The 72,089-nt window shown below is 43.5% G+C and overlaps 1 protein-coding gene across 6 annotated transcripts; it reads left to right on the top strand.

Moving 5' to 3' along the window:
* Positions 1-17,692: 17,692 nt before the first annotated feature.
* Positions 17,693-38,262, top strand: LOC121275385. Of its 6 annotated transcripts, none has more exons than XM_041182926.1 (7): positions 17,697-17,754; positions 19,947-20,006; positions 22,516-22,619; positions 25,067-25,426; positions 31,800-32,081; positions 36,414-36,509; positions 37,628-38,262. In XM_041182926.1, the coding sequence occupies exons 3-7, from the start codon at positions 22,571-22,573 to the stop codon at positions 37,639-37,641; spliced, it is 801 nt and encodes a 266-aa protein (XP_041038860.1). In that variant the 5' UTR covers positions 17,697-17,754; positions 19,947-20,006; positions 22,516-22,570; the 3' UTR covers positions 37,642-38,262. The 6 variants fall into 6 exon arrangements, 5 of the variants coding, with proteins under 5 accessions (XP_041038862.1, XP_041038860.1, XP_041038863.1 ...); XM_041182927.1 differs by lacking the exon at positions 17,697-17,754 and adding an exon at positions 19,542-19,661; XM_041182928.1 differs by lacking the exon at positions 19,947-20,006 and having other exon boundaries at positions 17,693-17,758.
* The last annotated feature ends 33,827 nt before the right edge of the window (positions 38,263-72,089 follow it).

Raw genomic sequence — 72,089 nt, forward strand, 5'->3', positions numbered from 1 at the left:
TATTATAAATGGCCTGACAGATGGTGTGGGTGATATTTCCACAGAAGCCTAAACTGATGTAATTGTTGACTTTGCCCAACAACCTTCCTTCTGACAATTTTGTTTAATCCCAATTCAGCTGCAAGCCTTTGAATTATTTGAAGTGTAATTTCATGAACATGAGCAGCATCAAAATAAAAATCTGTCATCAGAGTATTCAATCTAATTTTATTTGTAATGTTTCACAAGTTAGCTTGTCAGGCCTACAAAAGGAAAATTGACAGAACTTTGTAGGATGTATTGCAATATCTGGAGACATTGGTTTCAAACTCCTTCTCCCTTTTCAATAGATGAACTGTGGATTTCTATATGTTTCAGTGTGATGATCTTTTTGTATCACTGAACGTCAGCTGTGAATCCTCCTCTTTGACTTGCCATAGCTTTTGTTTATTGTTGCTAGTTTCCTTTTCATGCCATCCAGTCATCTTTGGATTTATTGTTAAATCAATATTCAGAACTTCTTTGCAATTTTCTTCCTCATTTCTTTTGGACGCAGCAGAACATTGGCTGGTTTTATTTGTTAAGTTGTCCAATAGCTTTCCAGCCATTTGAAGCAAAATATTTATGTTCCGATTTTATGGTTGTAATGATGGCAAAACTGTCAGTATTCACAGCCATTAATCTGTAAAACTGACAGCAGCTTCTGACATCCACACAAGTGCAATTAAATGCAGAATTCTAGAATCCCTGTTATCAGCTATTCCGTGCTCCTCCAAAGGGAGCAATGTTGATATCCTTGCAGATGGAAATTAATTCTAAATCACAGAATAGACATGAACATCTGCTGTATATGCGCTATTCACTCTGTGAGTTAAGCATCAAGGCCTGTTGAATGAGGTGTAGCTGAGTTTTAACAATGTACTGTCATAATTACTTCTGATCAACCTGCCTGACCCTGAAAACTAATTTTATATTTGTGGAATGTCAAATTCCATGATATTCCATTGATTTTTAAAATATTTGTTTTAAAATTTACTTATGATATTTCAGCTTCTACCTTAATCCCATGTGAATGCCCCAATCTTTGTCTTCACTAAAATTATAAGTAGCAAATGATGAACCAGCTTGTTACTTCAATGTGATAGGCTGCTTAGCCTACTTGAATACATCACTGTTGCTGGATGCCAGGGATTCCCTATAACTGACAGCAGAATGAAATGAAGTGGTAAAGCTGAAATGCATGTACCATGGAGCTCACTAAACTTTTGTGGGTAGCTTTCTATAAGGTCAGCAGCAAATGCAATTTTTTGCAACATGAAACTGATCCTTTGCATTGTGATTAAACTCAGTACATGACCAAACCATTTGGACAAGTCACATAAAATTATCAATGAAATTTGGAGAACTTGAACAGGCTGGATTTACAACAGTATCTCACCAAATTTTAGGTGAGATAGCAGCAGGAAGAACAGGGAAAGAGAGAAAAGAGGTAATGAGGCTTATCAGAGCTGCCTTGATGTTAAATTAGAAATAACTATATCCATTCAACAGATTGGATATAAGGTTACCACCAAAAGATAAAAGAAGAAGTTAGGAGATATATTTTCATACAAGGGGTTTATTGAATATGGAATGCCTCACCAGAAACAGTGGTGGAAGCAGAATCCAGAATGGCTTTTCAAAGAGAATTGGTTGAAATTTGGAAAATTAAACATTTAAAAGGTTATGGGTGAGGGGTGGAATGGACTAAGTGGGTGCTTCTCTCAGAGCTGGTGTGAGTATGATGACCGGATGGTCCCCTCCTGTTTCATAAAATACTGTAAATCTGTTTTAGGTAAGAGAAACTATTGGATGGTCCTGGCCCCTGTGGTGATGACAATTCTGGTTTTAACCATTGTATACTCCTGTAAATGTTTTCACAGTTAAAGCGGTAAGTGGCACAGTTCAAATTAACATGAAACCCTCCAAAGTCATTGCCCAGTGATCTGTTAATTCATTGTGTGGTACTATTTGTAGAGAAGCTGTGGGGAGAGTTTTCTCCCCACCAGGGAGATTAAATGGGAATGGGTACAGGTGGGCGCACAGCCGATCACTGCCCACGATTGGCTGCACACCGCCATTTTATGTGGGGGGGGGGCCAATTAAGGCCTGCCCAGCGAGAAGCGCACCTGGAAGCGCTGAGCACTCCCTGTGCAGCCAGGCGGAGTAGGCTGAGTCGGTGCCTGCGCTCTTTTGCGCATGCGCACAAAAGAGCGCAGAAATCTCCCTGAGGCAGTTTGATTTTTTAAAATTTTAATAATAAGAAAAAAAAATTTAAGACATGTCCCTTCATGTGACAGTGTCACATGACCTGGGACATGTCAGTGAACTTTAATAAAAACTTTCATTTAATTTATAAACACTTCATGAAACCTCATCCCGCCTGTGGATGAGGTTTCATGATAAATGCAAAGGCTGCCTGGGCACTTTGCCTGCCCGCCAACCTTAAGGTTGGACGGGCAGCTCAGCTAATCACTTTAATTAGTTTTTAAATGGCCTTAATAGGCATTTGACAGTTCGGTGGGGGTGCAGCCGACTCCGCCAAACTGAGGATCAGAATGATGAGCGGTGACATTGGGACGCACGGCGAACGTCGTTGCGCATCATTTTACGCGTTGGCGAGCGGGACCTGCCCCCGCATGCCGATCTGAAGATTCTGGCCCGTATGTTTTTATTCTACAAATGTTTATCAATTTAATAAGTGATGAGAACATTCATCGGTTGATTAAAAGAAAACATGAAGACATTATCGTATCGGGGATGTTTTTTCTTCCAGCAATGGTCCAGCACTGAAATCTTAATTATACAGAGCTTTAGGTCATACAATTGAATTCTGACCAAATTTTTTTTAAACTACATTGACGTATGTTTTAAACTTGACATCATGGCAGGTTTTGTACATGAATTATGTCCCTTACAAACAAAACTGTGTTTCTGGCCAGCATAATTAAGTGCAGGAAATAAAAATGGATAGTGCTGGAAAAATTTAGTAGGTCTGGCAGCATCTGAAGTTCTGAAGAAGAGTCATATTTAACTCGAAATATTAACTTTGTTTCTCTCTTCACAGGTGCCACCAGACCTGCTGAGCATTTCAAGCACTTTCTGTTTTTATTTCAGATGTCCAGCATCTGCAGTAATTTGCTTTTATAATTAAGTGCAGCCCTGGTATGTTTACAATGGGTCATTCACTATCTTTACGGAGGATCCCTAAGTCTTTTGAAAGATGGAAAATGTCACATGACAATGGAGCTTTGTACAAGACAACAATAATTCAATTTATATCCAGTTAATTTACAACAGTGAAATTATTAGGCAAAGAGGACTTGTAGAATAAATAAGTGAATAAAAATCATCTGCAAGGGGTTAATTCAACCTTTTCAAGATTTAGGCTTTCTCACGGTAATATCAAATCAGTTCCAGCAAATACTTCTTTAAAGTTGATTTTCAGGTTTTCCTTTGTGGTAAAACCACAATTTCTTAAAGTCTACCGCTAGTCAAATGCTTACACAGTTCTTATATTTGGATTAACTGGAGAAACCATATCACAGCAGCAGAAAGCTCAAGGATCCTCTTGTTTTATATTCTTAATTTCTTTGACGGCATGTTGTCAATTAATTATGATCAAAGATGCATTAGCAATGGAATGCAAATGATACATCGGGCAGAATTTAATGTTCCCCCGATGGCTTTATAATCAAGTGATAATGAGTGGGATGGAGACCCCAATTGCCTTCCCAACTCCCCTCACCACTCCCCCCTCCTCCCCCCCACCCCATTAGGTTTTGTACTTGCAGATCATTGTAATGTAAAGGTATTCGGCAAAGCAAGGGTTAATGTGGGACTTGAGAATGGCAGCACCCATGGTACGATGTATAGAGTTGCATGGTGATAGACTCAGAGAGAATAGTCTAGAAAGGGCACTCTGCAACCAGCCAGTACGGAGTCAACGGCTCCATGCATGACCATACCATGGATTTATAAATAGTTAAAGACTACCAGTAAAGGGTTTATGTTGAAACATACAATTCTGCAGGATCTCATCATTGAGACATCCGCAGTGCACCATAACACAACATGGTTGTCAGCAGTAGGATACCAGCGCTATCAGCATAGTACAACATTCTTGACAATATTGGTCACTTCTGAAGGATATTGTATCAGACTCTGACATGGTGATCCACAGTGATATGAAAAATGGCAGCCAAATGTCTGAACCCAGGGCAGCATTTCAAGGTATGAAACACTAAAAGCAACTGAAGCCAAACTAGAAAGACATGTATCTAAGTATAAAACTTGAAGAAACAATTGTAGAAGCTTCTCTACAGACTTAGAAGTTGAGGAATCCACCAGAGTGATTGGAAGTCCGGTTTCAAGACCCCTGAGTGACGCAGAGCAAAAAACTGTTTAGATCCACAAGACGGATCAGTAACACTCAAAAAATTGCAAGATCCCCAGGTGACACAGAGTGAGAAATAAAAGGTTATATCACATAGACAGGTGAGCAAAAATACAAAAACTTGCAAGACCCTGAGTGATGCAGAGTGTAGAATGCTGGAGTTCATGAGGCGGTGAGCAAAAATTCTAAAAGAAGCTGTACTTACATTGTAGAATAGTGGCTGTCCCACAGGCTCAGTAGATAAGAGAAGCTGGAACACAGCTGCAATTTAAAAATATGTTTTTAAAACTGTAAAGATTGGCTGGCAGAGTCAAAGATTTAAGAAGACACCCTGCAGGGTTTAAAAAAAAAAGAGATCTGCAGAAGTGCTTATGCAAGAAGTACTGCCCCCTTAAATTTGAAAAAAAAAAGCCTTTGATCAGACCACAGGTTCACTGAGATTCCCAAAGCGCTAGACATTCAAATGAAAATAGCACTGAGTTAAAAAAAAAAAGAAAATCTGCTGAGTTACTACAAAAAATGAAGGAATTGCTGCAGTTTCAAAAGTTAAAGCTAAAAAGCAAAGCAGCCACAATTGCCGGGGAGCCAGACAAAAGCAAAAAATGTCAGAAACATACAGCACAGAAACCAACAAGCTGCTGAGACAGCCCAAGTGAAAAAAAAAATGGTATGACACTTCACAGTCTTAAAGAGGTAACAAAATTTAAAACTGTAATTACAAGAAAAGAAAACAGCCACAGGATAGAAAATTGGAAGAGACCCCAGAGAGAGGGCAACTACACCAAGGGCATCTACACCAAGGGCAACAAGAGGCCCCACAGACAGTGCAACTACACTGAGGGCAACAAGAGACCCCGGAGAGAGGGCAACTACACTGAGGACAACAAGAGATCCCAGACAGAGGGCAACTACACTGAGGGCAACAAGAGACCCTACAGAGAGTGCAACTACACTAAGGGCAACAAGAGACCCCAGAGAGAGGGCAACTGCACCAAGGGCAACAAGAGACCTCAGAGAAAAGGCAGCTCCCAATAAAGTGCCAAAGGCAACAAAAGACCACAGAACAAGGGCAACAAAAGACCTCAGAGAGAAGACAACAAAAGACCCCAGTGTGGAGGCAACAAAAGACTCCAGAGCGTGGGTAACAGAAAACTCCAGAGAAAGGGAGCTAAATGACCCAAGATAGAGGGACACAGGTGACAGTGCAGAGTGAGCAGATGACCATGCATGAAGGAAAGCTATCTGAGGTAACTCAAAAAAAGCAAAATGTGCAAAAAGTAAATGAAGCTGTTCTACAGGAAAATGTTTACATCAGAGCCAAACTGGAAGATTTGAAGTGCAAGATTCAAGCTGAGTATATACCTTTGAAAACACACAATAAACTGAAGTCTTCAATGAAGCAAGTTGTTCGAGAACAGAACAAACAAATTTCAGAGATGACACAAAGGTACCAGGGGGAAATACGATCCTCAATTCCACAGTTGGCAAATCAAATCAGGAGTTGGGAAAACTCGACCAGGTGTACATCCAGGCAAAACAGTAGGCAGGAAAGGCATGCAAGGTAGTTGCAACCCTGTAAGACTTCTTGAAGAAGCAATATGTAGCCATGGAAAGACATGAGGAGCTAAAAAGGATATTGAATATTACATCAGGAAAAGCTGCATTGGAACTATTAGTGGCAACGAGCCGATGCACTGAAACCCAAAGTGAGTTGGCAAGAGGTCAACAAGAAAATATTGGTTGAAAGAATAACTGATTGGCCTTCAAGATCAAATACAAAAGGAATGTATAACCATTCAGCAGGTTATGCTGTCTTAAACTGCAGAATGGAAGCACAACAGAAGAAACTTGAGGAGACTCTATTGAATTACAGGAAATCTCATGATGTAGCAAGCAAGCTTTGCAAATAAAAGGAAAACATGTTGACAGATCTTCACATGTTACAAGAATTCCTTAGGACAAAGTTTGTCCCTCTAGAAAATTACAAAGAGAACAAAAATTAATTTAACGTCACTCTGAACAAATTGAAGAAGCAGTTAGCAGAGAATACTCAGCAATGTCTGTATTCTAGGAGGAAGCTGAAAGCCACAAGAAAAAGCCTGAAGAGCTGAAGAAACAGTTGAATGAAAAAGAGGAGGCATTGAAAGGAAAAGCTGTCAAACTTTCCAAACCATGAGTGGATAATGAAGCCATGAGCAGCACAATTACAGGACTGAAACAAGTTCAGACTTCGCTGGAGGCAGACCTGGCCAACAGTGAAACCACAATGAAGCACAAGGACAAAGTTCTGTTGTAAACAGAAAAAGAAAAGACAGAAAAGAGATCGGAAAATGAAAATTCAACACTGAAACGCAAGGCACTAGAAGAAGAAAAAGCTGAGCTGAATGAAAAGATTAATAAGTTTGCAAAATGATTTGAAAATAAAATAGCGAACAAACGTTTGGCTGCAATTTTGAAACAAGTGCAAATAACAATTCCATTTGTGAAAATCAAGCTCCAGCAAGAGCACAGCAGAAGCCATGGAAAAAGAAAATTCAAGTGTATGGTCATCACTCCTGGTGGTCCTGACGGTTCTGGCCTCTGATCAGCTAGCAAATGGGAAATTCCCCCTCAACACAACAAGAACCCTGTTGCCAACCAGATAAGTGCCTGATTGGCATTAAAGTGGGTCGTGGATTGGAATGGCCATGGTGAGGTTGCCACCGGCTCTCTAGTCAGAGGATGGGCTCACCGTCGACAGTACTAAATTCTGCCCATTTGTGGGAGCATTTTTCTTTGCATTGAGCATGGGCAGATGCTGTAAGTTGATTTTGGATACTGACCCTCTTCACCTATGTTCTGTCTTTACCGAGGAAGAAGGTGCTGCCCATGTTATTGTGGATCAGGGGGTAGTTGAGATGCTGGAAGGGCTAAACATTGAAAAGGATGGCGTATTAGGCTAGCTGTATTTAAAGTTCATAAAGTCAACAGGACTGGATCAGATGCATCAAAGGATACTGAGGGAATTGAAGTTGGAAATTGTGGAGCCATTGGCAATAATCTTCTATCCTCCTTAGATACAAGGGTAGTCCCAGAGAACTGTAGAAATGCAAATCTTAGATCCTCGTTCTAAACAAGGTGTAAGGATAAATCCAGTGACTACAGGCCAGTCAGTTTAACCTCAATGGAAGGAAAGCTTTTAGAAACAATGGCCAGAATTTCCCAGCCCCCCCCCCATGGTGGAGCCGGCGAGCCATTGAAATTTCCATGCGCATCGGCAGGACTGGAGGATCCTGCTGGTGTGAGGGGCTGAAAAATTCCAGCCAAGGAGTACAGTTCCATTCCAGTGGCGTGGGTCTCAATAGCAGAACCTGAAATGGGTGGAACTTCTGCTCACTGCGGGGAAGGCTGGCTGAGCGTGATCATGTGGCAGCTAGCCAATAAGATATGCAGAGGTACAGGACCTGGCCAATTATGCGACAGGGCAGGCTAGAAGTTGCCGAACCCGCCATTAGCTGACAGGGACAGAGGTCCAATCACCATTTTTAAGCAGCATAGGACATGTACCCATTGCCCATAAACCAATGGTATCTGTTCTGCAAAGCCTAGTATCAATCTACAGGGTCCTTTTACTTGCCTCCAGAATCTGTGTTCCTCTCTGACTCTGAGTCACAGGTTCATTTCCTTCACTTGCAGACCCAGGTACCTCATGCTCAGAGCAGACAACGCATGGCCCCACAGTCCATTGATGGCTCCCTGCAGATTCTCCTCCAGTCCATCTGGGAAAGGTGAGAAGTGTTGTCAGCACTGATGGCACCAGGAGACCTCCCACCTCACCAAGGAGAGCTGGACAGATATTGTAGTGGAGGTGAGCAGCCACAGGGTCCACAGGCACACCTGGGTCCAGTGCAGGAAAAGGGTCAATGACCTACTCTGTGCTGCTGGAATGTGTAAAACATTGCGTTATGTCAATGCGGCTCTCATGGGGCATCAAGCAATGTGTCTCAGTGAGGTGAGAGATCAGCCAGTTGGTACAATGCATTGTAAACCTTGAAAGCAGATATACCATGAGGCCTGAATTTTTGTGAACCAGAATTTGCAAAGTTGAACAAGTGACAGGAGAATGAGACTGTGGATCACTTACCCGGGAGGCCCCTTTTCTAGCAGAGGGATGAATAGAGGCAAGAGGGGTTAGGCGTCCCTTGAAGTCTGCATGGGAACATGGCTCATAACACCAAGTGACAGGCAAAGATGGCAGGGGGAGTGCCCAAATTAAAAACACTCACACCTGCAGAGCAGGAGGTAGTAGAACTGGCTGCAGAGCAGGGTGGTGGGCAATCGCAGACAGTGAAGGAGAAGTGCAAAAAGCACAGAACGAAGAAGCCTCAAACCTGGTGTTGACCATTGGGCAAAAAAGGAGACACCTGTGACAGAGGGATGGGAAAAGGGATTGTGATGGATGCTAACCTAATTCTTTGTGCTCTCCAATTCAGGTCCTCATTTTCTGGAGGGATGACCTGCTCCATCGTCCATGACCCTGCAGCCCACCTCTGAGCATGAGGATGTGGAGGCCTCAGATGCAAACACCTCAGTGAAAATATGCACTCACAATTCGGCTCAAAGCCACTATCAGGCGAACACATCACATTGCAGCAGCTGAAGGAAGCTGCTGATGGATAGTCTCTGGCTATCCAAAGACCGGAAGATCTGGACCAAACAGTACAATTCTAAAGTGGGTGCAGGAGCAGAGCATCCTGGGGGTATTTGTGCGCAGATCATTGAAAGTGACAGGGCATGTTGAGAAAGTATTTACTAAAGCATATTGGATCCTGGGCTTTGTAAATGGGAACATAGGGCAGGAATTTTCATTCAGCGTGCAGGGGCGGAACCGACACGCTGACACATAAAATGATGCGTGATGATGTCGGGCGTGCATCCCAACATAATCGTGCAGTCCTGCAATATTTCATTTTGCTGGTGTGTGCCAGAGTTGGCTGCGCGCCTGCCGATATGTAAATGGGCTATTAAGGTCATTAGAAATGTAATTGAAGTAATCGTTAATGTTACCCGTCCAACTTTAAGGTTGGTGGGCAGGCGAAAAGGCTAAGTGGCCTTCGCGTTTTTTAGGAAACCTCATCCATGAGCGGAGTGAGGTTTCCTAAAGCTTTTATTAAATAATTTTTTTAAAATTCCTAAATATCCAAACATGTCCCATCTCATGTGATACAGTTAAATGAGGGGACATGTTGAAATAATTTTTTTACACCATTTATTTAATTATTTCCATATCGATTCAATCCCCCTGAGGCAGCTCCGTGCCTCAGGAAGATTGAAGCACTCTGTCGTGCGCATGCCCGAAACAGCGCTGGCCCCGACTTTCCCTCCCCCCCCACCCGCCCACACAGGTAGCACTCAGCACTACTGCTTGCGTATTATGCTGGGCGGGCCTTAATTGGCCCACCCACGTAAAATGGTGGCTCCATGACCGCCACCTGAAAAATTCAGGCCATAGGGTACGAAAAGAAAGAGGTTCTGATAAATCTTTATAAAACACTCGTTTGGCCTCAGCTGGAGTATTTTAACAAGTCCTGGGCAGTCCACTTTATGTCAATTTATATGGGAAGGATGTAAAAGGATTAGGGAAGGTACATAAGAGATTCGCAGGAATGGTTCCAAGGATGAGGAACTTCAGCTACGTGGATAGGTTATAGAAGGTGATGCTGTTCCCCTTGAGAAGATAAGATTGAGGAGGTTTGATAGAGGCATTTAAAATCAAAATTTGGACAGGGTAGATATGTAGCAACTGTTCCCATTGACGGAAAGGTCAAGAATCAGAGGGTACCAATTTAAGGTGATTGGCAAATGAAGCAATGGCAGCATGAGGAAAAACTTTTTTTATGTAGCAAGTGGTTAGGATCTGGACTGCAGTGCCTGAGAGTGTGGTGGAGGTAGGTTCAACCATTGCTTTCAAAAGGGAATTGGATAATCCAATCTTCCTTTACATCTCTTTTTCCTCTTTCTCCACCTGATTTGACATTGAATTCTCCCACTCTAATTTACACATCCTGCTCATTTTCTTCACTGATGCGTAAAATGACACTCGTGACACCAGGTGTGCATCCCGATGTCACTGCGTGTCATTCTGATTTTCAGTTTGGCGAGCACACAGTCGACTCTGATGCGTGCCTGCTGAACTGTCAAAGGCCTATTAAGACCATTTAAAAACTAATTTAAATACTTAATGGAGCTGCCTGTCCAACCTTAAGGCTAGCGGGCAGGCGAAGAGCCCAGGCGGCCTTTGCATTTATCATAAAACCTCATCCATGGGTGGGATGAGGTTTCATAAAGTGTTTATAAATTGAATAAAAATTTTTATTAAAGTTCGTTGACATGTCCCAGCTACATACGACTTCCAGGGCTTCCTGTGAGCCCTTTCCGATTATCAGGGCTTCCCTTGAGCCCTCTTTGAGATTCTTCTGCTGTGCTTCCATTCTACTGTTTAAGACAGTCTTCATTTCTTCATGTTGCTAAATGGTTACACATTCCTTCTGCATTTGAATCAATGGTTCTTTCAACTGTTTAATTTATTGTTGCCCTCTCTCTGAGGTCTCTTATTGACTTCCACAGAGTTGCCCCCTCTCTGGAATCTCTTCTAATTTTGTGTTCATAGCCATTTTTCTTGTATTTACCACCTTAAATGTATTGCTTCTTTAAGAGCAGTCACCGTTTTTTTTTACCTGGACTGTCTCTGCAGCTGTTGGCTTTCTGTGCTGTTTTTGAGTTTCCCATGCTTTTCGTGTTTTGGCAGACTCACTGGCAAACATGGCAGCTTTTATTACTAACTCCGCAGGTTCTTTTGATGTTGGACATCCTGCACTCACCACCAATTTCTCAAGGGGAACTAGGGATGGGTAATAAATGCTGGTCCTAACCAGCGAAGCCCATGTCACGTGAATGAATTAAACAAAAAACTTAGGGAGACCCAGAAGCCTTGTGGACTGATTGGGGCCATTTTTTTTTAATTTAAAGTGCAGCCCTGATTGCCCCTTTGTTTTAATTTTTAACTCAGCAGTCTTTATTTTCTTACTGCACACTGCAGGTTGTTTTTAAACCTTTTTTTACTTGCAGTTGTGTGCCAGCTTCTCTAACCTGCTGAGCCTGCCACCTATTTTATAACTAGGTACAGATTCTCTTTTTATTTTTTGCCTCTGCAGGTCCTTTATTTTTAAACGTTGGGAGTTCTGTAGGAGATTTCTCAGCGATTTGGATTGGGGCCCATTTTTTTAAACTTAAAGTGATAGCACTTATGTTTCTTCTGTTTGAACTCTGCAACATACATGGTGAATATATCTTCCTTTTCTTATGTTTAAACAAGATACTCACATTCACTGGGTGAGGGACAATGCTGGGCCTGATGCCATCCTCATCGCCAGTCTGTTAGACTTGATTTTCCAAACAGGTTTCTTATTAGAAACATCAAATTTTATTTACAGGCTGCAGCAGCAGTTACATGCTTCCATCAAGCTCCATAACTAGAAGAATAATTCCCACATTAAGGCTCCCGAGCTTAGAACTGATTTGTTCACACAGTCATGTGACGCTATACAACACAATAAGTTTTAAAGCTACAGTCACTACATTACTTAAAGCTACAATTATTACACCAGTAATAGCTGTAAACCAGGAGGTGGACAGGACATGGCATCTTGGTGGAATTACAATCACTAGGGAAGTGGATGCCTGCCAAAGTCATCACAGACAGGGTGTCACAGTCAGCAGGCTGCCTCCACCTCCGCTGTGGATGTCCGGGGAGCACAAAGACGTAGCGGCAGGGTAAAGGAGAATTAGCTGCACAGCCTGGGCACAGGTGTTAACCACTTGTACAAAATGTTCACTATTGTCAATAAACTCCAAAGAATCACTCCCTACCTATGGCTCCTTGTTCTGATGAGTAGTGTTCTTGTCACTCAGATGTGGAACCTTTCTGCACAAGATCAAAGGTAGATGTCTCAGTCCAGGGCCTCTTCCCTGTGCTCTGTGTAGCCTTCAAATTACAGTGATGGTCCAGCCTCACACTCCCTGGAAACTTTACTGATGCCTGCACCTCAACAGTGCTGGTCATTGCTGTCAGAATCTAGTGGGCAGGTGCCACAGAGTTCTCTCATAAATCTCTGTGTGCGGTCAGTACCTTTAAAGTGGGGCTGGCCCCCATCACACCTGCATCTGCGACCAGTGATGTTGTGCCCCAGTCTTGAAGGGCTGAGTTGCTGAAGGTAGACAAGTGTCTAGTTTCATGGCTGCGTCTCCAAGATGGCCCTGATTATGGAGCGCAAGTGATCTGCCCTCAGCCAGAGAGGAGTCAGACATTTTCAGAGGCTATATGAAGATCTATGGAGTGTCCTCACTGCATGTTATCATCATCCTCCTGCGATCGAGCGACTATTAGGGCCTCCACTCCATCTCATGACAGGAGCATTCTCACAAAGGGTATTGGTACTGCGATAAGCCAGACTGGAGTCAAACATTCACAACTGCAATCTGCGGATCTACAAGGACACCTCACTGCATGTTGTCATCATCCTCCACAAATCTGGCAGCTATGAGGGCCTCCCCAGTGCACCTGCCTCATCTAGCCAGTGCAAGAGTCTCATCCCTGTCATCATCACCACTGAGGACCCCCTCACCCTCATCCCCATCAGCGTCCTCCTCATCTCCTCCTCAGTCAGCTCTCACCCCATTGCAACGCCAGGTTATAAAGTGCACAGCAGATGACAATGATGCGTGGCACCCTCTGTGGACTCTATTGCAGGGCTCCACCAGACCGGTCCAGGCACCTGAACCTCATTTTCAGCATCCCGATGGTTTGCTCCACCAAGTTGTGAGCTGCAGCATGAGCCTCGTTATAGCGTCGCTCTGCTGCAGTCTGAGACTGTCACATGGGTGTCATCAGCCACGTCCTCTGCGGGTAGCCCTTATCCCCAAAGAACCAACCCTGCAGCCTCTGTGGATCCTGGAAGACTGCAGGGATCTGCGAGCGACTCAGAGTGTAGGCGTCATGCACAGTCCCTGGAAACCGTGCACAGACCTGCAGGGTGTGTTTCTGGTGGTTGCACACTAGCTGCACATTCAGTGAGTGGAAGCCCTTGCAGTTGATGAAGTCTACCGTGTGTTGTGATGAAGACCTGAGCGCCACATGAGTGCAGTCAAATCACACTCAGCACCTGTGGGAATCCCAAGATCAGGGTGAATCCAATGGCCCTTGCATCCTGACTGTCCCGGTCCCGGGCAAAATGCACCAAATTGTGTGCCATGGAGAAGATGGCATCCGTGACCTCAGGGATGCATTTGGATTGTGAGATCCCACAGAGGTCATCTGTGGAGCCCTGAAAGGAGCTACGGGCATAGAAATTGAGCATCACGGTCACTTTCACAACCACTGACAGTGGATGCCCTCCATGTCCCCGCGGCACCAAGTCCTGCAGTAAGTGGCAGATGTGAGCCACCAGGTCCCTAGACATGCACAGTTGTCAGCGACACTGGTTCTCAGTCATCTACAGGAATGACAGGCGGCGTCTATAGACCCTGGGTGTTGCTAGGCACTGACCAGCCACGGCTCACTGTCGCTCCTGGTGTCCCCTCTTCATGAGATTGCTGCTCCAGCCTTTGTTCTGCCAGGTGCCTCAGTTGCTCTCTCCTTCATCTTCCACGGTCTCTGTAGGCCATCAGGCAGACAGCTAGGTCACCAGGATCCATGATTCTGATGTGGTCCTCCTGCAGCATGAAAAAGAGAGACGTGGTTATCATGGCTGTACTTAGGACCTTTCCTGGCTCTATGTGACCACCCCTTAATGCTTCCCGGAGAATGCTGGTCACCCCTCGGATGGCTGGAGACGAGTGCCCTGCATGACTGCCCTGTCAATCGATGACATGGGGGACACTGATCCAAACCAGGAAGGATGCTGAGATTGCAAGGGACTGTGAGCGCCTCCAGCAGTGACTGCTACATGGCTAGCGTTGGCGAGGAGATTGTACAACGCGTGAAGTCTAACTCCTCCATGGTCCAATAAAGTGGTGGCGGACTTGAAGTCTATGCCTGTTAGGGTGCGAAGCGGTGGAGGGAGGATAAGGTATGGAGCACTTGGTGGTCCTTTGGGGCCTCCACATTGCTTGCATGGGCAGACAGGCTAGAAGCCTGACCCTAATCATTTCATTGTGGTTGTGCCTGATCTGTCTTAGTTGCAGAGGCATGGTCTGTTTATGCAGGTGTCCCTAATGTGTGGCCATTTCCCTCACTCATCCTGCTCCCCCCACCTGTGGGTGGGATTTAGCACCAGGGCAGCACTTGACCCCCCCACCCCCTCAGCAGTCGCCTCTGAGGCTGGCCAGCACTTGCCCCCTGCCCCTCAGCAGCTGCCTGCAGGGCCAGGCATCAGTTTCCCCCACCCCCCTGGCACCTCAATGGGCGAGCTATGGTGAAAGCTGCTGCTCACTCACCTCAGTTCCCCCCAAACTGAAGTTTGCCAAGTGCACGTCGCCTGTGTGCTGTTGTGAAGCATGTCGGCGTGCTTTCCCGCTGATGTGGATGGACAATGCAGCGGGGTTCCAAGAACCTAGTGGGATGGCCTTTTAATTATATGCTAATGCATTACAGTTAGCTCCCTGCTGACCGAACAGCGAGCTGAGTGGAAGATTGCGATCTACCTTCACGTTATTGTGAAGTGGGTTCCTCCATATTTTCAGCGCAAGCCATTTATCACGCCCACCACCAGCGGGCTCAGAAAATTCCGCCCAATGTTGCTATTTAACTGGTATTAATTAATGATTCAGGAATTGTAAAAGACATGGAAAATGTGGCACCACTTGGGGATAGTGACCTCAGAAAGGTAAGGTTTAATATAATTTTGGATTCAGCAATACCTAGAGCCAGGAACCAGGTGCATAATTTTGAAAGGGCTAAATTTGATTAAACGAGGGAACAACTAAAATTAATAAATTGGGGGAGGCTGTTTAATAAACATTCAGCAAAAGGAAAGTGGAGAACTTAGAAGGTATGTATAATGTTGGATATACATGATTAATGCAAAACCAAGCAGATCAAAGGAAACATGACCATTAATTGATTCACAAGCAATGTAAAAACAATAAAAAGGAAATAAGCCCTCTACACACCAGCAGGGAGAGAGAAGAAGCAGTTCATTGAGTTGAATTTATGAAAATGTTGAAATTCATTTAAAAAGTGATCAGGTGCAGAGAGAGATTTAGAAAGCAGCATAGCAGCTGAGGTTGAGGAAAATGGTAAAATGTTCTTCTAGTGTCACAACATCAAGAGGCAGTCAGAGAATGAGTTTGAAACTGAGGGACAGAAAATTAATCTAAATACTACTTTCTCCAGACATTGATGAGGTAAAGTATGAGCAAGTATGAATATGAAGATACTCTTTCTAAGGAGGGGCCTAAATATGATTTTTTAAAAATCAATCTCTAGGGAAAACTGCTAATTATCCCAGGGTACTGAGAAAGGCGGTGGGGGTGGAGTGGTGGGGGGTGGGGGGGGGAGGTGTGCAGTGATTACTAAGGCACTGACAGTCCTTGTGAGGGAGTGATTGGATTTTGTTGAAGTACTAGAAGATTTGAAACAGGTGAATATTCAAAACAGGTAACAAAACAGATAGAGGCAACTATCGGCCCAATAGTCTCCCTTTTACTCCATGTAAAATTTTGAAATTGATCAAAGTAAACTTGAAGGTTAAGGGCATCTGTACAAGAATAGCCGAGTTAACAGCAAACAGCATGGATTCCGAATGGGAAAATCCTGATTGCCTAACTTCCCTGAATGATAACTTAATTGGATGGATTAACCCAATGATGTGATGTACTCAGCTTTCAAAATGTTTTTGACAAAGTCCTAAACCAATGGCTATGAATTAAGCACAAAGCCAGGGGATTCAGAATAAACCTGTCTGTAGGGTGGGAAATTATGAGTACTCATTGAGGAGCTATGTCAGTGTGAGAAGGGGCAGAGAATCTTGTGTGTGGTGCCTCAGGGTTCAGCACTGGGACCAATGTTATTACAAATTTATATAAATAACCTGGGATACAGAAACATGATGAAAAGTGATCAAAATTGCTGAATATACCAAACCACGAAGGAAGATGGAACCAGATGAAGCAGCTTAGAAATTTCAGAACAGCAGAATAAAATATGTAATGGGCAGAAGAATCATCCTCCCCCAAAAGTTTTTAGTCATTGTCACATCGCTGCTGTGTACAAACTGGGTGCCACATTTTCCTCTAATACAACAGTCACTATAATTAGGAAATTAGTTCATTGGTGGAAGAATTGTGACACATGGTCATTACAGAAATATAAGTTCTTTATTTTTTAAAAAATCACTGGGCAGGGAAGCATTAGGATCACTCTGGAGAAATGGATGGAAATGGGATGAAACCCTACCTCATCTGTATTTATGGAGATACAATCTCAGAATCTGTTAATATGTACAATAACTGCCACTAGTCACTAGAGATTCCTAATTGATGTTGATGTTATGAAGTTGGAGGTTTAGAATCTATAAAATTCCCTGCAAATTACAGTTTAGAAACGGGACCATTAAAGGCGAAACTTGGTGTTTTCTAACATTAGGAGAAAACTACCACAAAATAGAGAACCCTGAGCGGACTTCAGACTGAAGGGGTTGGAAAACGGCTGTGTGTGTCTGAATGGGATACTGAGCCGCACAGAAATTCCTGTGACTGTAAAGTGACTCCTCTTAGTTACTGGTAATTAACAAACTGCTCGCTTCAGGGAGTGGCAGGAAACAACCAAATTTACAATCAAATCTGTGACTTCCTTTGCAAAGGCGGCATTCGGTGCTGGCAATCTTATATCTTGAAGGAATACGTTTAACGTGCGAAGTTTAGTTGCATTGGTATTAATTTATCAATAATCGTCCAGCATTCTCAGTCAACACCAGGTATAAAACACTTTAAGCCTTTTCAGAAATAAAAACAGAAAATTATGGAAAATCTCAGCAAGGCTGGCAGCACCTGGGGAGACAGAAACAGAGTTAATGTTTCGATTCTGTACGACTTCTTCATAGCTAAAGAAAAGTATAGATTCCTCCAACATCGAAAATGCAATTCCTTTTAAAATATTTTAAAACATTCCCCCACGTGCCTGTTTCAGTTCGTTTGTACCCAGAGCCGATATTAACTGAAATTGAAAGCAAGATTTTTCCAACAATGCCAAGTCCCACCTTAACCGTAAATTTTAAATAAAAGCGGGATCACTTCCTGGCGCGGAATTTAACTGAAGAAGCTGCTCCAGTCCGGTTTAAGTTTCATCAGATAGAAATTGAAAAGTAGGTGAGTGTGCGTTGACATAGGCAGCAGCTCCTGGACAGGAGGGAACCCATCCCACCGACCACGAGTTGGTGAGTTTGAACAGATGGTAATGAATGTGACTGAAATCAGCCTGTCACTGAGACACTGATCTCTCAGCCATTGCCATTCACTGATCAAACTTTCCCCAAAGGAGCTGACGGAGAACAACTAGTGGAAGGACAGAATTTCAGGAAAAGGTTGAGGTGAATTTCCACAGTAAAGTTGATCACTCGGAAGAGAGAGGGGTATTGGTGGTGGGAGGGATAGAGGGATGTGTGGGAGAAATGGAGGGAGCGGGAGGGATGCGTAAGGAAAGGAATCTTTAAAAACCTGCTTTGATGACAATATCCTGCAGCTATGAACTGTCTGTGCATTGCGACAAAAAATAAAATCTTTCAGGTGAGAGGGACAACAATTAAAGGCAGGATTTTACACTGAACGGGCGGGCGAGATCATCCCGCACTCGCACAATATTTCGGTCGGCAGATGGGCACAGAAGTCGAAGTGCCCACCGACAATTAAGAGGCCAATTAAGACTATTAAAGGTGCAATTGTCTCAGATTTTTCATGGTCCGTCAAACCTTACGGTTGGCAGACGGGTGAATTGGCCAGCCAAACTTTGCGTTTTTCATGAAACCGCATCCAAGGGCAGGATGAGGTTTCCGTTATTAAATGAAAGAAAAATAAAATCTATGGACAGCATTTTTATCATGTATATGTTCAGGTGACTGATTGTGATGCTTGGACATTTTTTTCCGGATTTTAAAAACTTAATTTAAAGCTTTTCAGGTCTTCAGCTCCATGAGGCAGCTCTCTGCTTTCAGGGAACTTTCTGTCAGTGCTCGACCATGCCCGTGTTGTCATCAGTGCCCGCCCTCCTCCTGCCCCCACCCCAGCAGCGCTGAGCTTCTCAGTATGTGTTTCACGCTGGTTGACTGATCACGCCCACCCGCTGACCTAAAAATTCTGCCCGTAGAAGCAAATTGTAAGAGCTTTTATAAGTATATAAAAAGGACGAGAGTAATTCAAGTAAACGTTGGCCCCTTAGAGGCAGAGACAAAATAAATTATCATGGGGATTGTTATGACATGGCAGGTGTGTGCCAGGTGAGTCAAATCCACGGGGGAAATGTGATCACACGAACACAACTGTTTTGCAATTTGTATTTTATTTCGAGATGTGTGCCCTGAATTCAGAAGTAATAAGACTACCACAACTTAAGAGGTTTTTAGAAAACTAAATTAGACATTTATTAACAAAAGAAAATATTACAAGCGCGTACATAAGCCTACAAATTACAACTATAATAACTCCTAAAACCCCTAATTAATCTGGCACCCGGTTACACCTCCATTAAGGCAGCAGCAAAAACAAATAGATTTAAACAGACCCAGGCAAAGCAACACAATACCCTGGATAGGAGAATTCAAAGTGAGTTTTCTCAGCTTTGATTCCTGTAAACAGCAGCTTGATGCACAGAGGCTGGAGGCTTTTCACACTTGTGTTATATCTTAGAATGCCTTCTCCACTGACATATATATATACATGTTTACATGTATATACATGTTTCTCCCTTTTTAATGCAAATTTCATTGTTCTGAGGTGTCTTTGGAACTTTATCTTTCTCATAGGGCGGAATCTTCTGGCTGACCCGCGGGTGGAGCCTGCACGCCAGCACTTAAAATGTCGCGTGCTGACGTCACGCGAGCATCCCGACGTCAGCGCGCAGCATTGCAATATTTTGGTCGACGGGCGCACTATGCAGTGGGACGCGTGCCCACCATTAATTAAAAGCCTCATTAAGGCCCTTAACTCGCCAATCGTCAATGATTTTGAGAGGCCCGTGCGAAGTTCAGCTCAGCGCACGGGCCCAACGCGCAGACGGGTAGGTAATTTTTTTACAAACCTCATCCAGTAGCGGGATGAGGTTTGATAGCGGTTTTAAAAACGTTTAATAAAGTTTTTGTTTAGTTCATTAACATGTCCCATCTCGTGTTACATTTTCACATGAGGGGAACATGTTAATGAATTTTTTATTGTTCTATTTTTTATATTTGCCAGCCTTTCAGCGATCTCCTTGAGGCAGCACTTTGCCTCAGGGAGATGTGCGCTCTTTCGCACGCATGTGTGAAAGAGCACACACTGACAATTGTTTGTTGTGTCATTTCAGAGGACAGTTAAGACTCAATCACATTACTGTGCGTCTGGCATCACATGTTGGCTAGTCAAGGTAAGGGCAGCAGATTTCCTTCCCTAAAGGACGTTAATGAACAAACTGATAGTTTCAAGGTCACCATTACTAGACTAACTTTTATTTCCAATTTTAATAATTGAATTTAAATTCCATCAGCTGCCATGGTAGATTTGAACTTGTGATCCCAGAGCAGTGGCCTAGGCCTCTTGATTACCAGACCCCGAACATTACCACATTAGCATGCTTAAGGAAAGACATATTTGCATTAGAGGCAGTACAGCAAATCTCACTCGATGGTTCCTGGGATGAGAGGGTTGACCTATGATGAGAGGTTGAGGTTAAATTGGGCCTATATTCTCTGGAGTTTAGAAGAATCAGAGGTGATCTTGTTGAAAATCTTGTGATTCTGAAAGGGCCCAACAGGGGTTGTTGAGAGGTTGTTTCCTCTGGCTGGGGAATCTAGAACAGAGGGGCACAGCCTCAAGATAAAGGACCAATCATTTAGGATTTTGAATCTTTGGAATTCTCAGCCCCTGAAGGTTGTGGGTGCTCCATCACTGAATGTATTAAGACATTAATAAACGGATATTTGGTCTCTCATGGCATCAAGGGATATGGTGAGTGAGTGGGGAAAATGGTCATATTAAATGGCAGAGCAGGCTCAAGGAACCACATGGTTTATTCCTGCTCCTATTTCTTATGTTTTTAAAAGTTGTGAAGATTTGTTCAGTTATTCACATGGCTACAGGTTGGAGGGAGAAACCTAGTCACCTCCAAACATAAATCTATGTTTCTATAGTCAGCGGCAAGACAACAATAACCCCCCCCACTGACTTGGAAGGCAGCTGCCCACAAAGATTTAGCAATGTCTAGGGCATGGTTTGGCCCTCTTCCAATAGCAGTTTAAATCTGACTCCAAGGGCAGAATTTTCCACTTGTCAGCCGTGTGCCCGAGCCGAATGAGCATAAAATGACACACGGTGACATCGGAGGAGCGTCCTGACATCATCGCGCACTTGCGCGATATTTCGGTTGGCGGGAATGTGCAGGAATCAGCAGCATACCTGCTGACAATTAACAGGCATATTAAGGCCATTAAAGATCTAAATGAAATTTAATTTTTCGCTGCCCGTCCAACCTTGCATTTGGCGGGCAGGCGGAAAGGCTGTGCGGCCTTTGGATTTTTTGTGAAACCTCCTCCATGGGAGGATGAGGTTTCAAGCCGTTACTAAAAACTAATTTCTAACAAGTCCCTGCTCATTTGACAAAATTACATGAGGGGACAAGTTGCTAACATTTTAAAAACCTTTCTTCTCCATTGTCATAAATCTTCATCTCTGCCTCAGGGAGCTTTTCCTGTGAACACGTGCTCACATGCACAAACTGCCGCGCTCGCCCTCCTTCCTGCACCACCTCCCACCCCCGCCATTATTGGCCCGCCCAGCGTGAAATACCGGTCGCAGCCCAATTGCAGGCAGCGGTCGTCTTCCCAACCATTCCCGCTTGCCCCATCTGAGCCCGCCCGACGAGGGCAAAAATCTGCCCCAAACCTTTGCGATGTCTTGGCTGCAGCATCTATGATGTCCTCAAGCAGGGTAAGCAGCCAATCACATTGAAGTATTCACACAGTAAATGGCAGCCAATTACATTGATACACAACAAACCAAAGGCACTTAACTTTCTGCATTTATTCAGATGGTGAAATAATTATGCTGATTGGATTATAAACAAACATTTAACAAATGTAGATTTTATCATAATGGAGAAATTTGACATTCCACAAATATACAATTAGTTTTTCAGGGTGTTATAACACAGCAGTTTGTAAAGGCTGAGTTATTTAAAATCCCAGAGGGAAACTTTAAACAACTGAGATAACCTATATTTTCAATTGGTATGTTTGAGATGCAGCTCTGAATTCAAAAATGAACCCACCAAGAAGATCAAATTTCAGGAGTACTCCCTCTGCTGTGGTCCTAAATATAAAGTGTGGTCATATCAAGCTTCAAATTAGTAAATCATGAAGAAGGTATTTAAAAATGTACTGGATAGCCATACTCATACAGAAGAATCTGGTGACAGGAATGGTGAAACGCAATTATAATCTTCACTGCAATTGATACCACTTGGTAAATAGCTTATTATATCTTCAGAGGTTTGCTGATCATTTGGCACACCTCAGTCACATTCTCCTTGGTTACTCTGTACCTCCTCGTGTACTACATTTCCATTCATATTCCATTTCCAAATATATTCTAGGCCAATATTTATCCCTCAGCTAAAATAGCTAAAAACAGATTAGCTGGCTGTTTATGGGATCTTGCTGTGTCCAAATTAGCTGCTGCAATTTCCGACATTACAGTTAAAAAATTTCAGAAGTATTTAATTGGCTGTAAAGCACTTTGGGACATTCTGAGGTTATGGAAAGTGATATATCAACGCAAGTCTCTCTTTCTTTATTCACGATTGGGTAGCTGATGCTTCCGGGAGACTCTCTGCCTAGCATTGTACCTTGTGTCAGGATAATAATTTTATCCCTTTTTAGGATCAGCCAACGTTCCTGAAGAAAAGGAATAGGGCACACGGTGCAGAAGTTTACAATGAAATTCTCAGATACATTACATGTTCACATCTTCAAGCTTGCCTCAGGTAACACATGTTAATTGTAGTAACCCATCCTTACTGAATAATTCACAAATGTCAGGGTAAAACTGACCTCCCAGTGACAGTAAACTCTCTGTCTATTGGAATATATTCACCCTCACTTAAGCCTGAAGAATGTAGGGGCTGTCTGGAAAATCAAGGGTCAGAAGCCAGCCCATGCTCCCAAGTGCCCATTGTATTATTGTTGCTGTAGTTCACCAGCACAGGGAGAGTTTCCAACTCCATTACTCAGCAAATACATCAGCTCTCATCAAGCCAACCCCCCACCATTGCACCCCCTGCACCCCCCCCCCCACCCCCCCCTTCGAACTTTAGTTAGTTGGTAGATTAACACAGAAGATTTTTGCGTTATCTTTTCTTGGCATGTAAATAGTAAGTGGGTTGTAAGAGGCAGGGTGGACCCTGTTAGGGACAAGGAGCATGCTGTATGCTGAGAGGCACAGAGCAAGGAAGGTGTTTGCTTGGGAAGAAAACACTGACAAAATATAGGTAGAAGCGGAGATTGTAGAGTTAATGGATGGAGTGAAAATTCATAAGAAGAACGTAGTGGAAAGACTGGTATGCTTAGAGTCGATAAGTCACCTGGTCTGGATGGCTTGCATCCCAGGTTACTGAGAAAGTGGAGCTGAAGATAGTGGAAGGGTTTGCCAGAATCTTCCAAACTTCCCTAGATATGGGGGTGGTGGCAAATGATTGGAAATTGACAAATGTGACAACCTTGCTCAAGAGAGGGTCTAAGGAAATTCCTAGAAACTACCAATGGATCAGTTTAATTTCAGTGCTTTTAGAAACATAATCAAGGAAAACAACCAACAGGCACTTGGAGAGGTTTGAGTTAATTAAGGAGAGGCAGCACTGATTTGTAAAAGTGTTTGAGTACTTAAATGGATTTTTTGATTAAACAATGGTGAAGATTGATGAAGAGAATGGAATAGATGTTATCTATTTGAATTTTAAGAAACAGTTCAACCAAGTACCTTTTAAAGGCTGGTTAACAAAAAACGGAATAGGAGGGTCATTGTCAACTGGGATAAAAAATTGGCTCAAGGACAGAAAAGCAATGGATTGTTTTTCAGAATGGAGTATGGTAGACAGTGATATTTTCATTTCATATATATAATATATATATGACTTGGATATTAAAACACAGAGTAAAATTTCAAGATGTGCCAATGGTACCAAACTTGGAAGTGTGGTAAAGCATGAGGATGATACCAATCGGCTGCAACAGAACATAGATAGACTAGCAGGATGGCAGATAAATGGCAGGTGGAATTTAATGCAGAGAAGTGTGAGGTAATGCATTTTGGCAGAAGGGAGAGGCAATATATGGCACAGTTCTAAAAAGCATGCAGGGACAGAGGGACCTTGGAGTTCCTGTGCATAGATCTTTGAAGGTGGCAGGACATATTGAGAGCTTGGTTAGCAAAGCATATGTGATCTTTGGTTTCATAAATAGAGGCATTTGAGCATAAAGGTATGGAAGTTATGCTGAACATTTACAAAGCCCTGGCCACAACTGGAGTATTGCACCCAACTCTAGTCACCAACCTTAGGAAGGATGTGAATGTCCTTGAGAACTTGCACAGTTGATTTACCTGAAGGGTCCCAGGGATGAGGGATTATAGCTACAACATCAGGCTGGAAAAACTGGGGTTGTTATTCTTGAAGCTAAGGAGATTGAGGAATGAATTAATAGAGGTGTACAAAATTAGAACACGTTTGGATGAGGTAGACAAAGAAAAGCTATTCCCGTCAGTTGATGATACAAGGACTAGGGGCACAGATTTAAGGTTTTGGACAAGAAGTGCATGGGGGATGTAATGAAGAATTTTTTTTTCACAAAGCGAGCGTTAATGACCTGGAACTCGCTGTCTAAGAGGGAGATGGAAGCGGAAAATTTCAAAAGAAAATTGGATAGGCAGTTGAGGGAAATAAACTTACAAGGCCATGGGGATAGAGTAGGAACCATTGTAGGCCCCTTAACAGTTGTATCATTTATTTATTGGTGTGGTGACTTCCTTTACCTACATGTACCACATGATTTTATAATACAACACTGTAACCTTTTTAGAAAGGCTTTCTAGCTGAGTGTTACATACAGAAAATGGATTATAAAGATGCAAGCATACATATGCTTAAAGAGCAAATCTTAAATAAATGTTAACTGACCGAATTGCCCTACAGAGAGCCAGCATGGACCCAATAGGCCAAAAGGCCTCCAGCTATGCCATAGTGACTCCATGGCACCACTGAGTCTAAGGGAGCTTCGAACCTATTCTAGTCTCCCATCTCTCGGTATTCTGACTTGAGCAGAAAAATATTATTTACTTTTCCCTCCATCCTCATTCATCATGAGTTCATAGTAAATTTTATTGCTATCAAAACTTGTAACACAAATAATGTGTACAATCGATGTTTGTGTTTTCCAGTATTCCATTTGGGTGTAGTGTGTGGAAAAGCATTACTTGCCAAACCTGATACCATCACTATTACCGCTGTAGGAGAACAGGTCCTGTTCCCTATACGGTACCAAGGCAGGGATCAGTATGATGTAACATTTACATTGAGAGTTCCATTGGCTTTGAAGATTTTAATGTGGAAATCCAATAATCTGGAAAAGCCGCGCATTGTCCACCCACTGTATCAACACAGAGTTGGAATTCACAGTGATTTTGTGATACTGAATAATGTACATGTTAATGACACTGGAGAATATGAAATGTATATCGACTACTATGGGATAGAACTGAAAAACCGTGATGAAAGTACTTTCAGGATGCAAGTATTTGGTGAGTATTTAAAACTGAACTTCTGCTAATGTTGAGGATTGTTGCGACAATACAACATGAGAAGTTTAGGTTTTTCATTGAAGCCTGAGACTTATCACACTGTAAACTGCATTTGCTCATCTTAAAACTGCTTCTGTACTAAGTAGAATGGAGCAAAATGGTGTCTTAATAGTAGGAGTGCAGTATATACATTTTGCCTCGACTTACTTTTAAGAACATTGCAAATAGTATTAGTTTCATTGTTAATGCCCCTCCAAATTCACTGAAGCAGGTTTCTGAACAGACCAGTTTGCATGATTTCAGTTCATTCATACAAACCTAACAAATGTTAACACAGCCACCAAACAATCCTAAATAAGGGCCTATGACACGTGAAAACAAATATACCAGCAGCTTTCTCAACTTCATAATTAGTTACAAGCTTCACTCCCACACCCCCGCATAATGAGCACCCACTGAGTCAAAATCTGTAATCATGAATAAACAACCCACATAACCATCTGTCACATAACCATTAAATTTACCAAGTAAATCTGCTGAAACCATGCCTTATTATGTAGGGTGTGAAACTGATGGTGGTATTTTAGACTGATTGGCTGAGAGGAAAACAAGTTCCCCATGGGACCGGTACTTTAGAATTTCAACTATTGCCTGCTCAAACATAGACTAGGGCTGGAGTTTAGTTCTCTAGATGCGGGTCCAGATGGAGGACCCAGAAGTGGTCGACACTTCCACTTGCATCGGGAACAATTGGTCAACTGCAATATGGGCGGCTGGCCAATGAACACAGCAGAGGCATGGGGCCCAGCTGATTATTCAGTGAGTTTAGACAGGAATTCACCAAACCTGTCATCAGCTGATGGGGTCAGAGCTCCTGGCCCCATTTTTAAGCAGTACCCAGACCTGCCCACAGTGACAACAAGGCTGCAGCTTCAGTATTACAGATGAGGATAGGAATTCCATTCACCGAACTGACTTCCAGACTCAACATTGTTTATTCTAATATAAAAACAAAAAAACTGCGGATGCTGGAAATCCAAAACAAAAACAGAATTACCTGGAAAAACTCAGCAGGTCTGGCAGCATCGGCGGAGAAGAAAAGAGTTGACGTTTCGAGTCCTCATGACCCTTCGACAGAACTTGCGTTCGAGTCCAAGAAAGAGTTGAAATATAAGCTGGTTTAAGGTGTGTGTGTGGGGGGTGGAGAGATAGAGAGACAAAGAGGTGGAGGGGGGGGGTGGGGGTGTGTGGTTGTAGGGACAAACAAGCAGTGATAGAAGCAGATCATCAAAAGATGTCAACGACAATAGTACAATAGAACACATAGGTGTTAAAATTAAAGTTGGTGATATTATCTAAACGAATGTGCTAATTAAGAATGGATGGTAGGGCACTCAAGGTATAGCTCTAGTGGTTTTTTTTATATATATAATGGAAATAGGTGGGAAAAGGAAAATCTTTATAATTTATTGGAAAAAAAGGGAAGGGGGAAACAGAAAGGGGGTGGGGATGGGGGAGGGAGCTTACGACCTAAAGTTGTTGAATTCAATATTCAGTCCAGAAGGCTGTAAAGTCCCTAGTCGGAAGATGAGGTGTTGTTCCTCCAGTTTGCGTTGGGCTTCACTGGAACAATGCAGCAAGCCAAGGACAGACATGTGGGCAAGAGAGCAGGGTGGAGTGTTGAAATGGCAAGCGACAGGGAGGTTTGGGTCATTCTTGCGGACAGACCGCAGGTGTTCTGCAAAGCGGTCGCCCAGTTTAAACTGTCCTTGGCTTGCTGCATTGTTCCAGTGAAGCCCAACGCAAACTGGAGGAACAACACCTCATCTTCCGACTAGGGACTTTACAGCCTTCTGGACTGAATATTGAATTCAACAACTTTAGGTCGTAAGCTCCCTCCCCCATCCCCACCCCCTTTCTGTTTCCCCCTTCCCTTTTTTCCAATAAATTATAAAGATTTTCCTTTTCCCACCTATTTCCATTATATATAAAAATAAACCACTAGAGCTATACCTTGAGTGCCCTACCATCCATTCTTAATTAGCACATTCGTTTAGATAATATCACCAACTTTAATTTTAACACCTATGTGTTCTATTGTACTATTGTCGTTGACATCTTTTGATGATCTGCTTCTATCACTGCTTGTTTGTCCCTACAACCACACACCCCCACCCCCCCCCCACCTCTTTGTCTCTCTATCTCTCCGCCCCCCACACACACACCTTAAACCAGCTTATATTTCAACTCTTTCTTGGACTCGAACGCAAGTTCTGTCGAAGGGTCATGAGGACTCGAAACGTCAACTCTTTTCTTCTCCGCCGATGCTGCCAGACCTGCTGAGTTTTTCCAGGTAATTCTGTTATTGTTTATTCTAATCTGTGATCAGCATTGAGAAGGAAGGATCCACCTGACACGTGGCTCAGAACAGACAAAGGGCAGCCCCATTGTTCTCCTCCCCCCTGCTCGGGAACAGCAGGAGATGCTGTTTCCCATTGGCAGGCCCTCCCACCCGAGCAAGGTAAGCAACTGGGAGGGGGGGGGGTGGGGGTGTGGAATCACAGGGGCACTTAGATGCAGTGTAGAAAGAAGGTCAATGACCTCTTCCGCAACACCAGGGTGAATATGATGCTGTCGTTAGAATACTGTGGCTCCCATGAGAGTAAAAGCAAGGTGATTCAGCAAGGGCAGGTTTCAAGCAGGAAGAAAAGTAAGCCCCAGCAACAGATGCATCACGAGGCTTGGATCCATGTGGGTGAGAAGTTGTAGGCTTTTGCTTCCATCACTGTACAAGTGGAATGAGAGCATGAGTGTGGATGGATTACGCAGGAAACCCATAATCTGACAGAGGAATGCATTCTAATAAGGATATTAGTTATCCAAGGAGCCGAGACTTATTCTCCTCTTATAACTGCAGGAGGAAATGGCACACAACGCCAAAAAACAGGCAAAGACGGGTAGTGGAGTGCCCGACATTAGAACACTCATACGTGTGGTGGAAGAGACAGTGAAAATGGTTGGAGAGCAAGGTGCCCGGGCAATCATGGACAGTGCTGCAGGAGTGCGGAGAAAAGAGAGTGAGGAGGCCTCAGGTCTGATGTCAACCACTGGGCAGTCAGCCCCCACCTCAGATGCAGATGTCAGGGTCACACCACATCATAGTGATCAAAAGCATAAAAGAAAGAACATGTAGGGGTGCACCATGGTGGTACAGTTGTTCAACCTTTAGATTTTAGTATGTGTTAGTGTTTGATTAAATACTCAATTTGAATAATATGTGCTGATGATCTTATTGTAGGGATCCGGTTAGCAGTGCAACAGCTTACAGAATAAGCCTGTATGTGTCGGAATGGCATGGCCTCTCCCTCTGCTGTTCAAGGTTGTGTACTGCGCAGCAGGCAACTATAATCCTGTAGACCCTCTTAGGCGCATAGTGGAGAGCCCCATCAGAGTAGTCCGGGTAGCAGAACCTCATTTTTAACAGGCCAATGGTTTGTTTGTGGATCGAGGGGATTCATCATACCACTTCTTGGTTGGAGTTCGGGGGTGCCTCACCAGTGTCATCAGCCAGGTCTCAACAGATAGCCCCTGTCTCCTAGAATCCATCCCTGTAAGTTGCAGGGGCCTTGAAGAGCTTTGACACCTGGAAGTGACAAAGAATGTAAGCATCCTGAAAACATCCTGGGAACTGAGCACACACCCTGGAGGATACATCTCCTGTGGTCACACACCAATTGAATGTTAATGGAGTGGAGCTCTCCTGTTGATAAAAGGTGCATGCTGGGCCCACGGAGTTCTGATTGCCGCAAACATACAGTCGATAACCCCTGCACTTGTGGGAAGCCCACAATGGCCCTGAGTTCCACATGTCTTTCGGCTGGCTCTCTGGGTCCATTCTGAAGTGCACAAACTCTCCAGCAGTCTTAAAGATTGTTTGTCACCTCTTTGATTCAGTGATGAGCAGCTGTCTGCCAGATGCATAAATGTTCCCCCATGGGGCATTGGAAGGAGCTGCTGTTGTAGCAGTTTAATGCTGCCGTGACTTTCAAGTTCCCTGGAATTAGGTTCCTTCTGAGTTTCAGGGGTCGCAGGTTGTCCTGAAGCAGAACACACATCAGTTGTGACCTCGTGAGATTCCTCAATCATGACTGGCATTGCCCCTCTGATACCTGCAGCTGGTTGAGGTGAGAGCAGTAAGCTCAGGACGCGGAATTGATATACGTTGCACTGAGCTGCTTGTCCCACCGTAGGTTGTGCTACTTGATGGCCTTCTGGCTGCTGCTTGTCTGGATCCATTTTCATCCTTCCCCTGCTCCTCTTCCACAGGAGGCTCCAGGAACATTTGGTGGATGAAACCCATTTTGTTCCATTACTCAAAAGAGTTCAGGGCCCTGTAAAGGGTATGCCCTCCTTGGCTTTCAACAAAAAGCCAAGTCTGTCGTTGATTCGTGCCTAGCACAGTCGTTAAGCTCCAGCAGCCAATCAGATTACCCTCATCCTCCCATCAGTGACCCGCGTCCTCCCCTCAGTAACCCTCGGCCTTCCTGCGGTGATCTTCATTGGCCATGCAGTGAGCATTGTCCTCCCACAGCAACCCTGGACCACCCCTTGGTGACTCTCAACTGCCCCTTCTGTGACCTTTGTCCTTCCACAGTGACACTTGATCTCCCCTCGGTAACCCTCAATCTCCCCGCAGTGACCCTGTGATGCTCTCTGCCTCCCCTCCCCTCTTCCAAGAAAATTTCCAAGTGGTGCCAGGCTGCTCCACCTGGTTCACCTTCCAACTCATACACTGACTCGCCTGCACACGTCCAACTCTAACTAGCTGGGAGACTGAAGGCCCATGTTTCTTCTGCGCCTCACACTTAATTGCAAAAGTAACATCAAATCACTAAAATTTAAAGGTAAATGAGTATTAATGAGATGCAAAGCCATTGAAGTGAGCTGCCCGCTCCCTGTCATTGGTAGTGCTGTCTCACTTGCTCCCCACCATCAGGATAATTTGGGCCTCCCCTCCCATCATTGAGGACCTGACACAGTGCTGCCTCCTCTCACCTTGTTCCTTGCTTCCTCAGCCAGAATGAAATTCTGTCCTAAGTTAACTGTTGCACCATTTTCAGACACAGATTTTGAACGTGATGGGTTCTGAGTAACAGCTTGTACATGAATTAAGGACTTAATGTCCAAAAATATCTTGAACTCAGCTGTTGAACTTTCTACCATCCTCAATGTTCGCTAGCTGTTTGACTACCATTGCTCATTTTGAATATGCCATCAGAATATGGTTAATGAAAGGAAATTGCAAAACTGCTTTGGAGATTTTTGAAATTCTCTACAGCAGCAGAATTCCTTGAGCCACACCCTAAGAGTGGGATTTTCCAATCCCGCTGCCCCCACCCCCCAACCAGGATCATCTAGTCCCACCGAAAGTCAGAGGGCTTTTGTGTGGGCTGTCAGGGACAGGTCCTGCCACAATGAGGCCGGAAAATCCTGGCCTAAGTATAAATATTTGTTACCATTTGGTATCAGTAGTTTTTGCTTGAGGAAAGTGGTACAGATAAAGAGAGAGGACTGTGATGGGATGAATCAGACCCCACTAAAGCTGGCTTCTCTATATATAACCACAATGTATGCAATAATACTTAGCTACAAATGTTTGTTGTATGTGTCACTTCTATCACTGCTTACATGAGTTACATGAGGTCAGGTCCATTTGGATCCTTCCTCACTCATTGGACAAATAAAATGACTCCCTCCTGGGGTCTATATGATCAGCTGAAAAACTTTACCAGAATTTCAGTGGCTCCTTTTTTTTACACATGAGAGTTTCATCCAAATATTTCACAGTTATGACTGCAGAGTGGGAGAAAGCTCAACAAAATTCTAGAAACATGTGACAATCCTAATGGTATGCTAATAAGAAATTCAATTGTCTCCTGCATAATGCATCAGCTTGATGCATTTGTAAAGCACAAAAACAATGGATGAGTTAATGTCAGGACCTATATTATGTTGGAACCAGCTTATATTTCAACTCTTTCTTGGACTCGAACTCAAGTTCTGTCGAAGGGTCGTGAGGACTCGAAATGTCAACTCTTTTCTTCTCCACCGATGCTGCCAGACCTGCTGAGTTTTTCCAGGTAATTCTGTTTTTGTTTTGGATTTCCAGCATCCGCGGTTTTTTTTGTTTTTATGTTGGAACTTCTGGCTTTAACATTAGTCCCTTTAAAATACATAACAAAATGGAAAGAGTTGCCTTTGTGTTCTGGTTTATTACATCACTGAGAAATGTCTCACTGAGCATCATATTGAATGAATTACCCTAAGTGCAATGACTATGTTGTGTAGGTTAATTATTATCTGTGTATTTCAGAACCAGTTTCCCAGCCTGTGATAGTGATCCTTGGCAACTGTGTGAGTTCACCAAATATCACTTTGAGCTGCTCTGTCTCCAAAGGAACAAATGCCACGATTCACTGGGAAAAAGTGTCCTTGTCTGGAGTTCTCAATGAGACCTATGATGTGACAGTGCTTGTAATAGACTGTGTTTCTGAAGAGAAGCAACATGCGTACAGATGCACAGCAGAAAATCCAGTCAGTAACGCAACCAGCAACCGAGTGACTGTCAACTTAAATAATGGGGCCAATCCCACTGGTGAGAAATTGGAAAAAATGATCTATACAGTACTAGTACAACAACAGGTCTTTCCTTCACATGAATTTAGCTGAGAATATAGGGGTACAAATTCCTTTATATCTGCGCTGAATACAACTGCAAAACTTGTTTTGGTGCGGGTTTCAGGAATGTGCACCTTACTGAAAGATTTATCTAACTGCTGTGGGATAATGAACGAAAACCCAGCTTGTTATTGCCTCATTCGCAAATTCTTCAAATCTTATTGATTAGTTATCATGTTAAAATTTGTGCTATTTATGGATGTATCTGCACAAATGGCCACGTACAATATGTTCAAATGCCTCCACATTCAACAGCAACTGAAGAACGAAACAGTTCATAAACCCATTCAGAATCGATACTTAAACACACCCCTCTTCATTAGGTGTCATGTAATTCATTTTTTGAGCTGTTAGTGCATCCTTTAAATTTTCAGTAAATTAAGGGGAACTGATAGGATAGACAGAGAACAATTTTTCTGCTGTTTGGGGAATTTAGGAATAAGTGACATTGCATAAAATTTAGTGTCAGGCCTTTCCAGTGAAGAAGGTAAGAAACATTTAACATGCAAAGGATGGCAGGTGCTTAGAACACTTCTCCAAACAGCATTTGATGGTAGGTCAATTGAAAATTTTAAATCTCAGAGTGAAGAATTTCTGTAATAAAAAGATATGAAGGGACATAGGGCAAAGGTGGGTATATGGAGTTATTTCTTCTTATTCATTTATGGGATGTAGGTGTCGCTGGCTAGGCCAGCATTTATTGCCCATCCCCAATTGCCCTTGAGAAGGTGGTGGTGAGCTGCCTTCTTGAACCACAGCAGCCCCTGTGGTGTAGGTACACCCACGGTACTGTTAGGGAGGGAATGTCACAGATTATGTCATAGACAGGTCATGATCTCAATTGATAGTGGAAGAGGATCAAGGGTCTTCCTATGTCATCATAATTTCAAAACTACAAAAGCATTTGAGGCAGAAATTTAAACTGTTCAAAATATATCAAATGGAAATAGTAGCTCTGGGAACAAAGTGAGCATTCACTTGCCCTGATTCAGAGCAACATACAATCAACATAACAGCAGTGTAATGTTTTTCAGGCACATCATTTTATCTGTGCTATCAAGCTTAACATGGCTTCTTAGCTCCTCCCTTATTACTGAAAAATATTTACACATCTGTTTAAAGCTTTGCTCTGTGCTTTTCTATGTAATGTTCAATTTTACACTGCTGTATATTTGGGCTGGAATTTTCCGTCCCCATTGACGTCAGGCGTCATAGCGGGTGTGAGTGAACAATATGGTGGGAAGGCCAAACATTGTTCTCATGACATTCTGAAACCAGTTTGTGATTGTCCGCTCTGCCTGTCAATGGTGGGCTGTGTTTTAGGAATGTCATTTTAATGCATCAGCATATCATTATAAACCCAGCTTGGCGAAATCATTCCCCCACGCTGGATCGTCCGGGCATGTTGCCTGATTGCACGCTGACGTGTTTCACAACTGTAGATAAACAATGTACACCTGGTGGGCTGCATTTCACTTGGCACTTCAAGATTTCTTTGCCTACCTTTCTTCGGGCAAAACACATCACTTTTAGAGGGGATCACAGGCAGGTCTCTACCTATCAGACCAGCTGTAAGGTGGGAGTAGCTTTTCAACGGCTGTAGGGCTAGGGCTTGCTTGGGGAGTGGGGAGGAGTGGCCTCAGACAAAGGAAGAAGCTGCAGGGTGAAGGCTGTACTGGGGAAGGGGGGTATCCCAGGGTGTGTGTGGGGGCATATGTTGATCTGTGCAAATGGCCTCAAGGTGGTGAGGGCTGAGGAGGCAGTCTCCAGAGGACATGGAGCCAGGTGGTGATGTGAGGGTGTGTGAGAGTGAGTGGTGATGGCCCTTGAGCTGGCAGTGAGTGAGATGCCAGTGAATGTGTGATGGGCTTGTGAGTGTGTGAGTTTAGAGTGATGAGATGGTTGCCTTACCCTGATGGCATGGATGAGATCATTCATCTGTTTACTATGCAAGTCATAAGTTGAGGGAAGATTCACAGCTACGGTCCAGTGACACCCTTGCCCTGAAACTTTTGTATAACTACAACTCGATGGAGAAGGTGTTTGAATCTTCTGTCTCTAGATATTACAATACATCTCATACACGTCTGTCAATTTACCTTTCAGAGACCAGACAAACTTACTTGTGAAACGTTATGAATAAAATTAGATTATGTAATTCCAACAAACATTTTTGAAGTTGGGTGCAATTCATGCTCATGTTTGAGTTACCTAATCTAATTTTATTCATAACATTTCACAAGTCAGTTTGTCTGGTCTCTGAAAGGTAAATTGACAGACCTGTATAGGATGTATTGCAATATCTAGAGACAGAAGATTCAAACACCTTCTCCGTCGAGTTGTAGTTATACAAAGGCTTCAGGGCAAGGCTCTGATGGTGTCACTGAATCTTAGCTGTGAATCTTCCCTCCTCTTATGACTTGCATAGTTTCTGTGTATTATAGCCAGTTTTTGTTTTCATATCACTGGGCCTTCTTCAGATTTACTTTTAATCAATATTCAGACTGTCCTCGCAATTTGTAGCACCTTCCGTTAGAAGGCAGCCAGGCAATAGTTCTGGAGTAGTGGCAAGAAGCTCTTTAGTCCCTGAATAGAGGAACATGATTTATGAAGTTGCCTTTCTCTTCCTCTAGTTCATCCTAATCTTTTCCCTCAGTCTTGGCTGAGGCCTTCAGTGAAAGGTTAGAACCCTGCTCCTTTTAATTGTTGCTGCCTCCTTTGTGCTGTAGAGCTGATTTTGTTGAGCATGGAAAGAACCTTCCCCTGCTGGTGGGGATCCAGCACTGAACTAGTTTCCTGCACCGCATCCTGCATGGAGATATTTTTACACCTCAGCTCCAAGGAATGTTCCAATAATTTCCTCTGCCTGCCCACAAATAAAGATAGTTTATTTGCTTAACCATTCCTCCTTGTCTCTACCCCTGTTTGACAGCACAGGTTCTGGATTTACTGTGAGTAACACAATTGGAGATCAACCAATGATTTTGTAAAAAACATGCTTTGTTTGGCAAATTCAGTGAATTTTTTTCCAGAAAGTAAACAGTGTGTATTGATAAAAGGAAAGCAATTAATGTTGCGTTTACTCATTTTGATAAAGTGATATGCAGACAACTTGCAAATAAAATGAAGGTAAAATGTATTAAAAGATGGCAGCTCAGTTACCATGTTGGACAAGGGACAAAGAATGGAAAGTTATTGTTAATACATTTTTCAGACTGAAGACAGGGAGCTTTATGTCAACAGTTGAAGACAAGACAAAAGTAAGGAAAATGCCTATTTCGAACCCTTCCCACCACTCCACCCCCACTAGGGCTATCTGTACCTTTATTATCACATTCCTTAGATAATATCACCAGCTTCAACACCTCCTTGTCCTTTTTTCTATGACATCTTTTGGTTATCTTCACCTATCACTGGCCCTCTATCCAGCTCTACTTGTCCCACCCCCCTTAAACCACCTTATATTTCACCTCTTTTTCCTTAGTTCTGTTGAAGAGTCATACGGACTTGAAACATTAACTGTGTTCCTCTCTGCAGATGCTGTCAGACCTGCTGAGTTTTGTCACATCTTTTTCTGTTTTTGTTTTGGATTTCCAGCATCCGCAGTTTTTTGCTCTTATCATAAGGAAAATGGTTACCTGTTAAAAACTGAAGTCAAGTTGATAAAGCCGTTTTTTAAAGAAAAAATCATGGGCTCAGGTTTTATAAATACGTGTATAGAACAGAAAAATAAACAAGGTAATTTTAAACTGATTTAAATCATGGTTTGGACCAACGCTAGAATACTGGGTCCAGTTTGTACAGCTTGCTTTAGGAAAGATGCAAAGGACATTCACAAATATTATACCAGGAATGAGAGCTTTTAATTATGAAGCCTGGCAAGAGAATCTGGAGCTGTTTTATTTAGAACAAAGAAGCTGAAGATTATTTGGCAGAAAAGCTCAAAATTATGATGGATTTTGATGTGAAATCAGGAATAAATATTTCCACTCATCGGTAAGGACATAAATTTATCACCAACAGCATAAAGTCAGAGATTAGATTTATTGTTATGCTGTGGGTGTTTAAGAATGCGGAATTCCTCACTACAAACAGTGATGGAAACAGAACCTAGAAAGACTTTTAAAAGACAAGTGATTGGAAAGAAACATTTAAAAGTGTATGGGGATTTTGTTCTCAAGAGCAAGCACAAGTATGATAAGCTAGATGGTATCCCTCCATTTCATAAAATTCTATAAATTTATTTTAGGTAAAAGAAACTATCTGATGGTCCTGATTCCTGTGGCTCTGGCAGTTTTGGCTTTAATCATTGTGTGCTTCTGGAAAACTCCCTATTGTAAAAGCGGTAAGTGCTGCAGTTCAAATCAGCATAAAAACCCAGGGCAGAAATTTTCGGTCAGCGGGCAGACCCGCGCTCGACCTGCTCGAGCGTGAAATGATGCACGTTGACGTCAGCTGAGCATGCCAACGTCAACGCGCTGCTGTGCGATAGTTGGGTCGGCGGGGATGTGCCAGACAATTAAAAGGCCTGTTAAGGCTATTAAGTTAGCAACTAACATAAATTTTTCGCTGCCCGTCCAACCTCACGGTTGGCGGGCAAGTGAAAAGGCCAAGTGGCCTTTGCATTTTTTTGGAAACCTCATCCACAGGCGGGATGAGGTCTCCAAAAGCAAATAAAAACAAAATAAAAACTTTATTTTTTCATTTAAAAACATGTCCCTGCTCATGTGACAGAGTCACATGAGGGGACATGGTTCATTCCATTTTTATGTTCTTCATTTTTTTTTCATATATCATCATCTCTTTTATGCACCTCTCTGCCTCAGGGAGATTTTGCAGCATTTACTTGCTCACATATGCGAAGGTTGCACTCGCCCAGCTCGGACTCGCCCCCCCTCCCACACAGGAAGCTCTCTGCACAGCCACTCATGTTTCATGCTGGGCGGGCCTTAATTGGTCGGCTTCCCAACCACCCCTGCCTGCCCCCACCAAGCCCGCATGCCAAGCGCAAAATTATGCCCCCAGAAAAAGTTCAAAGACACTGTCTGGTGATCTCTTATTGCATTGTGTGACACTATTTGTAGAAAAACTAGATGTTTTTATTTTAAGAATGATTATCAATTAAAAGAGTGATAAGAACATTTATCAACTGATTGAAAGAGAGCAGGAAGAGGATGTTACATCAGCGATGTCTTTTTCTTTCAGGAATGGTCCAGTACAGAATTCCTAATTACACAGCTTCAGATCACTCTGTGGAATTCAAACATTTTCAAATAGCTAGACATAATTTTTAAATTAATGGTTCTGGCTCCAATGGCGTGATGGCATTAATTTTTGTTTTGATGTATCATGTCCCTTACAAACTTGTGCTCTCTGACCAGCATAATTAGGTCTAATTACAAAGGGCTGTTTACCATATTTATGAAGGATTCCTGCTTATTATGTTGCTTATGTGTTTTTTAGATACAACAAGTTAATGGTCGTCCAGCAGCAACCCGCAAATGTGATTTGTTGATAATCTCCTACAATTTACTCAGTGGAATATATTATGCTTTTTGTAGGAGGTATTTGGTGAGCAGTTTGCAGTCCTGTTGTGTTATTGGTAGCTTTCTGTATTATTGCAACATAGATGTTCAAGAATTTCAGATGAAAAATTGCTAATCCATTTCGTATGATACTTAACAAAAGGTGCCACCTGGTGTTAAATGGCAGTGTTGTAATGCAGAATTTAACAGAATTTACAGCACAGAAACTCCATTTGTCCAAACTGGCCTATGACAGTGTTTCTGCTACACATAAGTCTCCTCCCACCCTACTTTGTCTCTTCTAACCAATGTGTGCTTGTATATCTTTCTCCCTCATGTACTTATCGAGCTTCCCCTTAAATGCATCTATGCTATTTGCCTCAACAGCAGGTTTCACATGCTCACTCCTAAGTAGTTTAATTTAAAAAGTCCAATTACCTTCTTATAAAATTGCTTTGTGGCAGAATTTTTTAAATCATTTCACACTTACTGAAGTTAAAACCAGATCAATTTTACAAATTAGGGTCTGCCATTGATACCTTCTTGGATTCTATGGCCAGGGTTTTCCCGCTTGCTGACGTGTAAAATGACAGGCGGAACTCCCGACGTCACCGTGCCCCATTTAAATTTTCAGGTAGGCGGCTGCTCAGCAAAATCAGCTGTGCGCCTGCCGACCTGTCAATGGCCAATTGAGGCCATTGACAGAGTCATTAAAGTAATTAATGGACATGCCCGTCCAATCTTAAAGTTGGTGGGCAGGCCAGGAGCCCTGGTCGGCATTAGAAAAAGCATGAAACTTCATCCACGGGTGGGATGAGGTTTCATGTAGGTTTTTAAAAATTTAATTAAAGTGTTTTTAAAAGTTATGGACATGTCCCAGTGTCACATGAGGGAACATGTCAGGGAATTTTTTTTTTCTATTTTTTATGTACAGCCGATCTCCCTGAGGCAGCACTTAGCCTCAGGGAGATGAGTGCTCTCTATCATGCACATGCGCGAAACAGTGCACTCTCAGCTTAGGGAATCCACCCCCCCACCTGCACAGGGAGCGCATAGCACTCCCGTGCGGATGTCATGCTGGGTGGGCCTTAATTGTCACACTGGGCACCCGCTCTTCAACAACCCCACCCCCCCACCGAAAATTCTGCCCTATATTCTGTTGTTTTTATAAGTATTCCGAGAATCCAGCTTCTTATGGGAGATGAGTCATACTGCCCTCTATCTACTTGCATCATAGAGTAACACAGAGACAGTGCTTTAAATATTTGCATTTACTTTTAGTAAACCTCAATTTGCAACAGGAAATATCCACTGGAAGTTAACAGGTTGATGCCTTGTCGCAACAATAGTGTCTTAAATGTAATTATTATTTCCGAGCTCTCTCAAATTTTAATTGATCATCATTGTTATAGCAATTTATTTTGTCATTCCAGGTTTGTAATTTTTTTATGTTGTTTTATTACTTTTAATGAATGATAAGATCATATGGAGTTTCTCATGGTAAGGCAGAAGATATTGTTTTATAGTGATGAATGCAATACATAATGCTTTAATGTGTTGATCAGATACTGTTGTACTTTAGTGGCCTGTCCCTTTAAGGGCACACAGTTTAATTGTTGTAACTGAGTTTGCAGCTGGATTAGGAGCTCAAATTCACAGCTACATGTCCAAAACTAGCATTAAATTAAATATGCTTCTCCCACTTTATTCTCTAGATAGAATGTAAAATGTATCTGTTGGGAGCATGTTTTTAAAAAATGTATTTAGATGAATATTTGAGACTTTTAATTTTATGTTTTTTATCCATTGTTTCACAATCTGTAGCTATTTTAAATTTAAACTTTTGATAAATGGAATAAAGTACTTGTCATCTGTTTACTATTATTCAACTGAATAATGTGCTTGTAAATCATTCCTTCTCTGGAATATCTTTTCTCTATAAACCTTGTGATTATTTATCCAACAAACACATTATTTTCCTTTGACGGAGTGGCTACTAGATTTGATTTTGATGTGAGATTTCCAGTTGGAGATTCAAAAAGTTTGTGATTTTCTTTTTACTTTTCCTATTTTAATCATGAAATTTCAACACAAAGCACCAGTTAAAATTAAATAGGAGGTAGAGAGTAACCCATTGCAAAAAATAGCATTCTCATGTTGTACAATTAATTACTGTACAATGAATCACTGATGCGTCCATAAACAATGGAGAACAAGCAGAGAGGGGAGGAACAACTTAAATTATTGCCATACACTCCAATTAGGCCAGTGAATTCACTGACAACCCAAATATTCCCAATTTGGGCACAATGTCCTTCTTTTGGTTTTACTTTGCAAGTACATACTTTCCCCAGTAATACTATGTAGTAACTACTGTGTTAAGAGAATGTGGGTAGATTTCTTGCCACACAGTAAAGGCAGCAATTGGGCTTCTTCCAGAATTCTGTCGGATATGCTTTTGATCCTTGAGGAAATGTGTGAGGGAAATGTTCTACAATGAGACAATAGAGTTGCACTTGGCATTTTCCTTTGAGTGAGCTGATTGAGGTAAGGTACTCAACAATATGGGGAATACAATTTCCACCTCACAATTGATAAACTGCTACACAGCCTCATCACCTACTGCTCACTCTCACAACACCTTCACAGGTCGCCCCTTGCTTTAACTGATCGATGTGAGGAATGTCAAGTTTCTAATTGGATTGTTTCTTCTCATTGACACTGGCAAGTGCTCCCTGATGTGGAGCGGATCTTCCTCTGCACTGTCCCGGTCGGGTACTCACGGGGCGGGTTGGATGCAGAGTGAAGCTCCCTCTACAGGTGGGTGCAGAGTCGAGTTACCTCTACACTGTCACATCAATGTTCTCAAATATAACCGCAGAACAGGATCCCCTTAGTGCACTAATGTGACACTTCCTCCCTTCTTACAGCTGCTTGTAGCCTGTCGGAAGCTGATCAGTGAGTGCTGAATACGGGATATTTTGTGTAGGATTGGAATTACCCAATGTCCGGTCTACTACTGGGATTCCCATTGCTGCTATGTCTTGCCCTGAGCATAATCCCCTGTTATCACTCACTTTTAAACCCTAAATGCTCTAGCAAAACTCTCATAGGTTTTAACACATCTATTAAAGCCCTCGTTCTCAGCTGAATCAGACATGGAGGAGTTCGGCGTTCCAAAGATGCAGAAATCGATGGGGGAGGACCCCAAAAGGTTAAGTTACGAGAACAGATTGCACAGTCTAGGCTTGTATTCCCTTTCTAGATTCCCTTAAGGGGTGATCTAATCGAGGGGTTTAAGATGATTAAAGGATTCTACAGGGTGGATAGAGAGAAACTATTTCCTCTGGTGGTGGGGGTGGGGGGAGTCCAGAACATGGGGGCAGAACCTTCAAATTCGATTCAGGCCATTCAGGGGTGATGTCAGGAAGCACTTCTTCACACAAAGGGGAGTGGGAATCTGGAACTGTCTCCCCTAAGAAACTGCCAAGGCTGGAGGTCAATTTGAATTTTTAAGGTAAGATTGACAGATTTTTGTTTGGTAAGGGGATTAAGGATTGGAGAATCAAGGTGGGATACATGGAGGTAAAACACAGATCATCCATGATGTAATTGAATGGCAGAACAGACTGGATGGGCTGAATGGCTTTCTGTTCCTATGTAAGTATCATGGGCATCTGCTGGGCAGTGGTGGAATCTCCCTCTGCACTGTTCACCCTTTCATGGGCCCAAGCTAATTTCCAGGGCTGCCATGACTGGCTCCTCACTCCATGGGTGATATACCAGTATCCTGTCACCTGATCTTCTCCAGACAGCACATGCAGCCTGTGCACCCCCTTGAAAATGTCAACACCACCCATTAAGGAGCTCTCATGAGCTCCTCAACTGCTTCAAGGCCTTAATTAGGGATTGAGAGGGATTATGATCCTGCCTTGCCCCCACCCTGGTGAACATATCCAGTGCCAGAAACAATATCAGGAGACCAGCATGCTGTCTGGCACCAGTATTTTTGGTCCTGACCGCCTGTGATACTAGCCCCTGACCAGACTGATAATTCAGCCCGAAGTTAGGGACAGGAGAAAGCCAGACTTAACATCAGCTCCAAACCTCTCTTTTATTGTGTAATGAAGTTTACTTTCATTGATAGTTAATTAACAGTAACCTATCTACACTATCAGTTAATTCTAGATATAATGAAGCAAACACTTAAACAAATCATTTCAGTAAAACATGAACATTGATTCCACCTTCAATATCTAAAAAGGCAATTCATTTTAAATTCCTTTAACGAAATGCCCCATCTGCCTTTTTTTAGTGAGTATGTTTGAGACCCAGTCAGGTATTGAAATGAAGCACTGCAAATAATAAACTTCAAACTATGCCAAGCTCCACCCTAATTCAAAATTTGAGACAGGGATTTGAGCATTTACTGAATACAAGTCTAAGTAAAGGAACTGCTGATTGTTAAGTTCCTGAACAATATAAATGATGTTCAATCAGATAGAAATGGTGTGTTTGAATATGCAGTGATGAATGTAACTGAATTCAGTCACTGAGGCACTGCTCATTCAGCCATTGCCATTCACTGACTGATCAAATTTTCCACAAAGGAGCTGATGAAGAACAACTATTGGAAGGACAGAATTTCAGGAGAAGGTTCAGGTGAGTTTCTAAATTAAAGTTTCTCTTTTTGCTCAGAGCGAGAAATGAGGAGGGAGGGAAACAAGGTGAGATGTCAAAGGGAAGAGAGATTTAGCAAAGTGCTTTGTTGACAATATCCTGCAGCATTAACTGACTGTGCCGAGCAAAGAAGAATTGAATTTATACAGCGCTTTTCACAACCACTGGACATCTCAAAGCACTTTACAGCCAATATAGTACATTTTGAAGTATGGTCACTATTGTTATGGATGAAATGAGGCAGGTAATTGTGCTCAGCAAACTCCTACAAACAGCAATGTGACAATCTGCTTTTTGCAATGTTCAGTAAGGTCTAAATATTGGTAGGACTTGAGGGATAGCTCCCCTAATCTTCTTCGAAATAGTGCTATGGAATTTTTTACATCCACCTGAGCAGCCAGATGGAAACTCAGATTAACATCCCATCCTAAAAACAGCACCACCGACAGTGCAATATTTCCTCTATACTGCACTGGAACATCAGTCTTAATTTTTGTTCTCCAGCCCTGGAGTGGGGCTTGAACCCAGAACCATGTGACTTGGAGGCAAGAGTTCTACCAACTGAGCAACAGCTCAGAAATGTAAACTCTTATGTGAAGGTGCAAAAGTGAACAATTTTTTTTGCTTTTAATTTGACAGTGGCTCATAACAAGGAGTTTAAAAACAAGCTGCATTCAAAACAATGTCCACAGTTGAACTCAGCATAAATGCTGTGAAGATTTGTTTTCCATGTGGCTACATGCATGAGGGAAAAAGCAAATCACTTTCAGACATGAACAGGCTGGATTTTGCACTCAGCAGTGAAGCAAAAGCACTCACCCGTTACAAATGAAACTGTCCACAAAGATCAAGTCGTCACAGAAAATTAACATGCAGGGGTTGCAAGCAAAGAGGAAGGAAAATGATATGTTGTCCTTGATTGAAAGTGGGTTGGGCATAAGCATAAGGAAGTCTTGCTTCAATTATATTGAGATCATGTCTGGAATACTATGAGCACTTTTGGTTCCCTTACCTAAGGAAGGGCATATTTGTTGGTGCAAGAAATTCCTGGGCTGACAGGGCTTCCTGTGAATAAAGATTGAGTAGAATGGGCCTATATTTTCTGGAATTTTGCAGATTGAGAGGTTAGTTCCTTTGGAGCACATAAAATTCTTATAGGATTTGTTAGGGTAGAAAAAGAGGCTGCTTTGCCTTGCTGGAGAGTGGGTCATAGTCTACAGATAACGGGTTGGCCATTGAGGCTGAGATGAGGAGAAATTCCTTAAGAATTTTGAATATTTAAAATTTCCTAACTCAGAGGGCTGTGGATGTTCAGTTGTAAAGCAAGTTCAAGAATAAGATTGATAGATTTTGGACACTAAGGGAGTCAAGAGTGGTAGGACAGGAAAGTGGATGGAAAATCAGTCTTGATCTTATTGAATGGTGGAGCAGGTTTGAGGGGCTGTATTGTCTACTCATGCTTTTTTTATGTTCTCAGTTATTGAAATTTATACTGGTTTAAGTATTTATGAGGTTGCTATGTTCGAATTCTTGAGAAATTTAGAATCTTAAAAGAAACACATCAAGCCAGTTCATTCCCAAAGTTGCAATGGTTGTAAGAAGAAATTAATAAACGTGTATGTAATACTTAACTATAAACTAATGGTTCAGTTATGAGTGTCAGTATATATGAACAAAATGTTATTTAGGCTGGGATTTTGTCAGGCTGAATCTTCAAGAATCTTTGAAGATTCTTGGGCCCAGCTGCAAACACTGTTCCCCAGTCACTGACCCGATCCATCTCCCTAGCAACTATCTGAGGACCACATTGTTCGCAATCTTGGTGTCGTATTTGACCCTGGCATGAGTTTCTGACCACATGGGTGCACCATCAATAACATCTTCTGTTTCCATTTCCATAACATTGTTCCCCTTCTCCCTGCCTCAACTCGTCTGTTACTTAAACACTCATCATCAAATTCCTCCCTGACATCACGTCTCTGTGTTCTCCTCCAACCCCTCAGAGATGTCTGCGCTAGTCTAATTCTGGCCACTTCAATCACTCAAAGCTTGGCATCCATCACTCTGGAGATGGCGGAACTGGCAGGTGATGATCTGTTGAATGCGGAGACGAGTTGGGTTGGAAGGTGAGGACAAGGTATGTCCCACAGTGCCCCACCAAATAAATCTTCCATTGCTCTCACTTTTCACAATTTCAACAGTACCATTCCCTCCATGATGCCCTGGCCCACTTCTCAATCATTCTCAATACGCTCTCCCTTTCCTACAACACTTTTCCATGCCAGCACAGGAGATGCAGCACCTGGCCATTTACCTCCTCCCTTCTCAACATCCAAGACCCCAAACAGTCCCTCAAAGTGCAAGGGCAGGATCTCCCCCTACCCCCGCTGGGGGGGGGGGTTTGCGGGAGCAGGCGCGAGCGGGTGGGTTCCTGATCAGCGCCCCCAATTGGGGGGCGTGGTGCCATTTTACGTGGGCGGGCCAATTAAGGCTCACCCAGCATGACATCCACCAGGAAGTGCTATGCGCTCCCTGTGTGGGCAGGTTGGGATTCCCTGAGCCAAAGTGCTGCCTCAGGGAGATTGGCTCAGGTTTGAAACATTAAATAAAGATGAGAAAAAAAGTTACTGTGCCACCATCACATGAGGTAGGACATGTCAATTTCTTTTATTTAGAGATTTCATACAAATTTTAATAACCACATCCTGCCCATGGATAAGATTCAATGTTTTTTCAGAATCCCGCCTGGGCTCCTGGTCTGCCCGCCAACCTTAAGGTTGGACGGGCTGGTCCATTAATCACTTTAATTACTTCTTTAATGGCCTTAATAAGCCTTTGACAGTTCAACCGCACACCTGCCAAACTGAAAATCTAAATGACGCGGGGTGACATCGGGACACATACACCCCCGTTCACCAACTGGAAGATGCAGCTCCAAGAGGTATTTACTTGTACTTTTATCAATTTAGTATAAAGTATTTTCTCCTCACAATGTGGTTTCCTCTACACTGGAGAGACCAAGCGTGGATTAAATGACTGCTTTATAGAACACCTCCATTCAGTTCGTAAACATGACCCTGAACTTCCTGTACCTTGTTAATTCAGTTTTCCATTTGCCCCCACTTTGACTTTTCTGTACTTGGCCAGCTACACTGTTCCAATGAATCTAAGTGAAAGCTCGAGGAACAACATTTCATCTTTTTGGCCTTCCAGACTCAACATTGAGTTCAACGATTTTAGATCATAACCTCTGGCCCCATTTTGTTTCTTGTTTTTATGCTGGTTCAGTTTGTGTTTCTTTCTTAATCCCTTTACTTTTCATTTGAACAGCTGCTATCCTGCCATTCATACCTCACTTAGACAAGCCTTGTGTTTCTTTACTTATCCCATTATCACTCCCCTTTGGTTTTTGTACATGAAACCTTTTGCCATTTAATCTGCCCTGTCCTCAACCCTATCACAGACATTCCCTTTGGTTCCTTGTGCCTCCTCCCATATTTCATTTACTCAAAATCTATTACATTTCCAACTTCTGATGAAAGATCACCGACCATCAATGTTGCCTGTCCTGCTGAGTATTTCCAGCACTCCTGTTTTTACTTAAGAGGACTGGTGCCAATCTTTCCAGTGTCACCCCAGCTCCCTTGTCACTGACCCTATTCTCTCCCCCTCTTACTTGTACTGAACCAGAGTTTGTCCTTCCTCTACACTCATTCTTGTGACTTTAGTCTGGCGTTCATCCTCTTGTACCCTCAGCTGTCCTCCCTGCAACTCCTTCTCCAATCCATCTTGCCTCCCCATTTTTTTAAAATTCTCATTAAAATCAGCCTTTATGTCCAAGCTTTCAGTCACCCTATTTAATCACCTTTATGCCTGGAGGATCAGCATCATTTTCTTTACTAACCAACATCAGTTAGGATTTTGGATTTTTGTTAACTTTGACATATGAACCCAATTTATTGTTGGTATGTGTCCACAGCCCTGAGAACCTGCACCACACAGTAATATCCAATGGCTTGATATCTGAGCTCTCATCTACTTCAGTTATAGTAAAATGGGTCACAGTGCTGTTGACCCAGATCCAGCTGTGATCCACTCATGAGATAAACTCTGACTGTGAAACATGAGACTGTAGGGTTTGCATCGACATCTGATGCAAGAAATACAAGACTGAGGGATAACCTGATGGAGACCTTTGTGGTTATGAAAGGGTTGAATAGGATGGACCTAAATAAGATGTCTCTACTTGAGATGAAGGCCAACATTAAGACCCATAAGCATATTAACCACAATAGAGAATTCTAGAGAAACTTCTTGAATGTAGAACTTGCTTCCACAAGATGTAGTTGGGGCCAATAACATGGGTGCACTTGAAGAGAAGTTAGATAAACTTGAGAGAGAAAGAAATAGAAGGTTATGCTGATAAATTTAAATGGAATAAGGTGGGAGGAGGGGCATGTGGACCATAAAACCAGCATGGACCAGTGAAGTGCATGGTCTATTTCTGTGCTGTACATACTATATACCAAGATCAAATAACTGATCTGCTGTATTGTTGCTCCCAAATATCCAATATTGAGAAGAGCAGGAATTTACAGAAGACAAACCTCTGCTTAGAGGCTGGCACAAAGGTAGCAATATTAGAGTATGCTGGAGGATACAATGATGTAAGATATGCAGCTGAAGAGCTCCATATGCCTGAGCACCAACCATCACCATCCCACATGAAACAGGTATCAGAATAGATATAGTTTTTTGGTTGGTCAAGTGTTCGACACAAAAAACCACCTACATACTGAAGAGTCTGCAAACCAAGATGCTGAGAAACCCACACAAGGACAATTTCTGTTTTACTGACATGAAGTATACAGGCTCTTCCCTCATTGGTCTACAATCCATTTACCAAATTTGAGGAACTAGCTTGCAACAGTCCAGACACGAGAATCTTCAATTATACATAGAGGTACAAATAAACTTTAACAAACTGAAGCCGGCTTCCTGATACACCTTCAACTAGGACTAACTTTTCTTGGGTTGCTTTTGTGCAGTGGTTCCTTACTAGAATTACTTTGCTTCAGACATGCTAACTGTAAAGATATTTATCAATATTTTCTGCATAAGTCATGTTGTGCAGTTTTTATGACTGATGCAGTTGATAAAGCTGAGTTATTTAAAAATCCCAGAGGGAAACTTTAAACAACTGTCATAACCTATAAATTTAAGTATTATGTTTGAGATGCGACTCTAAATTCAGGAATCAGACCACCAGTTCTTGAGGTTTTACATTAATAAACCAAAGGAAACATTTTATTAATTTATGTAGGTTAAACATATATATAAACATGGCTACAAATTACTACTATCATAACTTTTAACAAATTCCCAAACTAATCTCCATTAAGGCAACAGACTTAACCAAACATCAGGCAAAGCATTTTCACCTTACAAGTTCAAAATGATGTTCTTTCACTTCGGTTCATCTGGAGCCAGTTGGAGGCTTTCAGCTGCCTTTTGATCTCACATTGCCTCTGCCCTGCATACCTGAAAACTGCTGAAGTTATAAAACAAAAACAAAAATACCTGGAAAAACTCAGCAAGTCTGGCAGCATCTGTGGAGAGGAACACAGTTAACGTTTCGAGTCCGAATGACCCTTCAACAGAACTAAGTAAAAAGTTACACTACTGATTGAATTCAAATTCTCATTGTCTCACCGGCCTCTTTCAACTTTACCTTTTAACAATGAAACCCCTTTCATAGTACCAATTTTATTGGTAATATAAACATATTGCTTGGTGGCTGCTAGAAAGGTGTCAGCTTTCACCGCACTTCTTGAATTCTCTATTCAAAAAAATGCAAATGAATGTTATCTCTCTTACGTATCGAAAATAGTACAAATCAAAGTACCCGGACTAGCTGGCTTTAATCCAATTAAGACACATCCACAGACTAAACCTCAATTTTAAAAGAAAAGTATTTTATAAAATATTATATAAATTAATAGCTTCATGACAGGCAGCAACAGTTGTTTGCTTTGCAGTCAGGCTTTGAGTGGGTAGCAGAACTAGGTCAGTTATGTAGGCCATAGCACAGTGGGACCAAAGCTCAGGAATCCTCCCACTGCCACTATATAGACTTTAACTGTAAAATGCAGTCACATCATGTTTTCTGAGAGTTTATGAGAGCTGTTAGGAAGGAATTTCAAAACTCACTAGATAGCCATTATTCTATGCTCACACAGAAGGATCTTGTGACAGGTATGGTGAAAATTAATGGTGACCTTCACTGCAGTTGGTATCTTTTAGTGAATGGCTTAATATATTTCCAAGATTTTGTCGATGTTGGTATACATCAGCTTCGTTCTTTCTTTTTGGTGAGTCTGCACCTTCTCAAGCACTATTTCTTCATTAATATCTCATCTCCAAATATCTGCCTGGCAAATGTTCATCCCTCAACCAACATTACCAAAAGCAGATTATCAGGCTATTACCATATTTCTGTTTGTGGGTTCTTACTGTGTGCTAGTTGGTAGCTGCTTTTTCTTTGTTGCTCTTCAAAAGTTCTTAATTTGCTGCAAAGTCTTGGAAGCCAATATAGCATTGCAAGCTTCTCTTTGTTCATGCTCAGTTAGCCGATATTTCCAGGAGACCCCTTGCCAAGCATTGTACCTCCTCTCAGAATAATGTTCTTTTGTTTCCTTTATAGGATAAACCAGTCTAAATGAAGAAAAGGAAAAGGGCAAATGGTGCAGAAGTTTATATTGAAATTCTCAGATTCATTGCATGTTCACTTCTTCAAACTGGCCTCAGGTAATATATGTTAATGGTAACAACCCATCCTTCCGTTTGCAATGAAAGATATTACTGAGTAATGCACATTAGAGGTGATGTTGACCTGATAATCAGTGTAATCTCCTTATCCGTAGGGACATGCACACTCGCCTGAGCCTGAAGAACGTGGATGTTGATTGGAAGGACCAAGGGCCCTATACCTACCCCAAGTATCCTTGGTTTTAAAGTTGGAGTTAAAACAGCTCAACCATGTTGCTTACCAGCACAGGGAAATTTCAGACTCCATTAACCTGTGAACACTTCTAGCCCTCAATACGCCTAGATTTAGTTGACAGATTACTGAGTCTGCCACAAGGTTTGAGCCTTTTCTAATCTCCCATCACTCGATATTTTGTCTTGAAACAAACTCAACCTGAACAATATCCCAGGTTACCTACCTTTTCCTCCACACTCACTAGTCATGAGTTGATAATATATTTTATTGTTCTTAGCTTAACAACATAAAATTGATCTGTGCAATCTTATGCTTGTGTTTTCCAGTATTATGTTTGTTTGTAGTGTATGGAGAAACATTACTCGCCAGACTTGGTACAATAACTAATGCTACTGCAGAAGAACAGGTCCTGTTTCCAACACAGCCCCAAGGCTGGGATGTGTATGACGTAACATTTTGATTGAGATTTCCACTGGCATTTAAAATTTTAACATGGAAATTGAATAATCCAGAGAAGGTGTATATTGTCCACCCACTGTATCAACACAGAGTTACAATCCGCAGCGATTTTGTGGTGCTGAATGATGGACAGGTTAACGACACTGGAGAATATGAAATACGGCTTGACTACTATGGGCCAGAACTGAAAAACCGTGATGAAAGTACTTTCAGGATAAATGTATTTGCTAAGTGTTTAATACTGGAACTCCTGCTAATTTTGAGGATTGTAGCAATTTGTAACAGTACAAAATCAGTTTTTTTTTATTGAGGCCTTAAAGGGCTCATGATGTAATTTCTTTGTGATTATTTTTTAAATTATTTCTGTATTAAGTAAAGAAATGGATCAAAATCTTCACTTAATATCAGCAATGCAACATATACATTTGCATTCACTTATCACTTGCAGCATACTTAAAATAATTATTTTCCTTAAAATGCCCCTCTAAATTTATTGATCTATCCAGTCTCATGCACAGACAGGTTGAGCAAGATTTCAACTCATCCTGGCAAAACTAGAAAATGTTTGCACAACCACAGAGTCACCCTGAATAATGTCCAGGGACAGAAAACAAATAGTGATTGTTCTTCCACCAACAACTTGCTCCATTTACAATTATTCTAAACACAATGGAATTGCCTGTGATCAAAATCCTGGACTGATGAATAATTAACCCACATAATCTTAAATCATATAGCCACTGTGTTGACCAAGTGAGCATGCAGAGACTACCTTGTTTAATAGGTAATGGCACTAAGGGTGAAATCATAGACTTACTGGCTGAAAGAATGTTTCCCGTGGGAAATGTTCCTTCAGTATCTCCTAATTAAACTTGGATTATGTTTGGAATATTCTGGTCATGGAGGGCAAGAGTGGCAAATTCAGAGTGAGGCCAAAAGTTGGATTTTTGCAGGCAGGAAAACAAGTTGGAATTTTCCCCTCAGCACTTTCACGGCTTTCCCACTGCTCCATGTCAGAAACCTATATGCGTACATTAACATATTAGGAAAGCTCATTAAAAACGCAACTCCCTGGAATCATTCCTAATTAAATGCCACGCCAGCGGGAAATTAGACTGGTTGGATTTACGAACAGATATAAGTGGTGTGCACCTGCCCACCTTCACTTCACTTGTAACTCCAAGGTGTGTACAATCTTGTAAGCTTACCTGTTATGGTGCTGTTGCTATCCTTCATCGCTGTTCAGACTCTTCTCCTCTGCCAGAGCTGCTCTGTGAGGTGAGACTAGTGGGATTGGCAGGCAGGGCTGCACAAACTAGGTGCTGCAGGGCGCAGGCAGAGCTGCACAAACTGGATGCTGTTGGGCGAAGGCAGGGCTGCACAGACTGGGTGCTGTTGGGTGCACACAACAGTGACTAGCATGGGGCCAGAGCAGTAGTTGGGGGTGCAATAGGCAGAGACATGAGGGTGAAGCCGTCAAGGGAGGAAAGGGAGGTTTGGCAGGCAAAGGGATGACTGGGGGTGGGTAGGGATGTTAAGAACAAGAGAGGGAGGGGATGGCAGGCAGAGGGATGACCGGGGTTGGGTAAGCTGGAGTCCAACATGGAAAGGGTGAATGCAGACTTGGGAGATACCTAGGTTTGGGTTAGTATGGCACAAGAGGGGGTGCATGCAGACTCTTGACTTGGGGAAGGGGGGCTAGTGTTGCACAAGAGGAAGGGGGTGCACACAGACTCATGATTGGGGGGATGTGGTGGGAGCTCTGAAGGAAGCAGGTGCATAAGTTTCAGTCAGTCACTGTTTTGGTGCCTTCTGAGCATTGCCTACAAGAGACTCAGGTACAGGCTAACAATCATTTTGTTCAAGCGAACACAGGGAGAATCTGTCCTAGACTAGCTAACACAGAACTCTACCAATTACAGGAAAAACCATCTATTGTACACTAGCAGTCACATAGACATTGCATTATTCGAATTCCATCCTTGCCTGTATATAATCACATAATAAGCAGGTGTTTTCAGTCTCAGGCAGATATCTTTTCCTTACACAAGCAAGGCCTCTTTATCTCACTCTAGCCTGGTACAATTTGTCTTTGCCTTATCTTTTTATCCTCACTACCACCCCATTTCTGCTCTAGTTAATCCCTTGTGATCTCCAAGGTCTTTCTGGAAAGTTATTGCTAATATCGGCCCAATTATGTATTAAGTTCGCCTGTCGAATTCTGCTGACCTTTAGCTTTCACTGAAAGAAGTCCCCCTTTTTGGCCCTTGGCCTAGCCCAAGGTGGCCAATTCAATGGTACTGTCATTTTCCTTTACCCTCCGTCACCCATCAATACTGATCAAGTATCCAGCTTAGGGTCATAAAGTTACTAGGTCAGACCACTGTACTAGTCGACCCTTCAATTTAGACACCTGATTAGCACTTTGTTACATCCCCATCGCCATTCCCTGTGTGACCTCCTGGGTGCGATGGGTCAAGCATGTTAAATATAAAATTAATAACAGTTGGGCAAAAACCAGAGCGTGGCAATAACCTGAATCCACGGGTGTATCTACACATTCGATCCCCAATTCCACAGTACCTCCCACCATGTGGTAGAGTCTAAATGTCTAATGTCATCATTCAAGGCTCGGGTCTGTTTCTGGAGTGCATACTATGTCTTATACACTTGTTGGGCCTTACCCCGGATTAGGGTAAGGTGTTTGGGCAATAGTGGGATAGCATAGGAGAACTGGTTCAGATACTGCATCAGGTTGTCTTTTACAATTTCCACAGCTTGAACATTAACTGTTCCTCTCTTATATATTTCAACCAGTTCTACCTTCCCCACTCTTGCCAGGCATTGTGGGTGTAAGCACACTGAATGGTTGTATATGGGGCATGACCAGTTGTTCCTGTACCGGAACCCTTGCTGCCACGTGGTAATATAATATATCCCATTACCCATGTACGTAACATGGGTTGGCTCTTTTACAGCCCATTTGGTCTCCATTGTACAATTGGCTGTATTATTAAATCCGCACTTTGCCTCTTCTGTTTCATATATCGGATGAGTACATACTACTGAGGTGGCTTCTATACTGCATCCATCTAATGAAGTACTAACCATAGTACCCTCTATCTCTACTGCATATGGTGGTATATTGTGATATCTTACATAATGATTTCCCCTGATTACCCTTATATTCTCTGTCTTATATAATGTCCTGCTGGGTGTTGACTTGAGATAACAGGTATCAGCAAAACAATGCCTATTTACATATTATTATCCACTGTACACACTTGGCATCAATTCCATATGCACATATTAAGCCCCTGAGCTGGCAAACAGTCAAATCATGATTGTGTTGTGAAACGTTAAAAAGATGTGCATTTGTTATCCATAGAGGGACCATACCCTCATGAATTTGTCTCAAATTCTCCCCTGTTTGTTCAGGCACCCATGATCCATAGGTACTGCATACATCGTTCCTATTTGCATCGTCCAAGATGTTCTTACGTATTCCAATTAATTTGTTAATAATTCCCGCATGATCCTCCAGCACAGTAGTCAAACTCTGGACTGTTTGTGCCAAATCTTGGTCTGTGCCTAGTTGAGTGCCTTGGATCCCTTGCTCCTTTTCTAAAATTTTCTTAAGCTGCGAACTTAAAGTTCGGACCTTTTGGTCCACAGTAGCTAGGTCGATGGAAATAACTACCAAGGTTCCTGTATTAAATAATGTAGCGACATCATTTACCAGGCTGCGCTTCAGCTTGTCCTTCCCCTGGGCCATTGGCCGTGTTTCACCATTGAGCTGAACTGAGCTGCTTCTATCATTACCTGACCCGTTAAGACTGTATACAGTGCTCAAGTATGAGCCTTGCACCATCGGGGTAGGGTTATGCCAAAAATGTTTGGGACCACGGGTACAGCTCATGGTGTATATTATCATACAAGATCTTATTATCATTAATCAGCACAAGTCTATTTTCCAGTTTTGGGCTGAGTGTCAGACAAGGTGGGTCAGTTGGCATGGTTTGTGGAATTTTGAATGTATCTGCTGGGACCGATTGTCCTGTTGGTGTGAAAGACGGAGAAGTGGTTATAACGATGCTTTTCTTGAGGTATATTCCCCATGTCCACCTATTATCATCCAGAGCCCATGTTTGTCTATTATTGTCATTTGGACCACAATTGTCCCATCCCTGATTCTTGGGGTGGAACAAGTGAAACACTGGGCATACCTTGTTACGCATGCCACATGTATGTGACTTTCTTTTTCACAAACAAAATCATCACATTCCTTATGTTTAAAACATACATCAGTTAAACTCAGGAATTTAACACAAAGAGTCCGCACCAACTGTCCATGTAGATGGCCCTGGGGTGTCAATGTGATGGTCCTTCTCCCTTTGGATGCCTGAGGGCCCCTGTCTGACTCCTTGAGGAGAACGGGCACTGGGAGAGATGTCCAGGTGCTCCGTCCCCCTTTTGCCTAGACTCTGATGGAACCCATCTGTGCCTAGAGCTATGGTGTGCAGGTCTGAGCACAAATCCCGCGGAACCCACTGGACCAGGTTCTCCAAGGCAGCCGTCACCCTTCCCATGGTGACCTTGAGGTGCTCGCATGTTGGAGCCATGACATCATAAAGAATGCAGATGGACTCCTCCGTCCTTTTTTCTAGTCTGTTGACTGCCTCTTGCGTCCTGCCTGACATTCTGCTGCCTGTTTTTGCATCTCCAGCATGTCTGCAATGGCTGTTTCCAGAGACTCATCATCTAACTCCGACTCAACGGATGCCTGATCTCCAGCAACCCTCCGAGTGCCAGAGACCTGGGCTGTCACTGCTGCTGAATGCTGGGGAAAGATGTCAGTGAGATGTTCCTCAGACTGTGACCTCGAGCCTAATCTAGCTGACCCACAGAGGTGTCTGCGCTGGTGGAGGTTGCAGATGAATGTAGTGACAGTTCTTTGTCAAGTGGATCCTCATCATCCTGACCTGAGGTGGACTGGGGCTGATGGGCTGGCTGGACCTGTGTCTGGGCCTGCTGGTACATGTGAGAGAGAGAGAAGGGAGACTTAATTCATGAGCAGGCAGAATGTAACATAACATGTCACTCACTGTGAATGTCAGAATGTGATCAAATCACCCATACTGGGTTGCTGGGGGAGGCTGATCCCACCTTCACCACAGGCGTGATCCTTGTCCTTCCCTGTTAACTTGGTTGCCTCCTCCTCAAAGGGAGTGAGCTCCTGGATTTCGGTGTCTCTCCTCCCATCTGGGATCTCTCCCTCCTGTTGTGGGCTAGCTTGGCCTGCATGAAGACAGATGTATGGAATGTGATGAGAAGGGATGGGGGAGAAGTTGGGAAGCATGCATGCCTGCTGTGAGTGCTGAGCCCTCCCCAGTAAGGGCTGAAAATGCTTTTTGTGCACGATGTTACATGAGATTGTGGTGATGTTAAAGTATATGTGAGACATTCGGTCCTGATATCGTCTTCTTTAATAATGTGTGAGATCCCTGTGGAGTGTAACCCTTAGAGTGCCTGATACCATCATAAGAGTGAGAGTGAGAGTCCAGAGTGAGCAGAAGGTTTACTTACCTTGATGGAGCAGATTAGGTAATTCATTGTCTTCCTGCACTGCAGGGCCTTTGTTTGGTCCCAATGGCACTGACATCCATGGCAACCGCCTCCCAGGTTGGCAAAGTGAGGATGGTGGCCCTCCCGATCCCATCCCTCAGGAACAGGACATTATGGCATTTTCAGACAGCGTTCAATAGAGCCACCAGGAAGTTGTGGCTGAATCTTGGCATACAATGCTTCCTTCTCCTGGGGAACCATCTTAGTGAGTTGACACCATACAGCTGGACTGCAGAGAGTGAATATGTGTATCTGGGTAGTACTTAAATATGGTGCCAGAATATTTGGCCCTATAAGGTAAGGGCAGGGCAGATGAATCAATGTCCACCCTGCCATGTGATTGGGAGAGCAGATCGCCAATGCATACTTAATGAGATTCCAAATGTACAATTGGGTGTGAGAAACCACCCTGCCACCCAGCAAGAAACACAGCAATTATCTTGTTCACAGCCACATTTAGTCTCCAAAATGGAAAATTCTTCCTTATGTAACTATTGTACCATTTTCAGTCATTGTTTATGGATAAACTGGATTATGTATGTCAGTTTGTAAATTAGCTAAAAACATGACATTCCAAAACATATTTGTTGTGGCACAGCCAATGATAAATGCTGAGTTATTCAAATCTCAGAGGGAAACTTGAAACAACTGCCATAACTATTTTTGCAATTTGTATGTTTTGAGATGCGAGGTTTGAATTCAGTAATAATAAGACCACCAAGTCTTAGAGGCTTTTTACATAACTAAATTAGACATTTATTGATAAGAAAAATATTTTTAGGCACATACATATGTCTACAAATTACTACTATGATAACCCCTAAGTCCCTGTTACATCTCTGTTAAGGCAACAGTAAAACAGATTTTAAAAGATCCAGACAAAGTAACACAATATCCTGAACAGTCAAAATCAAAGTGAATCTTTTCTCAGCTTTGGTTCCTTGTAGACAGCAAGTTGAGGCTTAGAGGCTGAAGGCTTTTCACACTTGTTACATCTTAGACTGCCTTCCCTTACACACAGCCTTCTCTCCTATATGTGCATTTTCCCCTTTGAATACAAATTCCTATTGTTTCACTATGTCTTTGGACTTTACCTCTTTACTGTTAAAATTGGTATTTGGATTGATTTTATTATTAAACAGTAATCTTTGGGAAAAACAAATGCATTGTTTCTTAACTACAGCTGGCTAGGCGTAACAGTACATCCCCTCTTTTGAATCCAAGCTATTCTAGTTTATTTAAAAATGCAAATTGCCTAACATCTCCCATTTTAACATTTCACCCATGTTTACCTATTTAACATTTCCAACCTAGCTCCTTTTTTTTATACATCAAAGCCTTCAGACCAGCTTCCATTAATTAATTTAAGTCCCACACACACACACATGCGCGCGCACACACACACTATATTTCTAGTTTACAATAAATTCCAATAGCGTTATGGAAATTACTATATCTTCCTGACATATTACATTCAATTGTTGAACTTTATACTATCTGTGTTGCTTACTAGTCAATTTACTAACGTTGCTGATATAGAATATACATCAGAAAATGACTAATGAAAGAAAGTTTGGAAAATTACTTTGGATTTTTTTCATTATCTTCAGCAGACGAATTCTTTAGGTTAGACCTTAACTATATGTTGTTAGCTATCATACAATATCAGAAAGTTTTTGTACAAATAAAGAAACAGGACTGTATGAGAGGGACTGAGACCAGGTATGGATGGCAGATTTCCTTCCCGAAAGGTCATTAGTGAACCAGATGAGTTTTTATGACAATGGATGATAATTTCATGACTACCATTACTGATACCAGCTTTATAATGGAATTCAAATTCCACGAGCTGCCATGGTGAGAATTGAACACATTTCCCAGAGCATTAGGCCAGATTACTGTCTCAGTGATATTACCACTAAGTGATATTACCCTTTTGATTTAAAGCAAATTAACCAGGGGAAAAACAATTATCAAAATTAATTAAAGTGGTAGCCCTTTAAAGGGGCACCATAACAAAAGACACAAATTTAAAGGAAAACTTATATAATGAAATTAATTGTTGTTTTGGGGGCTGATGAAGTACTCCAGTTCCTGTGGTGCCCCCCGGTTGCGGAAAGGACGTCTATTATATTGGAACTTCAGACTTAATTTTAGCCCGTTTAAAACACAAAACAAAAAGCAAAGGCTTGCACTTGTGTTCTGGTACATCATGTCTCTCAGAAATGTCTTACAGGGCATTACATTGAATGAATTACTCCAAAGTGCATTGGCAATGTTGTGTAGATTAAATTATCATCAGTGTATTTCAGAACCAGTTTCCCAGCCTGTGATTGTGATTCTTGGTAACTGTGTGAGTTCACCAAATATCACTTTGAGCTGCTTTGCCTCCAAAGGGACAAGTGTCATGATTCACTGGGAAAAGGTATCCTTGTCTGAAGTTCTCCGTGAGGAATGTGACTGGACGATACTTGTGGTAGAATGTGTTACTGAAGAGAAGCAACACATATACAGTTGCGTAGCAGCAAACCCAATCAGTAACTCAACCAGCAACCCAGTGACTGTTGACCTACATAAAGGAAGCAATCTCAATGGTGAGAAATTGAAACAATTATCTATAACACAACAACAACTCTTATTTATTCGAAACACAGAAAATGCTGGAAATGTCTCAGCAGGTTAGGCAGCATTTGTAGAGAGAGACACAGTTAATCTTTCAGGTCCGTTCATCAGAACTGGAAAAGTTAGAGATATAATTGTTTTTTTTTGCAACTGGAAAAGTTAGAGATATAATTGTTTTTTTTTTTTGCAAGGGCAAAATGACGTGAGGTGCAAGGGTAGGTGAAGGACTAAAGGAAGCTCTGTGACAGGGTGGAACACAGGAGATATTAAATGATGGAAAGGTTAGTCCTTCAGAACCAAAGGGAATGGTGATGGGACAAGATAAGAAACATGGGTGAATTTTACACTTCTCAATGGTGGGCGGGAGTCTGACGTGAGGTGCATGGATAGCCGACTCCCACCCCCTACTTTTTAAAGACTCTGGCTAGAGTGTCTTGTGGCTAATTAATGGCTGCCCGACAGGAGGCCAGCCAAAAGCAGTGAGCAATGATGGACAGCGGGCCTGATCGGCGAAGAAAGGCAGAATGTTTGGGGGCAGATTGGGTAGGCCGTGAACTGAAAGTTGATCATAGCCACCCAGTTAAAGGGGCCCTGGCACAGGATTGTGGCAGCTGGAGCAGAATTGGTGCCTGTAGGCTGAGGATTGGAGACTCAAAACTTTAACTTGGAAATCCCCTGACTTACTGGAGCAGCAACAACAGGTAAGAGCTTGTTTTTAAATGTTGCTGACCTATTGTGCTAGTAGTGAATTATTTGGGATCCTTGCCAGGGAGGAAAGAACATTTGAATACATAACAAGTACTTAGCAAGAGACTCAAATTCTACTCTTTAACTCTTTGTCTCTCCACAGATGATTGGAGCCAAAAGCTGCTGAGGGGCCTAGAAAAGGTCGGTTGATGACTTTCTGCGAGTCCTCCTCCAGGCTGTGTGTGGTAGGTGGGAGCTCCTCATACCTGAAGACAGGAAGGGGAGATCTCCCAACCAGACCAAAGCAGTCTGGATGTAGGTCACAGCAGAGGTCAGCAGCAATGGGGTCATTCAGAGGATGTGGCTATGGTATGTAAAAGGCTTTTTAAGATCTGCCAGGCTAAGTATGTACCCATTTCAGCAATAGGCCTAGATGGGAGAGTATGAGGGTTTGACGTGGATCAAATGTGGGATTTCCTAGTGTCTTGCCCAAATGTGGAAGGTGGCATGATGCAGACATGGTGAGGGGGGAGTGCTGATGAACGCCAACCCCTGTTAGTTGGCAAGGAGCATGGAGAAATGTTGACCGCCGACAAAGGGCATATTGGCCACATATTTGAAAGCATGATTATAGCACATAGTCATTACAATGTCCCTTTTTATTTGTAGAAGAGGACACATAATGCCTGTTAGATCAGGAACAGAAATGTGGTCAACCCAACATGGCCATTTTCACCTCTATAGAGGAGGAGGTGCAGGAGCTCTGTGCCAATTAATGGAGTCAAACCATTGCGCAAGGCAAAGTTGGAGGAAAGCCTCAGGGTAGTGAGATTCCAAACGCACATAGCTCTCTCCTGCAGAAGTGGTGAAGAGGATGGGGTGGGCACTGTTGGAAATGGAGAAGATGGGAGAGAGGTAGTATTGATGTCTTTTGACTTTGGAGGCTTGTGGAATTTGAGGAGGAATTTGTGTCCCAATGCTGAAGGATCTAAGGTTCAAACCTTGGTTACCACCTCCCATGGGTGCCATGTGTGCTTTTAGGAAGTGTGTCTCTGAATTCACTACAAATGATGATGATGGCCCTCATTCTCCTTGTTCTTTTGCCCCCTTAGGACAAACATTAGCAGCTGCAGCCATTAGTCCCGAGAGTCCATTGATAACTTCTGTGGAGAAGGAGAGAGCCTGACATGGTGCTGTATCATTTCATTGCTCTGCACCCAGCACCAGCACAGATGCACACAGCTCGGTGGCTAAGTGTGTGTTGACCACACACTGGAGCAGCACATCATAGCTTTCAGACCAGTTGTCAGACAGTAAGATAGTGCAAACCTTTGGCAGTCGGTCAAAGTGTGACCAGAGTGCTGGAGGTGACCTAGAAGCTGAGCCCCAATATAATGCCAAGCCTCTGGAGTTGCCAATCTGGCGGCAGTTGCTGGATGTAATCACAAGGCACATGGGGATGTGGCAGAGATTCCAGAAAGGTTGTGCGCACTAGCAAGAACATTGGACGAACTGTGATCACCTGGTCTTCAGACTGCATGACTTCCGCCATTGAGAGCCTGGCGACTGTTAAGGAGGGCCAAACCCAGCAGCTCATTGATGAGATACTGGGTATGCATTCTGACCGGCATTCCATCACCTTGTCTCTGAGCCCTGGGTCACATCTAAGTCCTGCTCCTCTCAGGAAAGCAGAGAGGGCCAAAAGCCCTTGCAGTGGCAATGGGCAGCTGATACCACCCATCCGGGGCACCTCTCAGGGCCCTTCTGATGGGGACAGCCTCTCCGTACCCCTCTGCGATTGCCACAAATGCCTCCAAGTGCCACTGCGACAGATGGGTTTCCTGCTGCTGTGCAGGAGACTCCCAGCATGCTGGAGCCCTCATGGCCTCAGGCAGCCAGAGGACGGCTGCCAAAGTCATCCCAAGCAAGGGACATAAGAGTCAGCAGCCTGTCTCCAGCACGGCTGGTGGTGAGGGAGAAGCACCACGTCGCAGCACATGTTAAAAAGCACCACAGTGTCACATATGAGTTCAAATGGGTGATTTTCATATTTGAGAGTTACGAAAATTGTTGAATCATTTTGTTATTAAATGATTTTCTTTTCACTTGATGCTCTGGCTGCATTTGTGTATAATCTGTGTGGATGTGATAGTTTTGAATTGGAGTGACTGTATGCTGTTATGGGAGTTTGTGTGCATGTTCATGTGCAACCCTTTGGTTGGCTTTATTTGATGACTCGACATTGGCCTTTACACATATATGGCCCTGGTGTTCATGTGAGGGAGATAACATCAAAAGGTGATTATGGCCAAGATGGTGTCACTGAGCAAGAGGCACATTGCTCATGGAATCTTTAGAATGCATGGCTTCCTCCATTGAGATGGTGACTGTTAAGGAGGGCCAAACCCAGCAGCTCCCTGATAGGATACTGGGTATGCATTCTGACCGACACTCTGTCACCTTGTTTCTGAGCCCCGGAGCCTCACTGGATCTGTGCAGCAGGCCAAGGACAGAGATGCCAGCATGAGAGCAAGGTAGAGAATTAAAATGAAAAGACATCAGAAGCTCAGGATCATGCTTGTGGACAGAACGGTTGTGTTCCACAAAGTGGTCACCCAATCTGCATTTGGTCCCCACAATGTAGATGAGATCACATAGAGGAACTTATCATGGCTCTTTTAGGGAAGGGAAGGGTGAGAACAGAAATGTGTGTGAAATTGTATGCCTGATCTTAGGAAAGGTGTTTGGGGCACATAGAGGGGTCAGTAGAGATTGACGAAGATGATACCAGGGCTGAGAGCTTTAAATTATGAGAACCTGGAGCTGCTTTTCTTTAGAAGAAAGAAGATTAGAAGAAGATTTGACAGCAAAGTTCAAAATTCTGATGGGTTTTGTTAAATCAGGACGAACTATTTCCACTCATCAGTAAGGGCATAAATTACTCATGAGCAGAGGAAAGGTAGAGGTTAGAAGATGCCCGTGCTGCTGGTGTTTAAGGATATGGAATACTCACCTAAAACTGTGGCGGAAGCAGAATCCAGAATGGGTTTAAAAGAGAAGTGGATAGGTGTTGGAAAAATCAGTTCAAAGAGTATGTGGAAAGGGCAGGTGAATGGACTAAGGGGGTAATTCTTTCAGAGCTGGTATCAGTATGATTCTCTGAATAGAGTCCTTTGTGTTTCATATAACTCTATAAATCCATTTTAGGTGAAAGAGATTATTTGATGATCCTGATTCCTGTGGTGACGATTGTTTTAGTTTTAACCATTGGGTACCTCTGGAAAACTCTCTGCTGTAAAAGTGGTAAGTGCTACAGTACAAATTAGCGTAAGCCACAGAAAATGCAAAAACACTATCCAATGATCTCTTGCTTCACCATGTAGTGCCATTTATAGAGAAACTTAGTGTTTTTATTGTAATGTTTATTAATTAAAGGAGTGATGAGTTAATTTATCATCTGGTAAAAGAAAACATGAAGTTATCATGTTGTGGCTGTGTTTTTTATCCTTCCAGCAATGGCACCGTAATGAATCTATAATTGCAAAGAACTTTAGGGGGAGAATTCCCCGCGATCGGCTCTGCGCCGCCATTTTATGCAGGTGGGCCAGTTAAGGCCCAACCAGCGTGAAGCGCGGCTCCCGAGGATAGCGGGAGTGGCGGGCGGTGGGGGGAGTGCAATGCCTGCCAAGTCCAATGGAGACCCGGCGGCCTGTTCACATACAGCGCTGGCAGCCTTGCAAAGGCTGTTCATCATGGCCAGTAGAAGGGCTCCCCAGAGCGCTGCTGGAGAGCAGGCCAAGCTTGAGGGTAGGGTAGCGGGGCAGTGTGCCCCTCGGTTTTCCAATGAGTGCCTAGCTGCCCTCCTGGAGGAGGCGGCAGCGCAGTGGGAGGTCCTTGTTCCGAGGGACGGGAGGCGGAGCCACCCCCCACCTGACCAAACATGCCTGGGCGGAGGTGGCAGAGATAGTCAGCTCCCATGACGTGATGCAATGCTCATGGGCCCAGTGCCACAAGCGATTCAATGACCTCCTGCGCATGGGAAGGGTGAGTAACATGTTGGCAGAGGTCACTTAACACAGCAGGTTGGCTTTCCCCCCCAGGCCCACCCACCCCAAACTCTGAGCGCAGCTACAGCATTGAATCCTTCACAGCATGTTTCCCTCACTGGGTGGGCCAGCAGATATTGCTCATGCCTAGTTCATCCTGAGAGGGTAGTGCTGAGATGGGTTCTGCACCCACAGCATGTGTGACACTGACACAGAGTAGAGTTTTGGGGGCAACCTCAAAGATCTGTACCTAGGCAGAGTGCTGGAACTGCGAGACATGTCAAAGTCAGGGTGCTGACATGCTGGGAGGGGAGCTTCCAGATGGTGGGGCACCAGTCCATCTGCTGCCCTTGGCATTCCACGTGCTTGTGTCTCCTTGCTTTGCAAGGTTAGACCGTGTGGTGCCAAATATGATGGAGGCAGCATTTGGGCAAGGGGGTGTCAGCCCTAGCTTTTGTATTTGAGTGTGCAGCAGTTGCTGGGTAACAAAGAGCTGGAGTCCTGCAACATGCCACTCTGGTTGGGTTGGCAGGGGTGTGATGGGAATCCAGGTACAGGCTGAACTAATCAATGCTCTTCTCTCCTTTTCAGGAGAAGGCTACACCACAATTCCGCAGAGCGGATGCAGACTGGCAGAGGCCAGGCCTAGTTAGTCATCGTGACCAGATATGAGCAGGAGGCAATGGATCTGGAGAGGCACCATGTGCCCAGGTCCACCGGTGGTAGTGAGGCTGGGGTGCCACGGGGAGGTATGTTTGCCGAGCACTCAGGTCACCATGTGTGTCCCAGCAGTGATGGCACTGCTGAATGCTCAGTGATTGAAGCCTGCAACATGGGTTGACCATTGATTGGGGAGGATGAGCTCATAATGATCTGGGGGACCAGCATGCACATTGACATTGTCTCCACTTTAATTAATGAAACATCCTTGTTCTTCCTTTCAGCATCACTGGAGCAGGGCCAGGAGGAGGAGGCAGAGGGGACACCTCTCATACCTGAGGGCCCTGAACAATCGGACTCACCAACATCACACCACTTCTGCCAGGCAGGCACCAGCGCAGATATTAGCACCTCGGTGGGAATTAGATCATTGGCTAGTGTCCCAGGGCACAGCGGTAAGGGCACTTCACACTTGCTTGAGGTGCGGGTGGAGACAGAGAGCGCCCAGGGCGTCAGCAGTCGGAGGACTGCTGGGGACCAGGCACATGCTCCATCGATGGCTGATGATGTGCCTCTGGCGTCATCCCTGAGGCAACAGATGCTGGAAGTGCAGCAGGTTATGTGGGAGGATCTGGCGGAAATACATGAAGCTATGCGTGGCATGGTGCCCATGCTGGAGAACCCACCTGGAGCATCACTGATGCAATGAGCTTCATGGCTGAGCACCATGCTTCCTCCATGGAGAGAGTGTTGACTCTCATGGAGAGGCTCCTCCAGGGGAACAATCAGGGCCTCCTGGGATTGTGCTTGGACCTGCAAGCCCTCACAGTGGCATTGACCCCAGCTGGTCAGTGCTAATGTGGGAGATGGTTTGGACACCAAGTATCCCAGCTCAGCACACATCCATCAACAGTGAGCAGGGAGGTCCAAAGCGACCTCATGTCAGCGTAGGAGCTGCCTGTCATCCCTGTGGGCTCTTCTCAGGGCACTCCGGATGAAGGCAACAGCTTCTTCGCCCCTCTGCCAGTGACCGTGGGATCGGATGAGACTGTGGCGACAGGGGAGATGCCAGGTGTGGAACTGGCAGCTCCCTCCTAGGTGCGGCATCAAAGGCTCCACTGGCCAGAGGATGCCCGCCAAGGTCATCGAGGCCAACAGGGCAGCGCAGTGAGCAGGCTGTCTCAGATGCCAGTGCCAGCGAGGGGGGATCACCTAGACGTCGCATCCACAAATGTAAATTTAAGGCACCTTAGGCACACCACGGGTTTCTCACTGGTGGTTTTATGTTGCCCCGCTATTAGCTCATGATCACGCGGTGCGATGTGTAACACATTTGTAATTTTTTTTTGTGCTTCCTTTTGTTAAATCATTAAATTTTGATATGTGAGCATGTCTCAGGGTGATTCCTTACTTCTATAGGTGGACAGGAACCCATGATGTTATGAGTGAGTTGCTTGACATTGGGCTTTATTGTCAAGGCGCTTAATTAATGTTCCTCCCCAGGCAGATTTAGCACTCCAGTATCGACTGTGGAGCCTGCAGCCTTGTCATGTATTGAAGGTCCATCTGTGGTGGGCTAGCTGAAGGTTCTTTGGATTAAAGCCTCCCGGGTGTCCCTGCCTCCCTGGAGGATGCCTGGGTCAGCATCTACCCCCTCAGCAATCTCCTGTGTGTGATTATCCTTGGACTCACTGCTGGACTCATCGTCTGCAGCCAGAGCATCTGCGTCTACATCTTCTTCCTCCACTGTGCCCCCCCTTTCCAGCACCAGATTGTGGAGAGTGCAGCATGCAACCACTATCAGTGATACACGATCTGGGGGATACTGGAGTGCGCCCCCTGAACGGTCCAGGCATCAGAAGCGCATCTTGAGAAGACCGATGGTTCTCTCCACCACAGCCCTTGTGGAGGCGTGGCTCCTATTATACCGCTGCTCAGCTTCTGTTCTTGGATAGCGGAGAAGCATCATGAGCCACCTTCTGAGGGGATAGCCCTTGTCATTCAGCTGCCATCCATCCAGCCAGGCTGGTGCATGAAGAGCCCCGGCACATAGGAGCATCTGAGGATGTAGGCGTCGTGGGAGCTGCCCGGGTGCCTGGCACAGACTTGCAGAATCTGCATCTTGTGATCACACACTATCTGCACGCTCATGAAGTGGAAGCCCTTCCTGTTGACAAAAGCACCAGGCTCACCCGCTAGCACCTTGATGGCCACATGTGTGCAGTCGATGGCTTCTTGGAAGCAGGGGAACCCAGCACTCGCTGCAAAGTCCTGGCTCGCTCTGTCTAGCTGGCCTCGTCCCAGCGGTAGTGGATGAAAGTCAAAGCACATCTAAATAGAGCGTCTGTAATCTGCTTGACACAAGTGTGGGCAGCTGATTGGGAAGCCCACCGACCCCTGGAAAGAGCCGGAGGCATAGCAGTTGAGGGCATCCATGACCTTCAGTGCCACTGGCATGGGGTGCCCACCCACAGAGTTGGTGCAGATCTCAGGGCCTTTCACCTGACAAATGGAGGTCACTGCCTCCCTTGAGAGATGGAGCCTCCTTCGGCACTGCACCTTAGACATATTGAGGTAGCTGCTTTGCCGCCAGTATACCCTGGCAGCAGGATAGTGGCGTCTTCTGTGGCCCCTTCTGCCTCGGGCTTCCTGCTGGCCCTGCACCCCTTGTGCCTGTGTCTCTCCTCCCAAAGGTGGCTCCCCTGGAGGCTGAATGTGGACTCCTGGCCTCCTCCCCCTTCTGGCCCTCCTTCCTCCTCAGAGGCAGTGCCTCTATTGGATAGCACAACTCCCATTGCCAGGCTAAGGGAAGGCTTCCTGAAACCAACAAGGCCCCAGAAGTGATGTTTACTCAGAAGCCTGTTACTCCTGACCAAGCAGCTGTGAAGAATTTTGAAGTATTCCTACTCACATGGGCAAGTATCAGCAACTGTAAGAATTAAATGTCTGACAAATAACATTTGCGACCCCACTCACACCTCTTATCCCACCTGCGGATGAGGATTATACAAATATGGCCTACCCGCCTGCCCATTACACCCATGCGACGACCTGAAGATTGCACGGGCCCCAAAAAATCCCTGACAATTGCTGCCTCACAGGCCTTAAGTGGCTCATTAATTAATGGCGGGTATGCATCGGAGATCATTGCTCGTCTGTCCACCTAAATATCGCAATGGCGCACAGTGACGTCGGGACGCTCGTTCAACGACACCGAGCGTCAATTTATGCGTCGGTGTGCGGGGCCGATGAGAAAATTCTGGCCTAGGTCACACTATTGAATTCAGACAAAAATTTAAAAAGAAACTGGTTCCTGGGATGGCAGGATTGTCGTATGAGGAGAGATTGGGCTGACTATGCCTGTATTCACTGGAGTTTAAAAGAATGAGAGGGGATTTCATTGAAACATATAAAATTCTGACAGGGATGGATAGACCAGATGCAGGGGTGATGTTTCCTCTGGCTGGGGGATCTAGAACAAGGGATCACAGTCTCAGGATACGGGTTAGGCCATTTAGGACTAAGTTGAGGAGAAACTTCTTCACTCAGAGGGTGATGAACTTATGGAAATCTCTGCCACAGAAGGCTGTGCAGGCCAAATCACTGAATATATTTAAGAAGGAAGTAGATAGATTTCTAGACTCTAAAGGCGTCAAGAGGTATGTGGAGAGAATGGGGGTATTGCATTGAGATAAAGGATCAGCCATTATCATATTGGATAGCAGAGCAGTCTCGAAGAGCTGAATGACCTATTCCTGCTTCTGTTTTCTATGTTTCTATTTCTATGGCCAGAATTTTACCTCAGGGTGCATCTGAAGTTGGTGTAGCTGGAAGCGGACACAAAACCCACTCCTGGACGAGATCGCACTGTGAACGTGATCTTACACTGGCTGGCCAGTTAATGGCCAGCCAGCATGAAACACGCACTGAGACACACTCAGCACTGCCGGTGGAAGCATGAAGAGGGCGGGCGTTGACATCACCTTAGGTGCTGGTGGGCGCTTCAACTGAGCTCCCTGAAGGCAGACAGCTGCTTCAGGGAGTTGCAGACCTCCAAATAACAAAATAAAGCACAAAAACGCTGCAAAAAACATCCGTGCAGCACAATCAAGCACCTGAAAGCATACCTCATTAAAAAAAAAGTCCCCAGATATTTCTTTCTATTTTAAATTGTAACGGAGATTTCATCCCGCCCTTGCATGAGGTTTCATCAAAACTGTAAAGCCCACCTGGCTAATTGGCCTGTCCGCCAACCGTAAGGTTGAACGGGCCATGAAAAATCACTGTCAATGCGGCCGTTAATGAGTTAATTGCCCATTTAATTGGTGGTGGAAGCACTTCCGACTTTTGCACATACCCTCTGAGTGAAATATCGCTCAAGTACACGATGAGGTCGGGCTGCTCACCCAATATCATTTCGTGTGATCTTACGCCCGTTCGGGTCAGGCACATGTCCGCTCGTGGGATATAAAATTCTGATGTTTCTATGTTTTTAACTACATAGACATAAGTTTTAAACTTAATAGCTCTGGCTGAAATCACTCAATGGCATTTTTTACACGATTCGGGGCTGTAACAAACAAACTTTTGCATTTTGCTTTCTGACTAGTCTGTTTACAGTGAGTTGCTCAGTGTATTTATGGAGGATTCCTGTTCTTTCCATGTCTTTTTGACTTTTGAAAGATGGAAAATGTCACATGGCAAATTAGCTTTATATCAGACAAAACTAGTTATTCAATTAATTTCCAACAGGGAAATTATTCATCAAATTTGGCTTGGTAAAATAACTAGGTGCATAGAATTTGTCTGCAAGGCTTTAATTCAACCTTTTCAACATTCAGGCTTTCTCCAGTTAAAATCAAAGCAGTTCTAGCAAAAAATACTTCATAAATGTTAATCTGTAGGGACTCTTTCTTAAAGCAGATGTTTACACAGTCATTACATTTGGACAAATTTCAAAAGCCACAGCTGGGATTTTGTCAAATGTGCCATTCCCAATGTCATAACCAGATCTGTGCATCTCTTTCGCTTTCTCTCCTTTTGCCCTTCCTTACACAATTATAATTAAAATTCTAAGAGCCAGCAGCATGCATGCAAAACATATTCAACTTAGTAGTGGGGCAAGCTTTCAATTGGTGAAACCTGCCATCAGTTGACAATGCTGCATTTAAAGGCTGCCTATTAAAGTCTCCTGGTCAAACAGGGAGGTTCTGTATCATGATTGCAACTTTCTTGCCTAACTAAATTTCCATTAACATAAGACTTAAGAGAACAAAGGTGGCACAGATGTTTTTCTTTGTGGATAATTCATGTGTGCATCATCGTTATTTGTTGAGACTAGCTTAGTCAGAGAACTAAATGTACCCCTTATGGTTGGCACGCATTGATGGTTACAGGGGAGTTAGGGACATTTCCTTTATTGAGGAAGAAACAATGTTGTGTTTTTGCATTCACTTTTTATTAAATGTTCATATTAATGTTCAGTGTTGTACTTACCATTCTGTGGGACACGTTTGAACATGAAGGCTCAGCTGGTCCTGCCTTCTATGCATTGTAAAGGACATTGTCCGAGAGCATAATTGAAATGTTGTAGGTGAACTCAAAGCCCTGTAAGAACTCTGCCAGCCAACACTGAGATGGACACACACTTGGACAGTACCACTGCTGCCCTTTAGGCCCCTCATTTTCTTTCCCTAATAGACTGTCCCCACCACCATCCCCCCACCACCGCACCCAGGCCACCAGGCCCTTTCCACTTCACTCCTCTGTGCTCCCAATCCCACTCCAAAACCCTCCTCAACACTGACTCACCCCTGCCAGTCCCAAACCTCCATGCAAACTGCCAAACTCCCCTCCCTAATGCCGTAGAGTTAAACAAAGAAAACCGCTGATCTTACACACAACTGCAGAGCTGACAGGTGCAGGCCAACTTTAAACAATTGTGAACCAGGTGCCACAAAATTCTCATGCGCCCCTGTCTTTATCTTGAAAATAGGATTTTATTAAAAACTATTTCACATTAATGAATATTCATGGCATGAAAATGTATTACATGTATGAACCTGCCACAGGCCAGTGACATGCTCGCACTCCGCAAACATGCTGCTGACTTTATCTCTTCCTTTCAACCCATCGCTGGGAAATTGAAATTTTGTGTCCCACCTTAATAAGTTACCCCACACACCACATTTCCTATCCTTGTGGCTCTATAAAACTCTTACCTCAAGGCACCAACCTAAAAATCTCAAAGAGCTTCTTGTTTTATATTCTCAATTTCTTTGATGATACGGCATGAGGTATTATGATCAAATATGAATTACCACATTTAGGACAATAGAAGACAAATTATACATTGGCTGGACTTTTGTCATAATGGCGGGGATCCCAATGACAGGCTCAAAAACATGAGGTGACTTCAACTTGGACTTTGCGGGACCCACCAACTCATTTGACAGGGGTCAGGCATCCAATCGGTTGCCATTGGGGCTGCTGTTCCTTTAAAAGATTGCTTCCCTCACGCATCCACCCCACCTCCCCCTCAACACCTCCCATAGCTCCCGGCCAATTCGAGCGTTGACAGTTCTACAGCCTCAGCAGCACCACCAGGAGTGGTGGCCACTGCTTGGACTGCATGTGGAGGAAGAGGTGGCCATGGAAAGACGGCACCCTCCTAACCAGATAAGCGGGGCCAGGGGGCACCAATAAGGGTCAAAGGTTGCTGAGGACAGGCAACCCTTATTTGGCCCAAAGTATGCCTGAATAGGAGGACTTCCAGCCGACAGGGAATCAGCCATGGTTCACTACACAACTACACAATTAAGTGACTCAATTGTCCACTAGGTGGGAGGGCCACCCTCCACATTCCCCATCACTGGTAAAATGGCCTGGTGGCCTGAAGACGATAGGTATTCCATCCCACCTTCCCTGATCATCTTAAGGGAACCACCCATCCCCAGGAGACTAGAACAATTTGGCCATTTGTGTGGAACCTTAGCTCAGTTCATATTTGAGTGTGGGTTGTGTTGGTTTGGGATAATGGCTGCATTCACATACTGTATATTGTTACTAGTGGCGCAAAACCACAAAGGGAAATTTATGTCAGATTTCGGTTTATTATCAGAGTTTATGTAAACTTGGTTCCAGATGGACAAAATTGTCAGTTGTGACAGGTTACAAAATTTCACACTACTGAGAACTATTTGTTTCTTTCAAAGAGAGTTACCCATAAAGAAGTTAATTTAGCATTGGGAAGGTGAGCTGCTTTTGAAGTACAGTCAATTGCCTAAAAGCACAAAATAAATTTATCTCTGGCTAGTACACAGTGTTAGCCCAGACTGGGAGCTAAGTATTGTTGCTATCATTATACTCGAGTTACAATTCTGCCAGACCCATTTTGTTTCTGCCCTTCTTCAAAGACTGGAGCTATGGGGAATATTAGACCAGCTTACCACAAAGAGAGCCAGTGGCTGACTTTAGAGGTGAGGTCATGCACAGGAAGGGGACTTTCAAAAAGTGAGAAGAATGGGTTTTCCTGGTGGGTGTTAGAAAATGGATAGCTTGGTGCGATACTGACTAAATCATACCAAAATGGTCCCAAATTCAACATGAAGCCAGTGCAGAGGCTGGAAGTAAGGAGGTAACTGGTTGGTTCTTCGTTACTGCCTTAGGGATTGGAAAAAAGATTTATTTCCTTTCTTCATTTTGCTAAAAGTCAAAAAATGGAATGAATAGTTTAAAAATGTAAAATCCTTAGGATTTAGATGTTATGAAAGAGCTTTTTTTAGGCGATTAACATACAATTAGCATACAATTTCTTTATGAATAAAAATGGCTTTTTAAAAGTGTTATTGGCATACTTATGGCAGGATTGGTTAGCACCATGAATGTGCAGGTCCTTCACTCTCTTAATAAATGACTTCCCTTTCCAATAGGCATGTTACATTTCTTGGTGCAACACATTGCTAGAGAAATGTTAGGGGTAATTCAATGAAGCATTTTTTAAAATTGCAACAATTTTTCAAGCTTCTTTGGGTTACGGCATGTTGCACAGTATATAACAATAACTTATATTTCTATGATGCCTTTAATCTGTTAAGGTAGATTTTAAGGAGAGGCTAAAAGGAGAAGAGGTAGATCGACAGAGAGGCTCAGGGATGGAATTCCAGAGCTTATGGCCTCAACAGCTGAAGGCATGGCCATCAAAGGTGGTGCAATTAAAATCATTAAGGCCAGCACTGGAGGAGTGAAGATACCTCAGAGAGTTGAGGGGCTGGATGAGATTAGAGAAAGAGAGAGAGAGAGACGAGGCCATGTGGGATTTGAAAATGAGTGCAGCTCCATGAGCACCATGTTTGGCTGAACTTCAAACTCCACTTATGGGACTTGGTGTAGGTTAGGGCCCAGCAGTGGGGGGTTTGGTTAAGCTCAAGTTTCTGGTGGTATACCAAATGGAAGGCTGCATGGAGTGCTGGAATAGACAAGACTAGAGATACCAAAGGATGAGAGTTTCAGCAACAGATGAACTGAGCCAGGGTAGAGTTGAGCAATGTTACAGTTGTGGCCAAGGCGAGTATACCATTAATGGACAGTGCTGCTTGATATGTTCACCAGGTAAGTGA

The sequence above is a fragment of the Carcharodon carcharias genome, chromosome 2 (genome assembly GCF_017639515.1).
Source record: "Carcharodon carcharias isolate sCarCar2 chromosome 2, sCarCar2.pri, whole genome shotgun sequence".
In the NCBI taxonomy this organism is placed as follows: Eukaryota; Metazoa; Chordata; class Chondrichthyes; order Lamniformes; family Lamnidae; genus Carcharodon; species Carcharodon carcharias.

Coding starts and splice junctions, on each gene's coding strand:
- LOC121275385 (XM_041182928.1), top strand. CDS start 22,571: ATGAAATTCTCAGATACATTACATGTTCACATCTTCAAGCTTGCCTCA. Junction 25,427..31,799: donor TTTCAGGATGCAAGTATTTG/GTGAGTATTTAA, acceptor TGTGTATTTCAG/AACCAGTTTCCCAGCCTGTG. Junction 32,082..36,413: donor TAATGGGGCCAATCCCACTG/GTGAGAAATTGG, acceptor AATTTATTTTAG/GTAAAAGAAACTATCTGATG.